This window comes from Marmota marmota, unplaced genomic scaffold (assembly GCF_001458135.2).
Source record: "Marmota marmota marmota unplaced genomic scaffold, marMar, whole genome shotgun sequence".
Lineage (NCBI taxonomy): Eukaryota > Metazoa > Chordata > Mammalia > Rodentia > Sciuridae > Marmota > Marmota marmota.
Window position 1 is genome coordinate 43,292,946 of NW_026000057.1, and position 72,089 is coordinate 43,365,034.

The window sequence follows — 72,089 nt, forward strand, 5'->3', positions numbered from 1 at the left end:
TTTTTCTTCTTCAATTTGTGGAGCACGACAAACATCACAACGGACACATAGAGAGAAATCCCTAAATACACTGCTAATATTTTGGCTTTTGATACTCATTACCTTTTCAAAAATAACTGAAACTTCATAAGAACTTTTTCTATATCCATCCTATTTTAACCATTCTTCTTCATTCCTTTCCATTGATTGAGATTTTCGTCTGTTGTCATCTTTCTTTTGCACTCAAGTTCTACCAATAAGCTTTTGTAAATCCAGAAAAATCTATTTCATTTTATTTTCTTTTTTTAATATTTATTTTTTTTTTTAGTTCTCGGTGGACACAACATCTTTGTTTGTATGTGGTGCTGAGGATGGAACCTGGGCCGCACGCATGCCAGGCCAGCGCGCTACCGCTTGAGCCACATCCCCAAGCCCCTATTTCATTTTCTTTTTGGAAAAGTATTTTCTTTGAGTATTATGGTTTAGATACGAGGTGTTCCCCCAAAGCTCATGTGTGAGACAATGTAAGAAAGCTTAGAGGCGAAATGATTGAGTTATGAGAATCTTAACATAATCAGTGCATTGATCTCCTGCGAGGGATGAACTGGGTGCTCACTGGAGGTAGGTAGGGTGTGGATGGAGGAGGTGGGTCATTGGGAGCATGCCTTTGGACTACATATTTTGCCCTTGTTGAGCAGAATGCTCTTTCCCTCTCCTTTTAGGTGTGATGTCCTGAGCTGCTTCCCTCCACTGTATGTTCTACCTTTTCCACCATGACTTTCTACCTCGCTGTGAACCCTGAGGAATGGAGCCAACTGTCTATGGACAATTGAAATCATGGACTTCTGAAACCATGAGTCCTAAAGTAAACTTCTTCTCCTATAATTATTCTTCTCGGGGCTTTTGGTCACAGCAATGAAAAATCTGACTAAAACACCGAGGATCAAATTTGGTGGAGATATATTTTCTTTCAGTATTATAAAGATATTGCTCTACTATTTTCTGGCTTGTTCTATTCTGGTATAAAAATCTTCAATCATTTGTTTCTCTATCAGAAGTGATGTGATGTTTTATCCTCTAGCTGAATTTAAGATTTTGCTTTGTATCTGTTTTTAAAGCTGATTTTGATGTGCCTTAGTATAGTTTTCTTTGTTTTTGTGCTTGAGATTTATTGGCATTTTCAAGATCTATGGATCTATTGTTTCTATTTAATTTCCTAAATTTTAGGCCAACCATATTTTTTGTTCTATCACCCACTTCCTTGGGGACTCAAGTTACACATAAATTAGGCCATTTGAAGTTATCCAACGCTTTTTTTCCTGTTTTTCATTTTTGATAGTTGCTATTGGTATGTCTTAAAGTTTCCTATTCATTTCTTCTGTACAGTCTCATATTCTGTCAATGCAGTGATATTTAAAAAATGTTTCCCTCTCTCCCCTCAGATGCTATCTTTTCTGTACAGTTTGATTTGGCTCTGCATTTACTATTGCTGTACTTAACATGCTTTTGCTACACTCTTTTTTTTGCTTTGAAAAATTTACAATAACTGTTTTTGGAAAATGTGTATTTTGTTTTCTTAACATAATAATTATACTTAATAATAGGATACAGTGTGGTATTTCAACACATGTATTGAGCAAATCAGAGTAATTAGCCATTGTATCTCCTTTTCATTTCTTTATCTGAAGTTTTCAAACTCTTCTCTTTTAGTTCATCATAAAAGAGTTAATAGGTCATTGCAGTACATTGAGCTCCACAGAGATAGCGCTAGGGCAAGTGAGAGTCAGATGGGCACTGGGTGACTCTGTACCTCACTGAGGAAAAAAACTAAACATGGGCAAAGGAGATCCTAAGAAACCGGGAGGCAAAATGTTATCACTACATTCTTTGTGCAAACTTGCCGGGAGGAGCACAAGAAGAAGCACCCATATGCTTCAGTCAACTTCTCAGAGTTTTCTAAGTGCTCAGAGAGGTGGAAGACCATGTCTACTAAAGAGAAAGGAAAATTTGAAGATATGGCGAAAGTGGACAAGTCCTGGTATGAAAGAGAAATGAAAACCTATATCCCTCTAGAGGGGAAACCAAAAAGAAGCTCAAGGATCCCAATGCAGCAAGAGGCTTTCGTCGACCTTCTTCTTGTTCTATTCTGAATATCACCCCCAAATCAAGGGAGAACATTCTGGTATATCGACTGGTGATGTTGCAAAGAGACTGGGAGAGATGTGCAGCAACACTGCTGCAGATGACAAGCAGCCTTATGAAAAGCAAGCTGCTGAGCTGAAGGAAAAATACGAAAAAGATATTGCTGCCTATGGAGCTGAAGGAAAACCTATTGCTGCAAGTAAAGGGAGTTGTCAAGGCTAAAAAAAGAAAGAAAAAAAAGGAAGAGGAGGAAGATGAAGATGAAGAAGATGGCATGATGAATAAGTTGGATCTAGCACAGTTTTTTTCTTGTCTATAAAACATTTAACCCCCCTGTGTACAACTCACACTTTTTTTTTTAGTTCTAGATGGACAGCATGCCTTTATTTTATTTGTTTATTTTTATGCAGTGCTGAGGATCGAACCCAGTGCATCACATGTGCTAGGCAAGTGCTCTGCCACTAAGCTATAGCCTCGGATATAAAACAAAGAAAAAAAAATTGAAATGTAAGGCTGTGGAATGTCACGATCCCTTGCCCGCAAGGAAGACGCAACTCAGGAATCTTCTTTCAGCAGTTTATTCAGGCCCTTGATAGTTCTTCTTCTCTCTCCCGGATGCCCCTCCCAGCCTTAATAATGCATCTCAAGCCCCAATGCAAAGCTGCCACGTGGAGCTTTCTCATAGGGTGATGAAAAGTCATGCGCCAACTCTCCCAAATTAGGAGTTGTTTGTCACAGACCACAGCAGAGCCAGCGCCATCTTGTAATGGCGACCATAGTCTGCAGAAACGGCAGAGGCGGCTCACCACAGTGGAAGATTTGTTTTTTAACCATACAGTTTCTTCCTTTCTTTCTTTTCTGTTCTTTTCTTTTTTCTTTCTTTTCTTTTCTTTGTATAGTCAACCCACTACCAAATGTGTCTTTAGATAGCCCTGTCCTGGCGATATTTTCAATAGCCACTTACTTTGCCTGGTGCAGTATGGGGTTGTAAATTGCCATGGAAATTTAAAGCAGGTTCTCGTTGGTGCACAGCACAGATTAGTTATATTTGGGGATGGTAGTTTTTCATCTTCCATTGTCTCAGATGCAACTTATAACAAATAATTGTTTTGTTAACTGAATACCACTCTGTAATTGATAAAAACAAAGTTGCAGTTGTTTTGTTGACATTCTGAATGCTTCTAGGTAAATATAATTTTTTATTAGTTAAAAAATATTTAATAGGTTATTGTGAGCTGTAGTCATTTCACTGTGTTTTAGAACACTAGAACTCATTTTTTTTTTTTTGCCTAACTATGTCTTGGTACCCATTATCCAACTTTACTCTATCCCATGCCCTCTACACTTCCTAGACTCTAATAGTCACTATTTCTCTTTCTTCTACTTTGAGACTATTTCAGCTTTCACATATGAGAAAGGATTGCTTGCCTTTAAAAATGTATTTGCCTTTCTTTTTCTTATTTTTCTTAACATAATATTTTCTAGTTCTATCGATTTTGCTGCAAATGATAGAATTGAATTCTTCTTTATGGCTGAATTATATTCCATTGTGAACAAATTTTTTTTCAATCAATCATCTGTCTGTGGGCAACTAGATTGATTCTATATCTTAGCAAACGTGAATAGTGTTGCAATAAACAGGGGAGTGTAGGGATGTCTTTGACACACTAATGTCACTTCTTTTGGATGTATACTCAGAAGTGGGATAGATAAATCATATAGTAATTCTATTTTCAGCTTTTTGAGGAATCTTTATATTGTTATTTTTAATGGAAGCAGTTTGATTTATTTTTATTCTTTCCTCTTGTTCTTCTCCATCTTCTCCTTCTCCTTCTCTTTCTGTCCTTTTTTTCAGATGGGACAAGGAGCAACCTTTTGTCTACAGGTGATTTTGCTAGACAATTTAGGTGCTCTACCTTGTGGACTATAAAGGTTTTCCAATGTGACTGGTGAGAATATAAGTCATTCCTTCACCTGTATGAATGCAGGGGTTGGTTTGGTTATTGGCTCTTTCCTGGACCTTGCTGATTCCCTCATCAAAGTCCTTGGAGCTCTCTGTTGCAGACCTCACCTTTGTACTCTTACCTTGAAAATACTGGAGTGGACTTTCTGGACTCCCAGGTTGGTCTGTTCCTTCCAGGGATACCTTCGGGATCTACCTGAATTCCTCCTGCCTGGCCTGCCATATTGAAACTCTCTGCAATGAATAGCTGGGATAATTCTAGGGTTCTATAATAATTGATCAAATCCTTCTTTCTTTCTCTTTCTCTCTCTCACTGTCCTGTACTTCCTGAGAGTCCTTGTTTCTGGTATTTTTCCCCCCCAGATTTTTAGTTCTTTCTGAAGGGAGGCCAAATCTGGTCCCTGTTAATCTATCTTGGCTAGAAAAAGCAACAAAGCAATTTAAAATCTCACATTTTCTGTTCTTCAAAAGCTGCTTTCTGGCTTCCTTGCCACTAGAATTTCTTCTTATGACTCCCACCTCAGCGCAGCCAGTTTTGTTCTTCTCTCTTTTTTATTAAAGTCCCTTCCCTTCATTCTGGCTCCTTGTCTCGAAATCCTTGACTTTAACTCGTCCTCAGAATTGCAGCCATACTCCCACCAATAAGTAGAGTCTAAGCAAAGTTGTTTTCCTAAGAATTAATTTTGGCAAAATGTTAAAAAAAAATTCCACTTTGTAAATTCCTAACCAACCAACCATCTTCCCTGACTCTCTCCTTCTTTCCTCCTCCCCTTTTCCCTTTCTTCCTTAGGTTTATGTTAGATTTTTTTATTCCTTGATTTTTTAAAGTGAGAAAGGAGGAAGTAGAGATGCATTTAAACAGATGGAGAAGCCCAAGAATGAAGTAACAGTGATAAATTGCTTCTGCATGTTCCTATTTAAATCCAACCTCTGAATACAGCAAATCCCATCCCCATCTTGTGCACAAAGAACTTTGTCCCTACAATTATCTCTTCTCTGTTCTCCATGAGAAGACAGAGTAGGCATTCTCTCAACTTAAAAAAAGACCCTCCCTTTCCCATGTGGTTTCAAGTTACTGACCCTTTTTATTGTTTCTTTTTACATAAAAGAGTCCTCAGAACTCACTCCCCCACTTCTTCCATTGTCTCACAAAAACAAAGCAAAACCAGCACATTCACATTAAAAAAAAGAAAGAAAGAAAGAAAAGGAAAGGAAACCACAAAAGATTGAAGGCAGCACTTTTTTTTCTGCCATATTCCTCTTTGTTATGGGTCCTGTCCCCCCAAATCACGTCAAAATCCTAAATCCCAGTACCTCAGAATTATAACTGAGTTTGGCGACCACTGTAATCTTCAAAAATGTAATTAGATTAAAGGAGGGTCTTTAAAGAAGTAATTAATTTAGGATGGGCTCTAGTCTGACTGGTGTTCTTATAAAAAGAGGAGATTAGGGCACAGACCATGAACAGAGGAAACATTATAGGAGGGGACTAGCTACAAACAAAGAAGAAAAGCCCTAAGAAGAAATTCATCCTGCTGACACTTTGATCTCAGAAGTACCACCCACAGAATTATGAGAAAATAAATTTCTGCTGTTGAAGCCAACCGATCTGTGACACTATGTTATGGCAGCTCTAGCAAACCCATACATTCTCTCTCCTACTGTTACAACTATGTTGCCTTCTCTGAACACACTGAAATATTCCTGCTCATATACTTACCGATTTGTGGAATTGTTAAAAAAATCTCATATTCTATGTCAACTCAACAAAGTTGCAAAAGTTAGCATGGTTAATCTTAAATTTGAGACAAATTCGTTCACACCATATTCAATAAGAATATGTAATTAATGGCACAGATATCACTCATTGAGAATTTATAAACATTTTTTCTTTTTTATGGTTGCTAATTTTAAAACTTCATATAACCTTTTAAAACAATAAATATTATTTAGGAGAGTTGAAGTTACCTTGCTCAGAGATGACAGGCAAGGAGACATAATCTTATTACATGTTAATATGTATGGGGCACTTGACACAGGTTCCCACACTTAGTGCTTGTAAAAACAAGAGAAAATAAAATATGAACATGTATATTTTATAGATAAAGAAATTGATGCTAATTGGATTAACTGCATTACACAGGGTCACAGAGCTGGAAGAGAAAAACTTAATTTTTCTACAATGAAACAATAAACAAGTTATCACTTTTATTTGGGATCTCATGTTAGAAAAATAATTGTAAAGGTGTCATAAGTGGCACTATTAATACTTAGAGGTGGATTGTCTTTAAATGCAAGCGTATATTCTGTCACACACCAATCAATAAACACAAACAATTAATGCAAAAAGTGTTGGGTGTGCTGGAGCACCCCAACTAGCATTCCATGCACACTAATTAAACACTACAAACAAATCATATAATCCTAGGGTAATTAAACACTACAAGCAAATCACACAATCCTAGGGCAACTATGAGCCCCAAAGTACCTCTGATACCATGTAACTTCTTTTAGCCAAAGAGAAGATGTTGTAGATGTCCAGTGTTACTCTCCAGCCCACAGTTGGAAGTCAAGGAATGGTGGAGTTGATCTGGGGATGGACATCAAGGCAGCCAGTCTTACTCTTGTCCTCAGAATGAAACACTTTGATGTGGCAGGACAAGTGATTTAAATATAGTTCCAAGTTGGTGGTGTTCCTTAGTGATTGGTTACACCTATTGAGAGTCAGTGTCTACTGGTTATGTCCAGTGAGATGATGTAATTGCAACAGGGCACGTTCTTTGCACATGTCCATGGAACTGTGCTCCTTATCAATTGCAACCAGTCATTGCTAAGCATGCCTATGGCCAGTACCCCTTATACCTCCTTATCAGTTGCAACCAGACATGACTAAGCATGCCTATGGCTGCTGTTCCTTACGCCTAGCAACTTCAAGAGTCCCTGCATGTCTATGATAGTGGCTCCTTATAACAGGGAATAAAGTTTTAGTTAGAAGGGAGAAATATATTTTTTTGAAATTTATTACATAATATGGTGGTGACTGATGTGTTATATATTTCAAATTTGCTGATAAAAAAGCATGCTTAATAAACTATCCCTTGTGCCAGGCATGGTGGTGCATGCCTGTAATTCCAGTGGCTCAGGAGGCTGAGGCAGGAGGATCTCAAGTTCAAGCCAGCCTCAGCAAAAGCAAGGCACTAAGCAACTCACTGAGACCCTGTCTCTAAATAAAATACAATATAGGCCTGGGGATTTGGCTCAGTGGTCCAGTACCCCTGAGTTTAATCCCAGATACCCTTACCCCCCCACCAAAAAAAAGATCTTTTGCTTATGAATTCTTATGCTGCTTTGTTATTTTCAGAAATACTGGTGAATATCAAATCCATGTATAAGAATTATAGTAAACCAGCTGTTTATTTTTATTCACTACTGCTAAGTTACTGTTCAACGTTTCTGCAAAGATTTGAAGGGAATGATAATTTTTCAAGATTCTTTTGTAAAACATACTGAACAAAGAACAGAAACCTTAGTTAATGACATAATCGAAAGGGAGTTTTAAAATGTAAAATAACATTTTAGGATTGATATGAGAAGCCATTAGAACAAATGCAGAGTCTCATAACTCCCTTACTAAATAATTTCTTTGAACTAAACGCTTTTGGAGAAATGTTCTGCAATGTCCCTCAGAGATAATCCAATTTTTTCATACTTGACTTCAGAGAGCTGCAGTTTGCTGCTAATAGTCATGGTGTCTTACTGCTTTCAAGCATCTGATTTTGCTCTCTTCCCTGAAACCTTCTCTCATGGCTCTTCCCTAGCATTTGTCTATTTTCCCAGAGCTCACAGCAAGTTCACAGTCCTCTGAGGTCATCTTTCATCATTAAGCAGTTCCTGCAAGGATTTCTTTTTTATATATATATTTTTTTATAAATGAGTGAATAAAAAAGGAAAAGAAAAACAATTCTTGAGAAAAAACACATTTCCTTTTCTGCACATATCTAAAGTACATTAAATATTGTTCAATTTTGTCATAAACCACTTTACACGGCAATAGGTAATGTTATTCATATAATCCATGAGCGTGTACTTATTTTTTGTATCTTCTATCTTTCTTTAGGTGAATACCCCTAGTTTTTTTTTTTTGTCTGTCTCCAGGGTTCTGTGTTCATTTTCACCTTTCATTAGCAGGTAATTTCAAAATGCAATTAGAAGGAAATCCATTGAGAATAAAAGTTGATAAGTGACTTCTTTATGTTTAATTCTTACTAGAATTAAATTAAGAGCATGGGATGATGCTTTTAAGCAATATACTTAAGACAGAGGATAAAGAGAGAATTTCTGGATAAGTTACTGGCTATTTTGGCATTAATTAATTACAGCCTGTGAATAGATCATCAAAAAAATTATGCCTCTGCACTTGTGTTTTACATGGTTTTAGGAATAAAAATTAATCCAGTTGAAACACAAGTTTTTGATCTCTGGGTTTTTATGAATAAAAATACATATTATGTGTCAGGCTCTCTCTCAAAGAAGTGCCAGATTATTTTAATGTCTGTTTAAATGTCAGCATTGAGTAGAGTACATGAAACATGGCTCTTTAGACGAACTTCCCTGTACACCAAAGAATTCAGGATAGATTGATTACAAAATGCAGGAAGATTCCTCAAAGTACTCAAAAAACTACGAATTAGAATCACTTATGCCACTTCAAAATGCCTGTGGGATATCCCAGGGTATAAAGGTCTGGCAGCCTCTAATCACCAACATTTCAATTTCATAAGGACAAATTATCCTGGTGAGAAATGAAGTAGAAAATTTAAAAGGCACGGAGATCTTTATGAGCATGTAAAAGAGCATCCCAGGGAAGCTGCTGATGGCCTTATTAATAATAAAAGGGAGACTTAAAACCAGACAGGTTCTGACTCTTAAAGCTGATCAGATCTTATGGGAAGAAGGTGGACAGTCCATTAACCAAAATGTTATCCTCCATAATTTTATGTTGAAAAGTTTACCATATTTATGACATGATATTGTGAAAGAATGGAGGAGTCCAAGAGAAGTCCTAGTCATTTGGCAGTAGCAGGTAGAATAACTGCTCTAGCAGTGACAACAGAGTTAGAGATTGGATCACCAGGTATCACCGCCAATTCCAATATAAATTCAACACGATTCACTATTATGGAGCAAGTACCAGAAATTGGCAAGAGTAGTTAAGAGTACCAGATTTGCTTATAGTCAAACCTTAACTCTGCTAATTTATAGCTATGTGATCTTGGACAAATTAATCATATCATCTGCTTCAGTTTTTTATATCTGTAAAGTGAAGTCACAAGATCATCTACTTTTATATTTTGTTGTGAGCAGTACCAGAGTGCACAGACACAAAGTACTTAAAATAGTTTGGAAGAAAGTAATTAATTATTAATTTTTTATCCTTGACTATTAATTGAAATATACAGATCCAAAATATGATTCTTACTGCAAGCAATTTTTTTTCTTTCTTTTTTTTTTTTTTTGGAGCACATTTCTGAGTTGACTGGAAACAATTAGTCAACACACGTTTCACAAAGATTTCTCATACATTTCAACCTCAGTATGAGAAGAGGGAGGGTGGAACGGACATTGACATCATCCAGGAAGCTTAATTTTCCCTGGAGATATTGACAGGATCTCTTGTTGGTTGTATTACCAAAGCTATGGAGTAGCACACTGAATCAGGAGACAAAAGACTTCAGTTCTAGTTCTAACTCTGCCAGTGACTACCTACTTAGCTTGGAATAAATTATGGTACTTAATTTTACTAAGTGATCATTGTGGCCATAACAATCTATATAGCCTCTCATTCTATGACATTGATCCAATATTTTCAAAAATATGATTTTTCAATGCTGACACTGAACAAGTCTTTGAAATTCTTTAAATAACAATTTTATAATAAATATATCTTAATTCTATTTAATCAAACTGTGACAACTCAGCTATTAAATCTTTACCCTTAAAATCCCTCCATCATCATTTACTTTCAAGTAGAGGTGATAATTTTGCACTAATTCATTCATTTAATGCTTTAGTTTTACAACTCCCCCCACTTTCTCTCTCTTTTGTGCTCATTTAACACTGAATGTACTCTAAGGGTCCAGAACTAAAGTGCCATATATATTATTTTATTAAATATCTTCAGTTTTTACAACAATGCCTGATCCTTACAATGGTATAAGAAGTAAACAAGTCACAGAAGTTAACATGAAAACAAGAAAGAGAAAACCATCATATGCATTTTAAATAAATAAACTTGAATTATGAATATGAAGGGAACTTTGAGTTTCTGTAAGAAAAAAGAAGGTAACATTTTTACAGAAACAAAAGCATACAAATTTTTACAGAAACAAAAGCAGTTACAAATTCTAATCACATTGCTATCCCTATGATTTTAAAGCTATAAAGCAAGAGCTCATTAAATGTTACTTGCAAGAGCTGATTAAAAATTGACACAGGCCATAGGCATTGGATGGTTGGCACTCACACTACTCTTAATTTCACTTCTCTCTGAAGAATGTACAAGGAGGAAACCTCATTGAAGGAAATCTAGGCCGAGCAAACATATGGCAGTGGGATTTCTTTTAGATGAGGTAATTTTGAACTGAGATTTCTCAGAGAAGAGGTTTTTTTTCCTTCCCTGAAGACTTTTATAATAGTATCCTTAAAAATCTGGTCATGACAAACTGGAGAAAATGATCCTCTAAAACCTGAGAATATGCTCAATTCTATTCTCTGAAATTAATTCTGGGAAGATATCCATATCATTTTGAAATAGCAAACAGATTTGTCTGGTGGAATTTTGCCAGCAGAGAAGTAATGTAGACATGTTATGCTTTATTGTGGAAACATGAAACATCCCTCTCTGCTAATGATTCATGAACAGGAAGATGAGGCACCCTTTTACCTCCCATTCTTAAGATGAAATATCACACTGTTTATATCACTGCCCACGTGTTCACAGCAGTTAAAACGTCTTGTCACTGTATATTGTTAGGTACAGTTGTTAGAATCCTATTTTGAACAAAATAAAACAAAAATGCCATTACATTGCCTAGCACTAAGTAATTTAGCTACTACATCAAATTAGCCCAAATCTCCCATTAATAGTGCGTTGGTAATATTGAACAGGTTAAATCTTATTAAACAAACAAGACTTGGTTACAATGACCTAATTCTCTGTTCATTTAATAGCCAGACATTGTTATTACAATGGATAACATTAGTAATTACAATGATCATATAATGGGAGATAGTCTTATTGTTGAAAAAAAAGATAGCCTTACTGTTCAATTTCTATTATAAAGTAAAGCACTTTGCTTCTATGATCTCATTTAATCTTTAATATAGTCCCGTAATGTATACATCATACTATCTTACACATAAGGAAAATGAAGCATAAAGAAGTTAAGCAATGTACCCAAAATCACACAGCTAACAATTAGCAGGGTTATGCTTCAAACTCAGGTCAACTGTAAATAGGTTAAAGATATTAAGGCTTGTTGAAGAAAATGGCACATAAACTGTGTTTTGAAAACTAGTCATGATTTGATGGGCAGAATGCATCTCAGATATACGGGGAAAGCACAGTGACCAAAGAGGTACACCAGGAGTGAAGACTTGGGGAAAACAAATGTGTGTGGGTACCCTGGAGAGATACATTGAAAACAATACAGAGAAAAATCCTATATCACTCAAAAAATAAAAATGTTTACATGCAAGAAAAAATAAATTAATATCAAGCTGTCAAGTCGATCCTTGGAAAAATATCTCTAGAATTTTGAGGATCAGATATTTTTACCTGAAGAAGATGACCAAACTACCATTCATATATGAAAGCAATTGAAAGAAATTCTCAGGAATATTAAAAATAAGATAGAATAACACTCCTTTTGTCCCCTGGAAACAAAGAAAAAGAAAAGACTTCAAAATCATGCCAGTTGAGAAATAAATCAAAATAAAGGACTCAAGATGAGGAAGGAATAAAAGAAAAGGAAATGTACAAAGAAACCAGTGAAACTTTATGTCTAAAAGTGATGAGTACTATTACAAAATCATTCAGATGTCCAATAGTTCAAAAAGTAAAGATACAAAATACAAAGCAATAACAAATTATTGAGTTAAATTCTTGGATTATTCCAACAACAACAACAACAACAAAAAGAAAGTACGAGGAGACAATTGAATGTAGAATAAAGATTTTTTTTTTTTTTTTTTTTAAAGGGAATTTTAATATTTATTTTTTAGTTTTCGGCTGACACAACATCTTTGTCTGTATGTGGTGCTGAGGATCGAACCCGGGCCGCACGCATGCTAGGCGAGCGCGCTACCGCTTGAGCCACATCCCCAGCCCAAGATTTTTTTTTTTATAAAAATAGGAGGATAAGTAGTTATTACTTCTTCATTGATAAAGTTAGAGAACTATATGTCTATTTTTAAATAAAAGATGCACAAGTAATTATTAGTAGAGTTAAAAACAAGATATAGAACATCTGGATTGTTAGAGAAAAAGCAAGATCTACAGAATCATGTTTAATATATGATGATAAAAACAAAAGTTAAAGAATATGCCAAGGAAATTAAGAAAATGACAAATAAGCAAAATTTATATTTTATAACAAATGGAACTGAATTCAATCTATTAAAAAACTCAGTTTACAAATCTATGGTGATCTATTTATGAGACATAAATAGATAAAATTTTAAAGCAAAAGATAGTTAAAGTAAATATTGCAAGTATTTTTCAGGATTTCAAAACACGAAGAATCCAAAAGCGTCAGTATCAGATAACAGATGATATAAAGATTCAAGGGAAAAAATTATCAATACAAAAAATTAAGAGAGAAGGATATATTAATATGGAGATTCTTCATCTGTCTTTTTCAGATCAAATAGACAAAAAAGATATGACTAATTTGAATAACCCTACAAATAAATTAAGGTTAAATTATTTTCCCCTAAGGTCCTTCTTAACTACCAGTCGCCAATTATTTTGCAATATTTTCCCACAACACATGCTCTAAAGCTTCTTTTCTGGACTTCTAGACAACTTTTAACTTTATAATTCAGAATTTTATCTGGGCTTTGGTGCTTGTCCAGGACTTCTACATGGATCACTTAAAGCTATTTTTAAATATTTGTAAGGTTATAAGGTTTACTAGTAATAATTATTATAAGATAGGATAGAGAAAATATAAAAAAAATCAAATGTATTTTCAAGTTACAAGAGTGCATGGTTGTCATTTGTAGTGGAACAAGATATAATGAAAAGCATGTGGTATTGGACATAAAGTAATTCATGTCTATAAAACTTCTGGTTTGTGTTCTGGATGATGAGTGGATTATATAAACAGTATTTTTTATAGCAAAAGAAATATCATCATATTCCTTTAAAAAATCTAATATTTCATCTATTTTCAGTTCCCATTCCAATTGGGGATGGAATTAAAAGATATATAGTCTACCAGTCCTCTCCCAATCTCTTTGGTTGTTGAATATTGTTATACTGTAAAATTATCAACATACACCAGACCATAGGTATATATGAATTAGGTTAAAGTATTCAATTAAGAAAACTAGAATGAGGATAGACTTGCTAGTGCTAGGTGAATGGGATGAAGAGTGGTTAAACAGGAGGCAAAGCACCAGATCTGTTCACAAGAGTCAAAGTATAGCACTGACCCTGGATCCTAAGAGAGGAGACGCTATAATCTAGTATCAGAACCAAATCTTGGTAGTGGGGGTGTGGCTCCGCTGGTAGAGCACTTGCCTCCCACATGGAAGACACTGGATTCGATGCTCAGCTCCACATAAAAGTAAATAAACAAAATAAAACACTGAGTCCATGTACAAATAAAAAATATTTTTTTAAAAAAGAACTAAATCTTTTGATTTGTGATTTGTGTATAACCATGGAATAAATTATATATAATTCTTAATTAGACTGTAGGCCAACCCAGAATTAAAATATTTGTTTTTAAGTGAGGAGATGAACAGAAAGAACCCTCCCTAACTTTATAAAGCAACAAGAGTGAAGATAATCTCTGTTAAGAAATAGTCTTAATGAAACTTTTTGCTAAGGTTGTAATTTTTCTGCCTCAATTTAAAAACAAAGATGAAGAAGGGGGTTCCAAGACTAATTTCTATTTAAGAACTGGTCAGATTACAATGTCTGTGGAGGAACCACATTCTCTTCTTGAATTGAATACCTGGTTGTTTGTGGAGTCTTGCATTAAAGTAAGTGTAATTATTATTTTCAGGCTATGAAACCTCAATTCATCCATCTTGTCTGACATTGAGTGGTCACATTAAGAACATTCTAGAAAGATGTATTCTCTAAGGCTTTCAATAGAAACAGAAAAAGAAGTCACAATAAACTTTCAAAGTCTGAGTTTAATATTTCTCACACTGTAAAAAGAAAACTGATATTAGAGTAATTTTAGGAACTGCTAAAGTGAGTAGTTCATTTGCTATGAACTAGCATAGAAAAAGTATGTCTTATGTAGTTTACAGTCATCCCCTTGCAAAATGTCAAGTTTATAGCATTTAAGTGCTATAATTTTCTTCACTTGCAAAAGGTTTAATTATTCCCATAAAAGAAATGCAGGGAAGTTGAAAGAAAAAAAAAATGTTCTCCAGTCTGAAAAATTCTATTTTCTTGCTAGACCAGATAAATTTATATGATACCATAGATACCAAATAGTATGCATATGGAATACATACTGTGTGATAATAAAGAAATGACAGAAAATGTGTGACTATACTAGACATAAGGTTCAATTTAGTTTCATATCAAATATTTGGCTCTATATGAGAGTATGTGAAATAGGAATTATCAATACTGAGTTAGCGTTTCATCACTGTGACAAGAGTCTGAGAGGAGGAAAATTTTATTTGGGCTCATGGCTTCAGAGGTTTCAGTTAATGGTTGACTGGCTCCATTGCTTTGGGCCTGAAGTGAGTCAGGGCATCATGGCAGGAGGGCAGAGTGAAGGAAAGATGTCAGCTCATGGCAGACAGGAAACAGCATGAGAAAAAGATCAGAAACACCCTTCTAGGCCACACCCTCAGTGATCTACTTCCTCCAACTAGGCCCTGCTTCCTAAAGTTTCCACTATGTCCCACTAATATCAACAGATTATTAATCCATCAGTGGATTAATCCATTGATGAAGTCAGGACCTGCATGATCCAGTCACTTCTCAAAAGCCCCACCTCTGAACATTGCTGCCTCAAGGACTGTGCCTTCAACATGTGAGCCTTCTGGGGACGATCTGTTAGGTAGTAGTTAGCAATAAGCAGTGAAATTCAACCATTAACATGGCAGGGTCATGGGTTTTCTTTAAATTACTTTTAAGGCTAATGAATAATCAAGTAACATATAGAACAACAACAGGTGTCCTAACCCTGAGAATAGATAGTGTAGACTAAGGGAGCCAATTAAGAAATGCATCAAAAAGGAAAGATCAATGGCTCATACAGTCAGGATTTATGGCCATAGGTTTCTCAATGTATTTCAGAAGGGAAATTTCATCCATAGTGTAGTTGCACTAAGATGAAGTCTGTTTGATCATTGACCCCCCTCCCCCCATTAACATGGAATTGACTTGTAGATAAAGCTCCCCTGAATGGGGTGGTTGACCTTATCTAGGGTCAAAAACTCTCCCTCTCAGTGTGAAGTAGAGTTAAACAGAAGACTGCAGAAGGTGGAACCCAGTCAGGGCAAACATAAAACTGAAATGAATTTAGAAGTGGCATTGTTTTATTTGTTCCTTTCTTCTCGGAGATGACTCACTCTCTTGAAAATGTTATTTGTTTGAGCCTGACTTTTACTTTACTTTAACTCATAATCATATTCTCCTGCTTGACTTTAAATTTTCTTCAGAAAACAAGAACTCAACAGGGTGTGGTGGTGCATGCCTGTAATCCCAGCAGCTAGGGAGGCTGAAGCAGGAGGATCACAATTTCAAAGCCAGCCTCAGCAAAAGCAAGGCACTAAACAACTCAGTGAGACCCTGTCTCCAAATAAAATACAAAATAGGCTGGGGATGTAGCTCAGTGGTTGAGTGCCCCTGAATTCAATCCTCAGTTAAAAAAAAAAAAGCCAGAAAGAAAACTAGAAGGATTTAGAGCTTTATTTAGAGCTTTAGAGCTTCAGCTTCTCACTCTCCTGTGACAAATCCAGATCCAAACCATAACAAATGCAATGTTTTATTTTAAAATATTTCTCTCTACAAATATGATTTTTACTTTATAGAATCAGCTGAAAGGAAAACAAAATAAGTGGATTTGTAATTGATAAGATGCAGATTAAATGATGTATTTATCTTGGCATGAATATTTCACTACTTACATACAATGAAAGGCAATTGTCAGTATTTCTACTCATTATATTGACATTCTCTAACCACTATTTTTCATTCTACCATAAAATGAAAGAGAGCTTTGCCCATACAGGTTTCTTGTGACCTTTTCAAAACAATTAGTTATTTCTTGCATTCATTCCTTTGTTAGATTTAAACAACCTCAAACATAACCAACCATCACATGCTTCCCTTATAGTTTTAAAAAGGCATTTACATTGGCAAAACATTCTATTACTGTCTACTCCATTTAATATGGCCCTCAGTGACTAATGATGTGACCATTTTCTAATATGTACATTTACCAGCATCAATGATATCCCAGATGAGAAATTTGTGGTAAAATAACATGAATTGACTTGGGAAGAATTTCCATCCATCTTCATCATGTTTTTGTGTACATGTATGTACACTTTCATTTTAACATTGATGACTTATTTCAATAGTGTGAAATAAAAATGCTTTTTTCACTCTGGTTAAACAATGTACCAATATTGTGTATTCTTTGAAGTAACTTTATATGTTTGTGCATACCTCTGTTTAATGTACTTGGGGAATATAGTAGGAAAAATGCTTTCCTTTTATTGCTAACTTTTCAAGTTTACTATATAGGAAATTTACTATATAGGAAGCTAAATTTTTTATTTTTTTCTTTAAAAATGACTGCTGAGATGAGAGAGAAATATCTTTAAGAATTTTCCTTATCTGAAAAATGTTTAGGGTATTTAATTCTAATTTTTTAAAAAGTCTATCATAAAAATGATACAATTTTATTCTTAATGTAGACATCCATATATTTCGGAAGTAGTAAACATGGCATATGTAACCTAAAGAAAGGACTAAAAAATGTACATTATTTTTTTTTTCTGTTTCTTTAATCATTTTCTTCACAAAAGGAACTAGAGTTCAGAGTCAGGATTTAATTCAGAGAGAAGATACAGAAGATTTTCAGTGGTGAAGTAATTTGAGAACACTCCCATAATGCTACAGAATAAACATAAAACATGAATGTATTATTTAATATTGTGAAATATTTGGTATTTATGTCTTCTTTATTGCTACCTCCTCCCTTACTCTGCAAAGCAAAACCAAAGACAAACAACATGAAATGATTAATCACTACAAAAATACTGTAAGCTGAAATGAAATTGGAAAAAAGGGACAAAGTAATTTAAGTACTATATTTGAACAAATTTGGGAACACAATCAAAATTTTAAAAATTAGTCAAAAAATATAAATTTATCTATCAGTAGTTTATTCACAGGGGATGTCATTTGGGGATAATTCAAGTGAGTCCTTTCCCCTTTTATGCAGATGGGGAAAAAGAGGGGTGTACACAGGAAATTGTTAGTTGACTTTGCATTAACTTCAAATTACTAATATGATTCTTTCAAATTACTAATATGATTCTTTCTTACACCTTAGGAAACTAAATGCTTCATTAAAACTTATTTTATGAAGTACTTTATTTACGTATATTTTTAGGAACGTATTTTCTCAGATTGTTACCTGGCCTTTAAGTTGTGATAGAAACTTGTGCTTTGTAGGAATGCTGAAGGTCTTATTTGTGTCATATCCAAACGGTATGACTTGGTAAAGGTCATGAAGTTTGAAATCAGAAGCTCTTTGTGGACTCTTAATTTTTTGCCAGCAAAATGTGAGGTTTCCTTGTTTTTCTTTCTTCCTGTCTCTGTTTTGAATTCTTTGCCATTTCTTCTGCCCTGCATGGGACAAACTGCAGATAATACCTTTGCCCTTTTCTCTAACCCTCATTTATTCTTCCCAATGGAGTGAAGACTGGCTATTACAATTGGACAAATCCTTTTAAAGCAAGTAGGAAATAAGTAAATTATTAGGGGTTACATATGACCCAATTTTTCAGTTTTTAGGGTGTATTGGCCTTCAGAAGAGCATTCTGTCTTGACTTCATGCAATATGTTAAGCTCACCAAGGCAGGATCTATCAGCCCCTTAGAAATAGGTCTCCAGCTTCTTCAAGTGGATATGTTCAATGGGAAGGAGTAAGATGTTTATGTCCTATTGCCTTCTCCAGTCCAAGTTCACCAGAAACAATACTCAGTCCCTACCAAACATCTTTGATCAATCAGACACTCCAACTCTGACCTCATAAGTTATAGATATCTTTAAAGTTAATTAAAAATTTTGACACAAAATATCGGTATTATTTATGGGCTACAGTGTGCTGTTTGGATACATATATACATTGTGTAATGATCAAACCACAGTAATTTGCAGCATCTCAGATGTTTACCAGATAACCGCATCTTGTTTAATGCCTAGGTCATTGATCCATTTTGAGTTGAGTTTTGTGACACACTGATTTAATTCCCTTTGGATATATACCCAGTGTTGAGATTGTCAGAACATATAGTAGTTCTATTTTTAATTTTTGAGAAAACTCCATATTTTTTTCCATAGATGATATACTCATTTATATTGTCAACAACACTCTATAAAGATTTCCTTTTTTGCTACATCCTTATTAACACGTTATCCTTTGTTTTTTTTTTTTTTGATAATAGCCATTCTAACTGTAGTGAGGTGATATTTTATGGTGGTTTTGGTTTATATGTTTCTAATAATTAATTATGCCGAGCATTTTTCATGCAACTATTAATCACTTATAGATCATCTTTAGAGACGTACTCTTAAGGTCTTTTGCTCATTTGAAAGTGGATTACTATTCTTATTGCAATTGTTTCAGTTCCTTACATATTCTGAATATTAATCCTTTGTCAGATGTATAGTTTTAAAATATTTTCTCCCATTCTGTAGATTCTTTTTATTCTTTCAATTAGTTCCTTTGCTGAGTAGAAGCTCTTTACTTAAATATGTTTGTTTATTTTTGCCCACTCAAATGTTACGGAGCATTTTTGAATGTTTTCTTCCAGTAGGTTCAGTTTCAGATCTTACATTTATGTTTTTATTCCATTTTGAGTTGATTTTTTGTATACGGTGAGAGAGATCTAGCTAAATTCTTCCACATGTGGATGTTCAGTTTTCCCAGAATCATTTATTTGAGAGCTTTCCTTCCTCTATTATGTGTTGTTGGCAACTTTATTGAAGATAAGTTTGTTGTAGATACATGGATTCTGACCTTCTTTTCTCTTCCATTTGTATATGTGTCTGTTTTTATGTCAGTATCATGTTGTTTGGGTTACTATACCTTTATAATACCTCCTAAAATCAGGAAATGTGATGCCTCAAACTATGTTCTTTCTGCTCAGTATCGTTTTAGCTTTTGGGATGTTCTATGGTTGTGTGCAAACTTTAGGATTTTTTTTTCATTTCTGCAAAGAATGCCATTGATATTTTGATAGAAATTTCATTGAGTCTGTATATGGCTTTGGGCTCTGTAGATATTTTAACAATATTAATTTTTCCAATCCATTAACACAGGACATTTTTCCATTTTGGGGGATCCTCAATAATTTGTTTCATTAATGTTTTATAGTTTTTAATGTAGTATCTTTCATCTCCTTGGGTAAATTTACTTTCAGATGTTTTATTTATTTTTGTAGCTATTACAAACGGATTATTTTTTCCAAATATAAGGGATCATCTGATACTAACAAATAATTATACATGAACAAACTTGGCAAGTTAGAATAAATGAATAAATTCTTGGACTCATTCAACATACAGACATAGAAAAATGAAGACACAGAAAATCTGAACAGACTAGTAATGAGTAAGAAGATTGAATCAGTAAAAAAAAAAAAAAGTTCCTATTCTAGAAAATCCCAGAATCTGATAGCTTCATTGATGAATTCTACCAAACATTTAAAGAAGAAATATTGTTAATTCTTTTCAGACTATTCAAGAAAATTAAAGAGGAGAGAATACTTCCAATCTTGTTCTATGAGGCCAGCATCGGTATATGTGGAACATACATCTTATTCTATGAGGCCTCATATCAAAACCAGATAAAGACACAACAACAACAATAAAAGGAAGAAAGAAAGGAAGGGATAAATCTACAGGCCAATATTCCTGATAAACATAAATGCAAAAATTCTCAAAAAATACCAGTAAACATAATTTAACAGCATGTTAAAAAGATCATTCTCTATGGTCAAGGAGGATTCATCCTAGAGATGAAAGAATGGTTAAAGATGCAGAAATTAATATCTGTGATATATCACAATAACAGAAAAGACAAACCCCAGTGATCATTTCAATAGATGCAGATAAACCATTCAGCAAAAGTCAACATCGCTTTATGATAAAAGCTCTCAACAAATTGAACATAGAAGGTACATGTACATCAACATAATATAATAAGCACCATATATGACAAACCCACAGATAACATCATTTTGAAGGAGAAAAATTTGAAAGCGTTTCCTCTATGATCTGGAAATAGAAGGATGCTAACTTTCACCACTTCTATATAATATAGAACTGGATTTCCAGTCAGAGTATTAGGACAAAAAAAGAGATTAAAAAGCATCCAAACTGGAAAGAAGGAAGTCAAATTGTCCCTGTTTGCAGATGACATGATCTTAATATAGAAAACCCTAAAATCCTACCCCAAATCTAGAACTAATAAATGAATTCAGAAAGATGAAGAATGTAAAATCACCATACAAAAATTAGTAGTTTTTCAATATACCAATAGTGAAACACAAGCTATAAACTTTAAAGAGTGAGATTGTGAGTTATTAAGATTAATCATTACATTAATAATTTTTATTATGTTCTAGGAATTATGGTAGATTTTTTAAAAATTTTTATCCCTTGTTAACAGTCTCTGGGATTAGGAATTAGTATACCTATTTTAAAGATAAGAAAACCAAATTATTAGAGTTCAATTAATTTGAAAATAATACTAGTAAGAAATATAGATTGAACTCATTTCTGCCTGTTTCTAAAGCCTGTTCTAGCCAATGTATTAAATGATACATGATAATATTAAAAAAATCCTTTGGATTTATAAGATTTTATATTAAAGAGTATTCATGAATGAGGTAGATATATCTTTAGTCCAGGCCTCTTTTCTGAATTCTGAACATCCAATGTTTTATATTTATAATCCATGTTAATTTATGTAGCTACATCTCATTAATATTGAAAATTCTTTTAATATGCATCAAAAAAGATCATTTCATGCTCACGTAACTTCTGCCAATAGCATTATATTCTTTGCAATGGGAAAAGATGTACAGATTTTGTATTCAAATTTAATTTAAAATAGTTGGATATTCATGCCTAATTAAAAAATAAAATAATAGAAATTTTTAAAATTACCATTACTGTAACATCAAATCCATTATTTTAATATATATCCTTTTAGTAGAACATGCATTTGATAAATAAAGTATAATAATAGTATCTTAAGACATATTTTCTCCTATAATTTATTTTTTGATTAAATAAAATTTGATGTTTTCTTACATCAGAAAATGTTACATTATTCTAATATTTTCACACCATTTTATTGTAACATTTAGTTAATCCTTTAGTGTAGACATTTAGTTTGTTTTAGAATTATAAACAATGCAGAATATACATTTTGCTTCCTTCTCTCATCATTTTTGTTGGTTTAATTTTAGGAAAAAGAATTACTAAGTTAAAAGCTTGAATACTTTTAAATTTTTTAAAAAGTATGACATGTTATCATTTGTTTAAAAATGTTATTTAAAGAAATTATTTAAACAACTTCTTCTTTCCCCACTAGATCCACAATGCGTAAAGTTACCCATTTCTTTAAACCCTTTGCTAGATTGGTAGACAGAAAATATTATCTTATTTATGCATTATTTTATCAAATAATTTTAATGTTATGTATAATTACTTTTTCTTTTTATTAATTATATAAATTTTCTTATTGTATTCATTAATTCATATAGATTTACAATGGCTTATTTATGAAATAGTCTTAGGAGTCTGTGACTAATATTTCAGTTTGTCTTTTATTTTTATTTGTGGTCATTTTTGAGGTGTCAATGTTTCAAATTTAACATTGTTAAATCCATTGCATTTAAAAAAAAAAAACCTTCTAAATTTATCACTTTGTTTCAAAAATTCTTTTCCACTTCAAATTTATATAAATGGGCACCTATAATTTTTATATTTTAATGATTTCTTCAATTCTTATTCTAGTTTTGTTACTATATATGAACACCCAAGACTGGAAAATTTATAATTAAAAATAATTGCTTCATAACTCTGGAGGCTAGAAATTCTAAAACTAAGGGGCTGGCATTTGATGAAGGATTTCTTACTGAAGCATCTCATAGGAAGACGGCAGGGCAAGATGGCAGAAGATGGAAGTGCAAGGGAGAGTGAGAGAGCAAACTTGCAGCCCCAGCCCCTTATTATAGTTGGCATTAGTCCATTAATGAAGGCAGATCCCTCAAGATCTAAGTACTTCCTGTAGACCCTGTGGCATTGATTGTGCAAACCATTGCATTCCTTTTATACCACACGTTTTACTGAAAACAAGAAATGGACTAATTATAAGTCTCTGTCCTTTAGATTCTGAATCAACTGCACATTTTAATTATATGTCATGATGACTACTTTGAAGACTAACTTCATATGGTTTATACCCTCCTAAATTACCAGAAATGTTGCTAGATAAACAAGGCAGTTTTACCCACTTCCCAGATGTTTTAGTCAGCTTTATTGTCACTGTGACCAAGAGACCTGACAAAACAATGTAAAGGAGGAAAACTTTATTTTGGATCACAGTTTTAGAGGTCTCATTCCATAAATGGCTGACTCCATATCTCTGGGCAGAACATTACGACTGAAGAGTGTGGCAAAGGAAAGCAGCTCAGGACATGGCACCAGAAAGCTGAGAGGTAGTTCTGCTTACCAGGGACAAAATATAAACCCCAAAGGCATGTTCCTATTGTCCTACCACCTCCAGCCATACCCTACCTGCCTATAGCTATTTGCATCCAGTTATTTCATATCAGTGGATTAATTTACTAATTAGGTTACAACTGTCACAGTCTAATCATTTCACCTCTGAGCGTTCTTGTATTGTCTCAAACATAAGCTTTTGAGGGACACCATATATCCAAACCATAACACCACAAAAAAAAATTTAACTGAGTTATTGAAGTAAACTTAATAAAAAGATACAAATATTAGTTTTATTGTGCTGTATTATTAACACTAAATATCTCATGAAGTCCTTATTCTTAATTTGTTTGTACATCTTTATGAAATTCACACTGAGAACTTTGGAGCAGAGGTAAAGTGGGAATTGGATGATGCACTAGTTCATAACCACCCTGCTATGAACTCCCCTCAAGGTCATGTTCATTTTAATTCTTTCACATTCATTGTCTTGCCTCCTAATTGCAATGCAAACCTAAAAAATAAAATTGCTTTAAGTTTTTATGGCCACTATTATTTTCCATGATTTTCTATTCCTACCATCCTGGGTTCCTTCTTTGTACCTTTTTTGCCTTGGTAGGATCGATTTTACAATTGTGTAAAGAAGAATTCATAATCTCCTTTCATCTTTTGAAAGTATATCAGCCATGGTCCAGTTAGGAAACAGAAATGACTGTATGTATTTAAGCAGAGAGAATTTAATAAGATGAATTCTTAATAAGGCATAAAGCTAGTAGCTAAGCTATTGAAATGGTAAAAAAGAGAACTACTTTATAAGTGCTCATGAAAGTAGCAACTGTAAGACACAGCTACTACCCTTAGGGAAGAGACAGGAATCATTAAAACTTAGAAACATAAAGGGGCACTACATGGGGCTTAAGAACGAGACTTTGGAAGCAGCGGAAGCACCAGCCACTGCTGTTTGTGCCTCTGAGGGGCAGTGCCTGATGAAGTTGGTCCTATAAGTGCTGAAAAAAATTGAAACCTGGAATCAATATTTTCCATGGGAAGGAGCTTCCCTTGTTCAGGTGAAACAAATGCCTTCCTAGGGTGATACTCATGGAAGCAAGAGGAAGCCAGGGAGCAAATGGTAAGGTACAAGACTCTTTTCCCTTCTCCTGGCTTCCAGTTTCCTAGCTCCTCCTATTAGCAGTCTAAGGTAGATCCTTCTGTCAAAGCAGAAATAATGTTGCAGCTCGAGCTTCAGTATCAGAATGCAGTGGGGAAAAAAGTCAGGGCTGGAAATTGTCTTAGGCTACTTGAGTTGCTATGGCCAAATTCCCTAGAATGGGCAATTCATTAGCAACAGAAACTTAATGCTCACGGTTCTGGAGTCTGGGAAGTTGAAGTTCAGACACCAGCAGATTTGGTGTCTGGTGAGGGTGGGTTTTTCATAGGTGGTCACTTCTATGTGTTGGCACATGATGGAAGGGAGATTAAAAAAAAATCTCTGTCAGGCCTCTTTTATAAAAGCACTAATTTCATTCATGAGGCTCAAGCCCTCTTGACCTAGTCACTTCCCATAGGTCCCGCCTTTTAATCCCAACACACTGGATATTAGATTTCAACATAGGAATTTTGCAGCTACTAAATTATTTACACCACAACAGAGTTACCAGGCAAATATCCCTTCTGCCACTCCATATTTCTTTATTAACTTTTTCATTCTTTTAAAGTCCTTATAACTGACTTTAACACTCCTATCCATGCAGAAATACCACTTCCATCCTGTTTTGCAGGAACCATGATTACAGTGGTTTGCTGGTTAATTTTATTTACGTTCTAATGATATTTTGTTAATGTATTTGATAACCATCTGTCTAATAAAACAAGAAAGTCAACTTTACCCCCATTATGGGATTAAAATTGGGCTAACATAGGGTTGATTGGTTTCCAATTTCCAAAATTCTTTGGATTACCAGGAAAACACCATTGATGTTATCACAGAATAACATTTTGAGTAATGATTTGGGGCAGAAAGTATATGCAACTATCAAGAAACTCCTAGTATTAGTTTACTGAACAAATTTTTTTTTTCTGTATGGATAAAAACACGGATCATGTAAAGTATGTGCAAAATTTTCCCACTATGTTGGGATGTCAATTTATTCTACCTATGAAATTCTAGCTAGAGATAAAGAACCAGGGAGCAAATTAAACAATTTAGCCAGAAAAACATAATGTGTAAGTAGAAGCAGAGACCTTCAAAGAAAAAATGAATCCAAGCCTTGTACAAAGAACATAACCAAAGCCCATGAACTGTAATAAAATTATAAAATGTAACAAAGCCATAGCAATTATCATATCAATTTATCCATAAACTTTTCAAATCTTTTCACATACATTATTCTAGCAAAATATCCAGATGTAATAATTACAGGAAATTTCCAAGTCTGTTGGCAAAAACTTGAAATATTTTGGCCCACTGAAAACGTGACTGCATTAGCAGAAGCTGTGCAAGTGGACCTTTCTGTACTTACAAGGCAAGACCTATTGGCATTGCTTCAGTTTTTAAGTGACTGTAAGGGAAATTTCTGACTGGTTTTTATTGACTATGAATTATATTCCTGTTTAAAATAATTTTTGTAAAATATACTTGAAGTATATATATATACATATATATATATATATGTATATATAATATATATAATATTTAAGTATATATTATATATTTATATATATATATATATANATATATATATATATATATATATATATATATATATATATATATATATATATATAAGCTTATCATTCATTATTCAACTTAAAAATTGGGATCAATACCTTTGCTTAACATAGGGATAAAATCAGACCCTTTCACAATTAAGAAAATGTTTAGAAGGAGAAAGATAAAGGGGAGGGGCAGTGGGAGGAAAAAAGGGGGATCATTAACTGAGATAGATTTTCATGCATGTATGAGTTTGTTGGGATGACTCCAACTACGATGTATAATTATGAAACTCTAATAAAAAGAAGATGTTTCATTTTATGAAAAATAGAAAGTGTAAAGATTATAAGTAAACATTTTGTTGTTTAGAAAATAAGCAACACCATACGATTTAATATTTTAAAATTAGTGTTTCTAAAAAGCATTCAACTGTTGATTTATTGACATATAATCGGTGACTTGAGAGTCTGTAACTGAATCATGTATAGATACTTAGTTGTTTAGTATTTATGTAAGGTAATGGACAGAAAATTAATTTTTGTGAAAATTATTTTATATAGAGGATAATTTCAAAAGTATTTCTTGGCCCTCTATAGCTCTTTAAAATTTGGGGACTGGGGGGTTTAATTCAGTGGCAGAGCACATGTTCAGCAAGAAGAAAGCCCTGGATTTAACCCCCAGCACCAGGGAAAGTAGGAAGACTCCTTCATAGGAAAAACAATATTTAATTTATTTATTTATTAGAGGAGAAATCTGAGAAAGAAAGTGAAAATGTGCATTTATTTTCATTTTATTATCTTAACCATTAATAGTATTAAATACCCACTGGAAGACATAACTCTAAAGAGAATCCTCTTTAGTTGGCGATTCTATATACTAATTTAATGACTTGGGTATCATTCAGGGTATAACTAAGAAAAGTGCTAGGAATTTTAAACAGAAGGAATTTAATGTAGATAATGTTTAGGAAGGTGATGAAAGAAGAAGCCCTTGGGATGCTGTGAAAATTTAGAACTTAACAATTGTCAGAAACTACCAATCCTAGACTGGAGGAAACCAAGAGAAGAGGCAGTTTTATCAAATCCCAGAGTGCAGGGTCAACTGTGGTGAGATGCAGTCATCACAGGCCAATCAGGAGGGAGTTGGAGAATTGAAAATGCCACCCAAGGCCCAGAGAAGGGAAGATGCTGACTGCCTATTCCTTTCTCCCACTTTGCAATGTCCCACCAGTGCCTTCCTGTGTCAGAGCCAACCAGAAGCCAAGAGACGCAGAATCTGGGATTAAATAGGTCTCAGTACTTCTCTCCGGACAGCCCCCTTCTCCTGTGATATAGAGATAAGCAAGGCAAAATCACAGGGATAGGCAATTAATGCAAATGGATCCAGGAAAAAAGTCATGATGATTAAGTAAACCATATCACTTATGTGCCAAAGGCAAATGTTTCATGCATTCCTCACATTTATTTATTAGTACCTGAACACTCAGAATATGAGAATAGAGTATCTAAGAAATCTAACTTTCCCCTATAGATTACTTAAATTTAAAAAGGAGTAAATATTGATTTTACAAAATATGGAGAGGAAAAAATTATAAATTTCTTCTTTAAATTTTTATAATGCTCTCTACACTTTTTACTGACAATGTGATTTATTTCTCTTTGGTTGAAAAGAGAACAATCTTCTGAATGTAAGGACAAGGAAGACCTCAGCCTAAACATAGACATATTTCTGCTGTTCTATTAAAAAAGAAGCTGTAAGGGAAGGTCGCGGTTCCAGTAAGGAAACCCAGCAGGGTGATTCAGTTTCTCTTTGATCTGGCTAGTATTCTAACTGGAAAGTAGGGCAGATAGAATCACATTTTTTTACTTGACAGAGAGGCATGCACAGCAGAAATGTTGGAAAGTAACTTAGAAATTAGTGCTACAGCTTCATTAAAAAGAGGAACATGACTATAGAGAGGGAGCTCCTCTTTTAAGCTCTGGCTTCTTGTTGAGGCTTCCAGGCTTACTGAACTGGGGAAGAGAAACTTTCTCAACCAGCCTCCAATCAAAGCTTTACATGTGAGAATAGTGTTGTAATAACATCCAGGTGGTCAGTGGATGGTTCCAAAGCATCCTCTGTTCTGTTTATGGCCAACATCTGGTCTGGATAAATCTCTCTAGAATGAGTCAAATGAGTCAACAAAGAAAAAAAAAAGCCCCAACAAACTGAGGTCTATAGAAATACAGTTTAACATTAAAAGGAATACAATATAGAAGTCAAGGTGTGAAAAAATATGAACTTGAAAAGGTTTTTATAACATAAAAATTGAACTTTTCAAAATTTTCTACATTGAGCTAGTAAAAAATTCAAGAACTCATGAGTGTAAGGAAAACAGTGAGGGACTATTTATTTACTATTAAAGATAGAAATTAAAAGGAAGCTTTGGGAAATAAGAAAATAATGTCATTTTTAGTAAGAAACCAGGATTTTAATAGCAGAATTGAAATTTGCACAAGACAAAAAAATAGAATAAATATCACAGAAAATTAAATAGTAATAAGACAAAATTAATTCCTTGACCTGATAGGACAATTATAAGAGATATTATGGATAGAGAGGACTTAACTTAGTGATGTAATATAAGAAAGCTTTTTGTATTTCTAAATGATAAAAAAAGAAAGGAAAAATCAACAACCAAAATATAATAAAATATAAAGGACAACTAGATGTGATTTTTAAAAAAAATTCCCCTATTTATCAGGGAAATTAATAATAATAAAGTAAACCTTAGGCATTGTGCTAGTGTTCCATCAATCTGATGAAATGCCTGAGAAAAATCAACATTCAAGAAGAAGGAATTTTTTTGGCTTGTGGTTTCAGAGGATTTAGTCCCTGGTTTGGTCACATTGCTTTGGGCCTGTGTCAGGACAGTATATTCTGGCAAGAGGGTTTGGCAGAAGAGGCTACCCACCTCAAGAGGGTCATGAAAAGGAGCAAAGAGGGAAAGACAGGAAGTAGGCCAGGGTCCCAATATCCCCTTCAAGGCCATGTCCTCAGTGACCTAACTTCCTCTAACTGGGCCTCACCTCTTAAAGTTCTGCCATCCAATAGTGCTAGGGACTGGAGACAAATTCTTTAACACATGGGCCTTTGGTGAACATTTCAGATCCAAACTAAAACAGGCATATTATACATTTTATTTTTATTATTTATTTTAAGGATATTAAAAAATTAGCCAAGCACTCAAGACATTTAGGTACAAGATTTTAGACTTAGTATGTCTTTGTATCACCAGTGTCTTTCATGGACCTACCATCTTATCTCCATTATATAGATGGAAACACTGAGATTCAAAACATTTAAATGACTTTCTCATGCCACATACACTGCACAAATGTTAGTTTGGTAAAACTGGCGGGAAGGATCTATAATGTCAAACAAGTTGAGGAAGGATTCTTGCCACGAGAATAATGTGTGTATTATTAGACCCACAAAATAGGAGCTGAGATACTGTCCAGAAGTGTGTGAAGGAAAGTGACCATGAAAGGAACACAAAGGTAGATGTCTGGGTTCAATAAGAGTGCCAGACTGCTCCAACCAAAGAAGGTTACTTTGAGATTCAGTGGAAGGGAAGGCAAAGTCCTGGAAATTATTCATCAGCAATTAATGGCAAAATAAACATGAAGAAATAAAAGCCATAGTTGGTAAAACTGTACATTACTTAGTACACGATGATTTAAAAAAGAAAGCAATAATTCCATGCTCTTGTCCTCCTAATGACCAATCCTTTTACCGTGAGCAATACTTTTTGGCATTTTTATTTCACTTATTTAATCATGTGACTTTTCACCCCCAATCAGGTGCTCCTAGACTTATAATAAGGTTCCAGCACAATAAACCCATTATAAGTTGAAAATATACTAATTAAAACATGCATTAATTACATCTAGCCTATCAAGCATCATAGTTCTGCAACACGGTGTGCTCAGAGTCCCAGTTGTTTACCTTTATGATCTTGTAACTGGGAGCTGCCTCTCACTACCTCTGCTCAAGTATGTGGAGAGAGTATCATATCACATGCTGCTAGCTGAGGAAAATATCAAAATTCAAAGCCTGGAGTATGGCTTCTGCTGAATATGCATAACCTTTGTGTCACTGTAAAGTTGATAAATTCCAAGTCAAACAATTTTAAGTCAAAAACTATCTACATATTCACATGATTATAATAAAAACTACTACTCTTTTTGATATCTATTTTAGTTAACTTATAGTAGGTAGATATTTTGAGATCATTAAACTAATATATGTTGTGTTTCCTCTTTTTTCTTTCATAGAAATTTTACCACCATAAGTCAAAAGAGAGAAGTCCAGTGGGATGTGGAGAATATGATGGAGAGTGATCTTTGCCTGGAAAGAAGTAGGATAAATGAAAGCCATTTTCAGCTAGTGGATTGTGGGCAGAAAAAAGAAAGAGAAGCTTCAGAAACATCCATTTCACAATGTTCCCTAGCTTCTCATGAGTTGGGTGAAAGTTACAGTATTTTGTGGTTAAGGGAAAGCCCTAAACAGGTGAAATCTACAGGAATACATTCTGGCACAAGCAGGGCAGGGTGACTCTGGAGGCAAAGTGTGGTTAGGAGAGAAAGGGTGGAATGGATGACTTCAGTGGCTCCCTAGACCCCTGTGTGAAAGTTCCTCATTGTCTGGTGGGAACAGAGAAGTAGCTAAAGCGAAAACCAGATAGACTGCCGTGGGGGTCACAGTGGGGTGGCTTGGTGTGTGCAGTCATGTGAACTGAGCAAAAGTCAGAGGAAGACTTTGATGAGATCTGGAAAGATGGGCTTAGATGGAGCCAATGTGGGCTTACATCAGAAAGAAGAGTTCACCCAGGTCTGCCAGATCCCAGAGAATAAAATACAATTCTTCAACACAGCCATTAGCTAAGGAAACCAGGAGGACCACCAGGCAAATAAGAATCAACCCTAAGGATCCCAGAGGACCTGAGGATGGGTAGAGGAACCAATATGAATTCCTCTACTGAGGTTCTTTTATGTTATTAGGGTTGGAGGGGAGAAAAGTGTTATGAGGTAGAGGAAATCATTGTTTTCTTCTTATTTTTGTACCAGGGATTGAACCTAGGGGTGCTTGACCACTGAGCCACATCTCAAGACCTTTTTATACTTTATTTAGAGATAGGGTCCTCTAAGTTGCTTAGGGCCTCGCTAAGTTGCTGAGGCTGGATTTGAACTTGCGATCCTCAGCCTCTCAAGCTGCTGGGATACAGGCCTGTGCCATTAAGCCTGGCCAGAGGAAATCTTAAAGAAACTGTGTTATGTGGGATAAATTGAGATATTGGAAAGAAACAGAACTGGAAACAATGGATTTAATAGGAATTTTGTTAGAAAGGTTAGATCAATTTTAGAAACAAATAATTACATTATCTCTGTATTGCTGAATGGCAGAATCTTTACCTGCAGGTTTATTAATGATGCATATGAATATAGATTTCTAGGATAGATTAATTTTTCCACATTTTCTTAGGCATTGATTCATTACGTCTTACCTATACTGTATTAGATGAAAAGTGAGATGCCATTGTGATTCTTATTGCTCTGGATATAACCTGTTCTCTCCCTGTTTCTGGATGATTTTATTGTTGATGTTCTTAAGTTCCAAATAGATTTATTCAATTTTGGGTCTATTTCATTTGTCCTTCTTTTTCTTGGTAGTTCTTTTTAATCTGAATGCTTGTTTTGTTTCAGCTAGGAGAAATTTGCTTAATTTTAAAATATTTCATTTTCTCAATTTCTTGGTTTTTCTTCTGTTGTTGAAGCACCCAGATTCTCCAAAAATGGAGACTATCTAAGTACTGTCACCAATAGGATTTGTGTCACCCAGAAGAGTACAATGGAATTCAATAGAATGAGTGCAATATGAATAAATTTCAGAAATATGTTGAGTGACAGAAGGCAAGTATGAAAGAGCACCTGCAGAATAATTCTAACTATATGAGGTTTAACAAACAAACACAATGGCCTATGTTGTTATAAGCTAAAATATATATTATCTTCTTGGAGCAATGACGACTAGAAGGAATGGAGAGGTTTCTGGGTGGCCTATTTTTCTGTTTCCATATGTGGGTGCTAATTACTTGGGTGTGTTCAGTGTGTAAAGATTATAAGTGTGTGATTTATATTTTATTTGAATTAAGAGTTTAAGAGCATAATAGCATACTGGTAAAATAATATTTGTGGTGTATTTGACACAAAATATCAATTCCTTAACAAAGCTCTTAAAATGAAAAAAAAGAAAAATACCCCTTAAAATACATAAAGAACAAGATGATTTTTTAAAATCATAAGAGAATATATATTCAAGTGACTAATAAACATTTAATAGGAAAAAACTCACTGGCCAACAAATGAAAAGTAAAACAGACATATATGTTAGGTTGGTAAGAGTGATTTGGGAAATGCCATGCATTTTGTGAAGTTTGGGGGAAGATGAGCACTTTGAAATGTTGCAGAGGGGATGGATGCTGTAGAGACATTCAGGTGGATGTATTGACTCTGACAATGAAAATCACAAAAAAAGGGGATTCTGTGGGAACTACTATTAAACTTTAGGGGTTCATTCTTTTTAAAAAAATATTTCTTAATTGTTGTATTATAGTCATACATAAAAATGGACTTTATTGGGACATATTCATACATGCACGTAATATAATTTGGTTCATTCCACTCCTCTTGTTCATCCTCTTTCTCATTCCTCTTCCCCCATCCCCTTTCTCTACACCACTGTTCTATTTCTATTTTCATGAGTCTTCCTTCCTTCCTTTCCTCCTTTCTCTCCCCCCTGCCTCTCTCTCTTCTTACTATAATTATCTGTAGTTTCACATATGACAGAGACCATTCAACCCTTGATTTCTAGGTCTGGCTTATTTCACTCAGCATGATGTTTCCAGTTCCATCCATTTACTAGAAAAGGACAAAATTTTATTCTTTATGTCTGCATAAAACTCCATTGTGTATATATACCACATTTTCTTTATCCATCTGTCCATTAAGGGATACCTAGGCTGGTTCCATAACTTGACTATTGTGAATGACTATTGTGAATGACTATTTTGAATGAAGTTGGTGCCTGCACTAATTTGTTTGAGTGTTGACCAGGTGTTCATATAAACACTGGTATGTGTGTATCACTACAGATGCTGACTTTAGCTCTTTGGATAAACACCAAGGAGCGGGATATCAGAGTCACATGGGGTTCCATTCCTTGTCTTTTGAGGAATTTCCATTCTGCTTTCTAAAGTGGTTGTACAAGTTTTCAGGCCCACAACAATGTATTAGTATACCCTTCCCCCCATATCCTCTCTATAATTTATTATTATTCGTATTCTTTCTTGGGGGGCATACTGGGGATTGAACCCAGGTGTGCTTTACCATTTAGTTACATCCAAACCCTTTTATATTTTTTTTTTGTGTTGAGACAAGTTCTACCTAAGTTACTAAGAATCTCACTGTGTGGCCTCAAGCTCAATCCTCCTGACTCAGTCTCTGATGTTGCTGGAATTTACAGGCATGTGCCACCACACCTGGCTCATTATTTGTATTCTTGATGGTTGCCATTCTAATTGAAGTGAGGTAAAAACTTGGTATAATTTTTATTTGCATTTTCATAATTCCTATGTATGCTGAACTGTTTCTTATACATTTGTTGGTCATTTGTATTTCTTCTTTTGAGAAATGTCTGTTTAGTTTTTTTTGTTCACTTATCAACTGGGCTTTTGGTTTTTTTTTTTTCCTGTTAAATTTTTCAGTTCTTGTTTTTAGTTTTGTTTTGTTTTTACAGTGTTGGAGATCAAACAGAGAGCCTCACACTTATTAGGCAAGCACCCTACCACTGAGCTACAACTCCAATCCTTGAGGTTTTTTTTAAAAAACTATATTCTGGATATTAATCTCCTATTGGAAAACTGACAAAATTTTTCTCCCATTCTGTACGTTCTCTCTTCATGCTCTTAAATGTTTCATTTCTTGTGCCAAAGCTTTTTAATTTGAAGTTATCCCACTTATTGATTTCCAGTTTCGTGTCTTGTGCTTTAGTAGTCTTATTAATGAAGTTGGTGCCTGCACCAATTTGTTTGAGTGTTGACCTTGTTTTCTTCTAGCAGTTGCAAAGTTTCTGGTTAATTCCTAGTTCTTTAGCCCACTTTGAGTTGATTTTTATGCAGAGTAAGAGAGATCTAGTTTCACTCTTCTACATATGAATATATAGTTTTCCTAACATCATTTGTTAAAAATGCATTTTTTCTCCAATGTATGCTTTTTACACTTTGTCAAGGATCAGATGACTTTAACTGTGTGGGTTTGTCACTGTGCCTTCTTGTCTATTCCATTGGTCTTTATGTCTGTTTTGATACCAATAGCATATTATTGATCTTAGAGCCTGCTACTTTGCTTAATTTGTTTATCAGCTTCAGAAGACTTTTGGTGGAGTTTTTTGGATCTTCTAGATATAGGAGCATGTTATTAGCAGAGATAATTTGACTTCATCTTTTCCTATTTGTATTTCTCTAATTTCCTTCTCTTGCATAATTGCTCTGGCTAGATTTTCAGGAACTATATTGAATAGGAGTGTTGAGAGTGGACATCCTTGTTTTCTTCATGAGTAGTATTTATTTTTTGCAAGTAGGTGCACTGGCATTTAGGGCATAAATATTTACTATAACTATATCTTCTTGTTGTATAATCCCCTTACCAGTGTGAAGTAACCTTCCTTGTCTATTTGATTAATTTTGTCTTGAAGTTTGCTTTGTCAGATATGAGTAGCTATTCTTCTTTGCTTTTGGTCTGCAATTACATGGAATATCTTTTTGTCAGCCTTTCACCTTTAGCCTATGCATGTATTTCCCTGTAAAGTGAGTCTCTTGTAAAAAACATATGGTTGGATCTTCTTTCTTAGTCCACACTACCAGTCTATGTCTTTTAATTGGAGAATTGAGACCATTTACATTCAAAATTGTTATAGAGAGGGCTGGGGATGTGGCTCAAGTGGTAGCGCGCTTGCCTGGCATGTGTGCGGCCCGGGTTGGATCCTCAGAACCACATACAAACAAAGATGTTGTGTCCACCGAAAACTAAAAAGAATAAATATTAAAAAAATTCTCTCTCTCTCTCTCGTTCTCTCTCTTTAAAAAAATTGTTATAGAGAGATTATTTTTATTTCTTATCATTTTGATTTATTTCTAATGTTTTATTTGGACTTAGTTCTCCTGTATGAAGCTACTCTTCTAATGAGATTCATTTGTTTGCTGGTTTTCAAGTTGGTTTTGTATTTCCTCTGCATGAAGTATTTCTGTAGTGCTGGTTTAGTGGTCATGAATTTTTTAGTTTATGTTTATCATGGAAGGATTTTATTTCTTCTTCAATTATGAAAGATAGCCTTACTGTATAATGTATTCTTGGCTGGCCATTGGTATCTTTCAGAGCTTAGTAAACATTATTGCAAGCTCTCGTAGCTTTTAAAGCCTGGGGTGAGAGATCAATCGTGATGCATATTGGTTTACCTCTAAATGTGACCTACTATGTTTTTCTTAAAGCTTTTTCAATTCTATCCTTGTTCTGTATATTAGGCATTTTAATTATAATGTATCTTTTTTTTTAATCTTGTCTATTTGGAGTTTTGAAACCTCCCTTATTTTGCTATCCATCTCATCCCCAAGGTCTGGGAATTTTATTACTTCATTAAAAAGTCTATGCATACCCTTAGTTTGTATCTCACTTCCTTTCTCAATGTTTATATTTTAGCCTTTTTGTATTATTCCACATTTCCTGAACATTTTGGTCTTGCTTTCTTATCATGTTTACTTTATTTCTGGCTGTTTTCAAGATTATATACCTTGTCTTTTGGGCCTAAAAGTTAGTGATAGAAAATATCACTAATATCACTTATCTATTAGTGATATTTTCTATTATAGTTTTAATTTTTTTATATATATATTTTAGTTGTAGTTGGATACATTATCTTTATTTATTTATTTTTATAAATAAATAAAATAAAGGTATCATTTTATTCATTTATAAAAATAAATAAATAAAATAAAGGATGGAACCCAGCACCTGGAACTTTCTAGGCGAGCGCTCTAACCGTTCAGTCACAACCTCAGTCCTTATAATTTTAATTTGATTTATTGATTATTTTATTTCTAGGATATTTATTTGGTTGTTTTTCAGAATATCTGTTCTTACTCGTGTCTTGCGCAGGCGATGAAATGGTGTTCCCCTTAATGCAATGGACTGGTTGAGAAATAAAAGCTAAGAAAAATGGAATGATGAAAAAAAACACAGACTATAGAAAATAGTGTCAAAAGTGGGGGTGGGACGGGAAAGCCAATCAGACAATAGAGCTTCTATACTCTGGCAAAATGGAGCCAGTGCTTGCTTTATTTATAGTGGGGTACATCAAAGGCAGGGATAAGGTTCTAAGGGCAGTGTCTTGCTTCCTGGTGTCTTGCAGTCAGCAGGTTGATTGCCATCTTGGCAGGTCCCTCCCATCTCACTTGCTGTGTGGGGTCTCTGGCAGAATTTGAAGGGGAAGTTCACCTGCATCAGGTAATCAGCTCCTGTAGGAGTGCCACGAGAGGTTCCCAATGCCAGATTTATCCCCTCATTAGGCTACTATGTGCAACATAGTCCACACACAGCCCATGGCTGACTTGTGACTATCCATCGCTTTATTTTAATGATTTTCACCAACTGCGTTTTGTCTCACTTCATTTCTTAAATCTTCTTTTAGTTTCTTGAACATTTAATCATCAACTTTCTGAATTATTTGTCTGAAATTTTACCCACTTCACTGTTTAAGAATTCAGTTGTTGGGGAAGGGGCATAGATTTTTGGAGGTATTTTGTTTCCCTGTTTTCTCCTGTTTTCTGTAGTTATGTGTTGAGATTTGCCAATCTGATAAAGTGGATATTTTCCCCACTGTTAGCTGGAGTACTCTTTAGTAGACTTCTTTCACTTTACTATGTGTTCCAAGCAAGGAGAGTATATGGGTGTCAAAGGATCCAGTTATTGTGTTTTGGTATTTTGATCAATTACTTTGATCAATTACCTCTTTAAAGGGAACTGGTGATAACCTATAACTGCAAATACTGAAGTCCAAATCATATACTACTAAGTCTTCAAACTGAGTAAAACATTTTCTACAACTCTAATACATCTGTAGTGGAACAGGGGAATAGTACTTCAATGCGCCAAAGAATGCTACAATATACATTATGAAAATCAAAGAGAAAGAAGAGGCTGGATAAAATAAGAAAGAAAGGAGAAAATAATAGGGAGTTGGAAGGAAGAGAGATAGATAATGAAAAAGTGAGTAGACAAAAACCAGAAGATGGAAATATAGAACAAGGTAAGACAAAAGGATGTAATATAAATCAAATTAATGTGCTATGCTAAAGAAGATAGAAATGGCAAACAATCCCCCATTAGGAAGTAAAAAGCAAAATAATCCAAGTAAACAAAACGAAAAAAGACAATAACATAGAGAACAAAACAGAATGGAGTTACCTGTGGTCTAGAGACCATTGGAGTGGTGGTGGTGCAGCTGTTTCCTTCACATTCCATATTGGAAGAGGAGAATATTATATGTCGGGGAAAAAAGTCATTCTTTAGTAAATCACACAAAAATACAGCAGAAATTGTGAAAATTCTGAAAAACAATATTACCATTTTGGAAAAGCCAGACAAAAGACTGAAAAGGCTTCAGAAGAAGTGTCAAAATCTTGAAAGCAATGAAAGAAATTCTGTGTGGTACAAATAACAAGGAATCCCAAGAGAAGCAGTGGCTCAGCTGGCACAAGAACTCTACAACAGGGGGCTGCTGGTGATGATAGCTGATACTACTGATGATAGACTTGGAGGGAAAAAAATGTGACCTAAATATTGAACAACATCCTGAGAAGATAGATAGGCACTCAGAATCCTACTGTGGGGTATATTAGTGCACTTCCTCATATTCTGTTTACGTTCCTCAAGGGATATGAAGCCCCATGGATTGCCTTACATTGTGGGATTATGCTGAGAGAATGTATTCAACATGAAGCACTTGCCAAAACCATCCTATTTTGTCTAACCAATTCAGAGATTTCTTCAAGTATGTGGATTTATCAACATTTGATATTGCTTCAGATGCCTTTGATATTTTTAAGGTACTTGGGGATTTCCTGAATTATCTAGGTCATTTAAATTCAGTTGGCCTCTAAAGAAACATTTTTTTTTGAGGTAGGGGGAATGGAACCCAGGAATTCTCTACCACTGAGCTACATTCCCAGCTCTCCTCCTCCTCCTCCTCTTTCTCCTCCTCCTCCTTCTCTTCTTTTTCTACTTCTCCTCCTCCCTTCTTTCTTCTTTCTTTTTTCTTTCTTTCCTTCTTCTTCTCCTTCCCCTCCTCCTCCTCCTCCTCCTCCTTTTCCTCCTCCTCCTCCTTCTCCTTCTCCTTCTTATTCTTCTATTTTGAGACAGGGTCTTGCTAAATGACTGAGGCTGGGCCCACTCTTGTGATCCTCTAGCCTCAGCCTCCTGAGTAGCTGGGAAGACAGGGGTGGGCCACCATGCCCACCTGAGTCAATTTAACTTTAAAAAACAAAAAGTTATATTCTTTAGACCTGATTGTAGCCAACCATATATAATGTGGATCACAAGAGGCATCAATAATAAAATGTAGTCTATAAGACCAGTCTGCGCATTATGGAAAAACCAAAGTACTTGTTACAAGCTCATGTGGAATGTACTCTAACACATATAATTAAGTGACAAAAGGAAAATGTATCACTCTGTAAAGCATGTTGTCATATATATTAGAAGCAGATTAAAGGATCTAAGCTTCCTCTTGAGGTGAATATGTACAAAATAACTCTGGAAAGGTATGTAGGAGAGAGCAACAGAAGCTACCTTCAGGGAGAGGAAGTGGGTGGTGAAAAGAAATGGAAAATTACATCTTGGAATAAGAAGGACATTTTATTATTCTATTAGTGTAATTTTTGAATTTCTACAGGGTAAATTATATTAGCATTTTGAAAATACAATTGGTCACATGTATATATTTGTATTTTGATAGCATAATTATAATCATCTATAATTTTATCATCTATTATCTATTTTGTCATTATGTGGGAAATATATTTCATCTAACTTAATTCTTAACTTAAAAAACATAATTATTTTACAAAACACATTACATTTACCATTTTAACCATATTTTATTGTAAATTTTAGTAAGGGTACAGTGTATTCATATTGTTGAGCATCCAATCTCCAGAATATTTTCATCTTACAAAATGAAAACTCTATCTCTTCACCTGTTAAACAACTCCCCATTTCCCCCACTCCCCAACCCCTAGAAACTATTTCACTGTTTGTTTCTGGTGTGTTTTACCTTCAAAAATATGTCCAGAAAGAATGTCAGAAAAAAGTGTAGCTAGTTTGTGAAAAAAAAAAAAAACACCCATAACTTAACATATTTAAAGTAGAAACTTTAAGTCTTCTACTTTATAAACCCATTTTTAATGCTTACAATCTTGTCATTAATATATTTTGGTATCAGTGGATGTGGCAAGTTCCTTCTGCTATAGTGGAAAATCTTTATCCTTTGAGAGCAGATAAGAAACAAGCTATTCAGGTTAGCTATAAGGCAAGTATTAGTGAACTTAACTAAAACTGTTTTTGGTTTTGCAATAACAATAATTAGGATTATAAAAATAAACTTTAAGATGACAAAGAAAAGAACAAAGCAGCCCATATATAAATAAAAAATACAAAGAATAAATCTAAAATAAAGCCAAAATTAAAAAAAAACCTAAGGAACTAAACAAACCAGTAAAAGAAAAACTGAACCAAAAAAGCAGAACCCACCTACACACACCCACAAAATAAAAACATGTATACTCATACACACATACATATTTAAAAAATAACCTGCAAAATAAAAAAATAAGTCTGAAGCAGGAATAGAGGCAAAAGATGGAAAAGCAATGTGTGAGAAAAAAGAGGGTGAGAGTAAAAGACAGGGTTGAAGAGAAACAGAATGTATAGGTCTGATTAGCACAAAATTTTTCATGAATTTAAAATATTTTTAAAAATCCAGGGGTAAAGGCACTGATTTGGAACCCCAGCAATTCAGAGGATCTTTCTGGCTAGCTAGGAGGATCCTGTCCCAACACTAAAAGCAGAAGGGGCTAAGGATGTGGTTCAGTAGTTGAGTACCTGTGGGTTCAATCTGCAGCTTCACAACAATCAAAATGAAACAAACACAATCAATTATCATGATTATCATAAAGCAAATATGGAGGAAAAAATAGGGAGTTGGGAAAGAGGGTAGATAGAAGAGTTAATAGCAAGGAGAGAGACTCTAAGGGCAATGAATAAATGAGAAGAACATAGCATAAATATCTCCAATTAACACATAATAACATTACTGATAAAAATGCAAAAAGATGGTTTAGGGGATGCAATTTTCAATAGAATGGGGAAAGCTGTCAAATCAATACATACAGTTATACCAGTGAAATAGAAAAGTCTTAACATTAAAAGGTCAAAAATTAATCTTTGCTGACATTTCTAAGAAGGAGGGAATTCTTAGTGAGATTTCCTGTTTTGGATTAATATGATATTGGGCTTTGTAGTAGATATTAAAGCATCCACAGTTTAACCTCAGAGCAACACTGGGTTTGGCAGCAAACTGCACTGGGCCACTCCACAGTATGTCTATTATTAGAATTTTCTAGATCAGACTTTTGTTTCAAAGGCTTCCCTACACTCAAGTCCATCTACTTCATTCTGGCCTCCCCCTGTCTTCCTCGAAAGTGAGTTAATTGGCTGAAGAGTTTTTATGGTGTTCTAAAAGTTCTGAGGATGGTTTGATGGAACCTCCCAAGTGTCTTCAACTTTGTTGCCTGCTATTTTCTGTTGAAAAGCATCTTTTTGTTCTAACTGAAAGAGCTCATCTCAGGGGCTAACTTCAAATAAATCCCTCCTCCTTTCTTGAGGGCAATTCTGCTAGGTCTGAGACACCTGCCCAGCTAAATCTCCTCAACTGAGGAGGGTGCCCTACCCTTCTATGGGAGACTCTTTCTGAAAGACACAGTAAATCCAAGAAGGTGTAGCAGGCGTGCTCACTTGCCCATTTCCCAAGACAAGTAGTCTGCTGGTATGACCCTGTTAGCCCACATGCTAATTCTTCACAGCTGTGGCTGGCTGCTCTGCACTGCATTTTGGTATCAAAATGGGTCTGAGAGTCTCTAATACTTAATCTCTGGCAGGTGGTGGCAGGTGTCTTGTTTGGGGTGGGACTATTAAACTCCACTGCTTCAATCGATGTCCAAGATAGGCAGTTCTGAAAATCCTGCATTATGCATCACTGTATGGCAGATGCATGCCCCCAGCTTGATAGCAATTCTTGCTCTCTCCACCCCTCTCCTGATGGGCAATATGACTTTTGGAGTTCTTCAGGAATTTTTAACCACTCAACTCTGGACCTGACAAATTGTGCCAGATTGTGGGTGCTGCCCTGGGGAATTGTGTGGCACTAAAGCACCAGATTTTAGGGTAGGGCCTTTAGACTTTTAGCCTATTACAGCCCCAGTGGGGCTGACTTTTGGGCTGGGACCCACCAATCCATTTGGACAGAAGGGGAAAGGGAAAGGGAAAAAGAAGGAGGATGAGAAGGGGGGGGCAGAAGAGGAGGAGGAGGAGAAGGAGTGGGAGGAGGAAGAGAGAAAGGGGAAGGGCCAGAAGAAGGGGAAGAAGAAGAAGAGATGGAGACTGAAGTCTGTAGTATCTTTTGGATGTTGTAAATAGGATATAAAAACAAAAAGATATAAGACAGAAAGAAAATGGAGATCCCTGCTCCTCATGCACAAAAGGCACCCTTTTAAAGATGGGTTCTGGTTCCAGTGCTCACCCTCTCCAGCTGATAGTGCAAGTCTGGTCCCTAGTTACACTGGCTTCTGTACTGTATTTAAATCTCCTTTCTGCTCCCAAGAATGATGGTGAAGTTGGAAGATCTTAAGACCTTTAGGGTTCCTCCTTTCTTTTCCTCCAGAGGATTTCCCCTCTCCCACAGAACACTCATGCTCCTGCCATTGTGCAGAATACAACTTCCCCCGCAAAACTCTTATTTAAACAACAGCAACAACAACAAAAGCCACTATGCCTATGCTTCTGCTGATCACTGCTTCTCTGATTTGGGATTCTGCTCTTCTCCCAGTGGATCCACAATTGTTGATCCATTTCAAGTGGGGAGCAGCCAGTGTGCTAGGAAGTTATTCTTAAAAATTAATTGTATATAGTCATAAATAGTTTACTATATTGATTATTTATTAAAGATGATTTTTAGCACTCAAAAAAATTTAATAGTTAATCCCAACAAGAGATGGGTAAATCAATTTGTGTTAAGATTGTACAATGGACTCTTGTGTAGCCTTTAGAAATCCTGTGGTTGAATATTTCATGACATTGAAAGATGTTCAGAATATATTATTAAGGAAAAAAATTCTCAAAGTATATAAGCTGTTTTTTAAATATGCATGTTTTCGTGTACTCTTTTTCCTCTAAAATGGAAATGGGATGGGAAAAAAACTCATCAAAATGTTAGGTTTATGTCTCACAGGTGGAATTTTAACTTTCTTAATGTATTTTATCTCCTGAATTTTCAGTATTTATATAATTAACAGTGTTATATTAAAAGATAGCAGATCTTCTAAAAATACTTTGTATTTTACTTTACAAAATAAATTATTCTGATTTATAGAACTTTATTTTTGCCTTTCTATACTAGTGTTTTGATCATCTGCATTCATACAGTTTCTGATGCTTAAAGATTATTTTAAGTACATTATTATTATTATTCCATTAAAATTTAAGTAGCTTTTAGAATGATTTCATAATAAGTAAAGACAGAAAATCTTATATAGAGAAAGAAAACCAAATTAAATAATTCTAACACAGCAGTGAGTAGACAGATTAATTTTGGGTTTCTCAGCCATTTAAGCAGGAAACATAAACACTCCATTCACTTCCTGAGCCAGGTATAGAGGCCAGATACAAAACTGACTTAATCATATGTAGGCTAAAGAAAAGCAAGAATGAGACTTACCAGACTTTGGAGTCTTTCCTTCTTTCTAGATGATTTAGGATTTAATCAGTAGCATATGTCAGTTCTTGGAATGACATTCCTAACTAAAAGATGAAGATTTAGTTGTACAATCTTGGTAACAGTAGAAAGTGTGATATTAAAATTTAAGCATTATGATTGGAAGACTAATTTTCTTTAGATTTTTGCATTATATACATTTCACCTAATTTTCCATTCATATGCAATAAAACCACTGACATAAAACAGTTGTGCTATTGCATAGATACTTTTAAAGGTGTACTACAGGTGCATAAAAATCAGTATGGGAGAGGCAAGAGAAAAAGTTCAAGAAGTAATGTTGATGAGGGCATTTCTTAGAAATTTCTATGTGTTCCAATAGCAGCTGAAATGCTAAATCAAGACAACCTTAAGCCATTTCCCCTGAATTGTCTTTTTTCCCCTTTAACAATATTAAGTACAATACTTATGTAAATACAGTTTAATTCACCCCAACTTTTAGATAGTTATTTAATTTCAGTCTGCATTTGCACAACAGGTGCAAATCTATGAAGTGTTTCACTTCCTATATTACTTAATTTTAATTTTTTTCCTAAATCTTGATAGCTAAAAGAAATTTAATCTGTCAGTTCATGGTTCACCAACTCCTTGGCCTGGGTTCCTATTAAGTTGCTTGTTGCTTACAGAGTGCCAAGTAGTGGGAGGGGAGGGCATCTGCTTCTCAGTGCCTCCTTTGATACAGATGGCACTGCTGTGATATCCTTAATCCCATCTCGTTTTTAGCCAAAAGTCTCTGTAGGATGCTGCTGAGTCATTCTTTGTCCCAACCTCTAGACCTCACCAAATTTTGGTCTACTTTTCTGCCCTTTTTGTACTCTCTAGGCCTGGCTAAGGTTATCCTTACTTTGGTACCACTCTGGCATGTACAGATACATACTTCTCCTAGGTTATAGAAAACTCTGCCTCCTATATGTTCATAAATTTTGCTCATAGGGATCAAACTGAGACTAATCAATGAGGTCACCTCACAGAGTTTTGTGCATATTTAAAAATGGTGCCATTTCCAAAATGAACAACACTGAGAGCAGAAATGTGCTTCTGTGGATGAGTTTCCTGCAGGTGGGTGTAGTACCACCCCAGACTTAGTGGGAAGAATGTGAGCCTGCTTTATGAGAAGAATACGAGCTGGAATTCAATCTTCTTATCACCAGGCCTCATGATTCAAATACATTTCCTTTCTTGTAATGCACAACATCTGCCTCTTCGTGTTTTACAGTTGTTTAGAATACAGCTGTTCAGACAGCTGTTTAGGCAGCTGTTAATATACTTAACTGGTATTATCATCAAATTTATATTTTTCAAAAAATATATTTTTCAATTATTTCAAAAATGCAATTGACACTTTTTTGTTAATTGCCTTGCTAACGTCTTTCTAATATCTTTGATATTACCCTGATTTTCAAGTCAAATATCTATAAAGTGAGACGAATCTTCTGTGGCTTTTGTCTTTATTATTTTTTGATTGATACATAATTGTGCACATTTACGGAGTATATAGTCAGGTTTCCATTATGATATACACTATGTACCATTATAGTATACACTATGTAATGATCAAATCAGGGTAATTAGTATATTAATATCCTTAAAGTTTTGTCATTTCTTTATGGTGAGTACATTCTAAATCCCTATTCTAGCTATTCTGAAGTATGCAGTGAATTATTGTGAAGTATATTCACGCTACTGTGTAATAGAACACCAGAGTTTATTTCTCCTACCTAACTGTAACTCTCCATTAATCAAACTCTTCCTCTTCTCCTCCTACACTCCTTAGCTTCTGGTACCCACCATGTTATTCTCTACTACAATAAGATTAACTTTTTTAGATTCCATGTGTGAGTGAGATTACATGTGTGAGTGAGATCTTTGCCTGACCTAACTCACTTTAACAATATACTCCAGGTCTATTAAAGTTGTTGCAAATGACAGGATTTAATACTTTTATGGCCAAATAGTACTCATATAGATCATAAACTTTTAAAATTCATTCATTGATGGATATCTAAGTTTATTTGGTATCTTAGACATTGTGGATAATGCTATAATAAATTTAGGAGTGCAGTTGTCTCTTCAACATGCTGATTTCCATTTCTTTGGATGTATACCCATGAGTGGGACTGCTAGAGTTTACAGTAGTTCTATTTTTAATTTTTAAGGAACTTCTATACTTTTTCATAATAGTTATGCTAATTTATGTTTTCACCAATAATGTACAACAGTTCCCCTTTCTCTGTCCTCATTTTTTTTTGTCTTTTTGATAATAACCATTCCTACTGAAGTGAGGTGATGTCTCAGTGTTGTTTTAACTTGCACTTCCTTGGTGGTTAGTAAAATTGACCATTTTAATATACCTATTAGCCATTTGTACATCTTGCTTTGAAAAATGTCTAGTTAGATTAACTTTATGAAGTGAATTAAAAAATTGTTATTGAGTTGTTTTAGTTTCTTACACAATCTGTTTATTAGCCCCTTTTTCAGATGTATAGTTTGCCAATGTTTTCGCTCATTGTTTAGGTTGTCTCTTCACTGAAGATTGTTTCTTTGTTGTGCAGAAGCATTTTAGTATGATGTAATCCTATTATTCTAGTTTTGCTTTTTTTTACTTGTGTTTTTAGGGTTATATCCAAAATATATTTGACTAGATAATGTCCTGATGTGTTTCCCCTATTTTTTGTTCTAGTTCTTTCATAGTTTCACTTACATTTAAGTATGTAATGTATTTTCAGTTGATTTTTTTCTACCTGCTCTGAGATAGGGATCTAGTTTCATTCTTCTACATCTGGATACCCAACTTTCCCTGCACCATTTGTTGAAAATAATCTTCTTTTTCCAATTCATGTTCTTAACGCCTCTGACAAAAATCAGTTGACTACAGAAGTGTAGGTTTAGTTCTAGGGTCTCTTCTATCCCACTGGTTTCTGTGTTTGTTTTTATGAGACATCATGCTGCTTTGATTACTACAGAATTACAGTGTATTTCAAGTCATGTACTGAAATGCGTTCTGTCTTTTGCTCAGCTTTACTTTGTTTTTTTTTTTTTAATTTTTTATTGTTCGTTGTTCAAAACATTACAAATTTCTTGACATATCATATTTCACACTTTGATTCACGTGGGTTATGAACTCCCACCTTCACCCCATACACAGATTGCAGAATCACATCAGTTACATGTCCATTGATTTACATATTGCCATACTAGTGTCTGTTGTGCTCCGCTGCCTTTCCCATCCTCCACCATCCCCCCCTCCCCTCCTCTCCCCTCCCCTCCCCTCCTCTCTCTATACCCCCTACACTGTATAACCCTGAGGGTCTCCTTCCATTTCCATGCAATTTCCCTTCTCTCTCCCTTTCCCTCCCACCTCTCATCCCTGTTAAATGTTAATCTTCTTCTCCTGCTCTTCGTCCCTACTCTGATCTTAGTTACTCTCCTTATATCAAAGAAGACATTTGGCATTTGTTTTTTAGGGATTGGCTAGCTTCACTTAGCATAATCTGCTCTAATGCCATCCATTTCCCTGTAAATTCTATGATTTTGTCATTTTTTAATGCAGAGTAATACTCCATTGTGTATAAATGCCACATTTTTTTTATCCATTCGTCTATTGAAGGGCATCTAGGTTGGTTCCACAGTCTTGCTATTGTGAATTGTGCTGCTATGAACATCGATGTAGCAGTGTCCCTGTAGCATGCTCTTTTTAGGTCTTTAGGGAATAGACCAAGAAGGGGAATAGCTGGGTCAAATGGTGGCTCCATTCCCAGCTTTCCAAGAAATCTCCATACTGCTTTCCAAATTGGCTGCACCAATTTGCAGTCCCACCAGCAATGTACAAGTGTACCCTTTTCCCCACATCCTCGCCAGCACTTGTTGTTGTTTGACTTCATAATGGCTGCCAATCTTACTGGAGTGAGATGGTATCTTAGGGTGGTTTTGATTTGCATTTCTCTGACAGCTAGAGATGGTGAGCATTTTTTCATGTACTTGTTGATTGACTGTATGTCCTCCTCTGAGAAGTGTCTGTTCAGGTCCTTGGCCCATTTGTTGATTGGGTTGTTTGTTCTCTTATTGTCTAATTTTTTGAGTTCTTTGTATACTCTGGATATTAGGGCTCTATCTGAAGTGTGAGGAGTAAAGATTTGTTCCCAGGGTGTAGGCTCCCTATTTACCTCTCTTATTGTTTCTTTTGCTGAGAAAAAACTTTTTAGTTTGAGTAAGTCCCATTTGTTGATTCTAGTTATTAACTTTTGTGCTATGGGTGTCCTATTGAGGAATTTGGAGCCCGACCCCACAGTATGTAGATCGTAGCCAACTTTTTCTTCTATCAGACGGCGTGTCTCTGATTTGATATCAAGCTCCTTGATCCATTTTGAATTAACTTTTGTGCATGGCGAGAGAAAGGGATTCAGTTTCATTTTGTTGCATATGGATTTCCAGTTTTCCCAGCACCATTTGTTGAAGATGCTATCCTTCCTCCATTGCATGCTTTTAGCCCCTTTATCAAATATAAGATAGTTGTAGTTTTGTGGATTGGTTTCTGTGTCCTCTATTCTGTACCATTGGTCCACCCGCCTGTTTTGGTACCAGTACCATGCTGTTTTTGTTACTATTGCTCTGTAGTATAGTTTGAAGTCTGGTATCGCTATACCGCCTGATTCACACTTCCTGCTTAGCATTGTTTTTGCTATTCTGGGTCTTTTATTTTTCCATATGAATTTCATGATTGCTTTCTCTATTTCTACAAGAAATGCCGTTGGGATTTTGATTGGCATTGCATTAAACCTATAGAGAACTTTTGGTAATATCGCCATTTTGATGATGTTAGTTCTGCCTATCCATGAACAGGGTATATTTTTCCATCTTCTAAGATCTTCTTCTATTTCTCTCTTTAGGGTTCTGTAGTTTTCATTGTATAAGTCTTTCACCTCTTTTGTTAGGTTGATTCCCAAGTATTTTATTTTTTTTGAAGATATTGTGAATGGAGTGGTTGTCCTCATTTCCATTTCAGAGGATTTGTCGCTGATATACAGGAATGCCTTTGATTTATGCGTGTTGATTTTATATCCTGCCACTTTGCTGAATTCATTTATTAGCTCTAATAGTTTCTTTGTAGAGCCTTTTGGGTCTGCTAGGTATAGAATCATATCATCTGCAAATAGTGATAATTTAAGTTCTTCTTTTCCTATTTTGATGCCTTTAATTTCTTTCGTCTGTCTAATTGCTCTGGCCAGTGTTTCGAGAACTATGTTGAACAGAAGTGGAGAGAGAGGGCATCCCTGTCTTGTTCCAGATTTTAGAGGGAATGCCTTCAGTTTTTCTCCATTCAGAATGATGCTAGCCTGAGGCTTAGCATAGATTGCTTTTACAATATTGAGGTATGTTCCTGTTATCCCTAGTTTTTCTAGAGTTTTGAACATAAAGGGATGCTGTACTTTGTCGAATGCTTTTTCCGCATCTATCGAGATGATCATATGGTTCTTATTTTTAAGTCTATTGATGTGGTGAATAACATTTATTGATTTCCGTATATTGAACCAGCCTTGCATCCCAGGGATGAATCCTACTTGATCATGGTGTACAATTTTTTTGATATGTTTTTGTATCCGATTCGCCAGAATTTTATTGAGGATTTTTGCATCTAGGTTCATTAGAGATATTGGTCTGTAGTTTTCTTTCTTTGAAGTGTCTTTGTCTGGTTTAGGTATCAGGGTGATGTTGGCCTCGTAGAATGAATTTGGAAGTTCTCCCTCTTTTTCTATTTCCTGAAGTAGCTTGAAAAGTATTGGTATTAGTTCCTCTTTAAAGGTTTTGTAAAACTCTGCTGTATACCCATCCGGTCCTGGGCTTTTCTTAGTTGGTAGTCTTTTGATGGTTTCTTCTATTTCCTCAATTGATATTGGTCTGTTTAGGTTGTCTATATCCTCCTGACTCAATCTGGGCAGATCATATGACTTAAGAAATTTATCTATGCCTTCACTATCTTCTAATTTATTGGAGTATAAGGATTCAAAATAGTTTTTGATTATCTTCTGTATTTCTGAAGTGTCTGTTGTGATATTGCCTTTTTCATCCCGTATGCTAGTAATTTGAGTTCTCTCTCTTCTTCTCTTCGCTAGCATCGCTAAGGGTCTGTCGATTTTGTTTATTTTTTCAAAGAACCAACTTTTAGTTTTGTCAATTTTTTCAATTGTTTCTTTTGTTTCGATTTCATTAATTTCAGCTCTGATTTTAATTATTTCTTGCCTTCTACTTCTTTTGCTGTTGTTTTGCTCTTCTTTTTCAAGGATTTTGAGATGAAGTATGAGATCATTTATTTGTTGGTTTTTTCTTTTTTTAAGGAATGAACTCCAAGCAATGAATTTTCCTCTTAGAACTGCTTTCAATGTGTCCCATAGATTCCGATATGTTGTGTCTGTGTTTTCATTTATCTCTAAGAATTTTTTAATTTCCTCCTTGATGTCTTCTATAACCCATTGATCATTCAGTAACCTATTGTTCATTCTCCAAGTGATGTATGCTTTTTCCTTCCTTCTTTTATCGTTGATTTTCAGTTTCATTCCATTATGATCAGATAAGATGCATGGTATTATCTCTACTCCTTTATATTGTCTAAGAGTTGCCCTGTGACATAATATATGATCTATTTTTGAGAAGGATCCATGTGCTGCTGAGAAAAAAGTGTAACTGCTTGATGTTGGGTGGTATACTCTATATATGTCAATTAGGTCTAGGTTATTAATAGTGTTATTGAGTTCTATAGTTTCCTTATTCAACTTTTGTTTGGAAGATCTGTCCAGTGGCGAGAGAGGTGTGTTGAAGTCTCCCATGATTATGGTATGGTGGTCTATTAGACTCTTGAACTTGAGAAGAGTTTGTTTGACGAACATAGCTGCACCATTGTTTGGGGCATAAATATTTATGATTGTTATGTCTTGTTGGTGTATGGTTCCCTTAAGCAGTATGTAGTGTCCCTCTTTATCCCTTTTGATTAACTTTGGCTTGAAATCTATTTTATTTGATATGAGTATGGACACTCCTGCTTGTTTCCGAAGTCCATATGAGTGATATGATTTTTCCCAACCTTTCACCTTCAGCCTATGTATGTCTTTTCCTATCAAATGCGTCTCCTGTAGGCAGCATATTGTTGGGTCTTGTTTTGTGATCCATTCTACTAGCCTGTGTCTCTTAATTGGTGAGTTTAAGCCATTAACATTTAGGGTTATTATTGAGATATGGGTTGTTCTTCCAGCCATATTTGTTTATTTCTGTTACTAAACATGGTTTGTTTTCCTCTTTGATTATTTCCCCCCCCTTTACTGTCCTACCTCCCACTGTTGGTTTTCATTGTTATTTTCCATTTCCTCTTCCTGTAATGCTTTGGCGAGGATGTTTTGAAGAGATGGTTTTCTAGCTGCGAATTCTTTAAACTTTTGTTTATCGTGGAAGGTTTTAATTTCATCTTCCATCCTGAAGCTTAATTTCGCTGGATACACAATTCTTGGTTGGAACCCATTTTCTTTCAGTGTTTGAAATATGTTATTCCAGGATCTTCTAGCTTTCAGAGTCTGTGTTGAAAGATCAGCTGTTATCCTGATTGGCTTACCCCTAAATGTAATCTGCTTCCTTTCTCTTGTAGCTTTTAAAATTCTCTCCTTATTCTGTATGTTGGGCATCTTCATTATAATGTGTCTAGGTGTGGATCTCTTATGATTTTGCACATTCGGCGTCCTGTAGGCTTCTAGGATTTGGGATTCTGTCTCATTCTTCAAGTCTGGGAAGTTTTCTCGTATTATTTCATTGAATAGACTGCTCATTCCTTTGGTTTGGAGCTCTGTACCTTCCTGTATCCCAATGACTCTTAAGTTTGGTCTCTTAATGTTATCCCATATTTCTTGGATGTTCTGCTCATGGTTTCTTAACAGTCTTGCTGAGCTGTCTATGTTCTTTTCCAGTTGAAATACTTTGTCTTCATTGTCTGATGTTCTATCTTCTAAGTGTTCTACTCTGCTGGTAGTATTCTCCATTGAGTTTTTAAGTTGGTTTATTGCTTCCTGCATTTCTAGGATTTCTGTTTGTTTGTTTTTTATAACCTCTATCTCCCTGTATAGTTGATCCTTTGCTTCCTGGATTTGTTTGCGTAATTCATTGTCGAAGTGATCTTTCATTGTCTGATTTTGCTGTTTAATGTCTTCCTTGATACTCCAGATCATCTGAAGCATGTATATCCTGAATTCTTTATCTGACATTCCATCTGCTGCAGCTGTTACCTCTTCTAAAGTTGCGTTGACCTGCATTGCTTGTGGTCCTTTCTTTCCTTGTCTTTTCATACTGCTTGCGTATCTTTCCTGCAGGCGCGGGCGGCGGCTCTGCTCTCTCCTTATTCCAATTGGGGTGTCGTGGCTACCACGCCGGCAGGTCACTGGGCCTGTTCTGGGCGCTGGCGGCGGCTCTGTTCTGCCCCTACTCCAATTGGGGTGACGAGTGTACCACGCCGGCAGGCCACCGGGCCTGATCCGCCGGTCGGTTGCAGGTTTGCCTACCCTGCAGGCGCGGGCGGCGGCTCTACTCTGCCCCTACTCCAAATGGGGTGACGTGTCTGTCGTACCGGCAGGCCACTGGGCCTGTCCCGCTGGTCGGTCGCAGATCTGCCCACCTTTCGGGCACGGGTGGAGGCTCTGCTCTGCCCCTACTCCAATTGGGGTGTCGTGACTACCCCGCCTGCAGGACGCTGGGCCTGTTCCTGGCACGGGCGGCGACTCTGCTCTGCCCCTACTCCAATTAGGGTGGTGTGTGTACCACGCCGGCAGGCTCCTGGGCCTGATCCGCCGGTCTGTTGCAGGTCTGCCTACCTTGGAGGCGCGGGCGGCGGATCTGCCCTGCCCCTCCTACCACGCCTGCGGACCCCTGGGCCTGATCTGCAGGTTGGTCACAGGTCTGCTCACCCTGCGGGCACGGGTGGCGGTTCCGCTCCGCCCCCACTCCAATTGGGGTCACGTGACCACCACACCGGCAGGGCCTGATCCGGGCGTGGGAGAAGGATCTGCTCTGCCCCTACTCCAGTTGGGGTGACGTGTGTACCACACTGGCAGGCCACTGGGCCTGACCCGCCAGGCTGTCACAGGTCTGTTTACCTTGCAAGCGCGAACGGCGGCTCTGCCCTGCCCCTCCTACCACGCCCATGTACCACTGGGTCGCGGGTCTGCCCACCTTGCGGGTGCGGGTGGCGGCTCCGCTCCGCCCCCTCTCCAATTGGGGTCACGCGGTCACCACGCTGGCGAGCCGCTGGGCCTGCTCCGGGCGCTGGCGGCGGCCCGGCTCCTCCCCTCTGGCTCGACGACAAATTGAGGAGACTCGGGTGACTGTGCCTCACCCCCCCTACCAGGAGACCAACTGTTTCTGTCGCCGCTGGTATTGATGAAGTTCTCTCCTCCGCCGCTTTCTGATGACATCAGATCTCTGCCATGTTGGTATCCTATGCGAATGGCAGCATTTCGTTCCCCTTGCCGGGCAACCAAAGCAACGGGTGAGTCCTGACCGGCCCTCAGCAGGACCCGGACCGAGAAGCAGTTTCCGCGGGCTCCTAGCCCTGGGCCAGGGCAGTTCCAGGAGCCGGAACTCGGCCGCTCCGTGCTCGGTGTATGCTCTGATAAGAGCAGGCTCCAAGAAGCAGCCTCCGCAGGCTCCCCAGCCCTGGGCTAGGGCAGTTCCGGGAGCCGGATCTCGGCCGCCCCGCGCTCGGTGCTCGCTCCGATAAGAGCAGGCTCTAAGAAGCACCCAGGCACTGAGCCCGAGCAATCTGTCCACAAGCCGCAGGCGGATGGCAGCCTGAAATTACCTGTTCTATGGCTGAATGAGCTGCGGTCAGTCGAAAACAGGGTTGGTGACGTCAGCTTTCCAACATGGTGGCCGCTGGCCTCCTCTGTGGTCTGACCGGTGTGGAGAACCAAGATGGACAGCTTCCTTACCCCGTCTCGAACCCAGAATTCAGCCCTGAGTACGGTGCTTGCACGGCTGGCAGAAACTGCAGCGCTGTATCCCTGCGTCGCTATCTCCTCGTTTCCCAGCGCGCGCTGCAGACTCTAGCCGCGGGGCGATTTGCTGAATAAGCAGTGTTACCCTCCGTGCGACAAACCTCTCGCGTTTGAGTCCCCGTAGCCGATCCTCGTGCGATGGAAATCCTTCCTCCAGGTTCCGGAGCACCCCACTATTGCTGGAAATTCCTAACAAGATAGCCTTTAGCCGTCCTGACTTGTCATACTCCCACACAGTGACGCAGCACACGGGGGCAATGCACTCCCCTTGCCGCCATCTTTCGGAAAACTACTTTGTTTTTTTAAGGTTTTATTTTTATGGTTCCATGCAAATTTTAGGATTGTTTCCAGTTCTGTGAAGAACGTCACTAGTATTTTGATAAGGATTGCATTGAATCTATAGAGCATTGTAGGTCTTATGGACATCTTAACAATGCCAATTCTTCCAATCTATGAACATAGGATGCATTTCAATTTTTTTATCTTCTTCAATTTCTTTCATCAATGTTTTATAATTTTATTATAACAATCTTATACTTTTTATTAAATTTATTGGTATTTTATGTCTTTTTTTGATACATGGGATAGCTTTCTTGTCTTTACTATGAATGATTTACTTTTGGTTTATAACAATGCTACTGATTTTCATATGTGGATTTTGTATACTGCAACACTGATGAATTCACTTATTAGTATAAATAGTTTCTTGGGGAGTCTTAGGAGTTTTTTTTACATGTAAGATTATGTCATCTACAAACAGTGAAAAATTGACTTCCTCTTTTCCAATTTGGAAACTCTTTACTTCTTTCTCTTGCCTGATTACCTTGATTAGAACTTCCAGTATCATTTGAATAAACATTTTGTAAGTGAGTAAAGCTCCAAAATTCTGGAAGTTATTCAAGAGGTAACTCATTTGAGACTGATAAACTAAAAATGAGTCATTGATATTTATTATTTAGTTTCATTTCCCATAATTATTTTAAAATTTTCTACTCCTTAGAAGAAAGTCTCAGAGAATGAAAAGACTGCACGAGTGTTTGCAAATAATATATCTGATAAAGGATTTGTATCCAGATTATACAAATAATTCTCATAAAAAGTGCAAGGTCCTGACTTCAACTCTCAGCACTGAAAGATAAAATTCTCAAAAGCAAACAGCAAAATAAAACTACACTGAAATGTAACCAACATCTATTACAATATAGCTAAAATTAAAATGCATGACTATACCAAGTGTTGGTGACAATGTGGAAGAAATAGGGCTCTCTTAACACCACTTTAGAAAATCAGTTTGCATTTTTTTAAAGTTAAACGTATGCCTACCATATAATCTAAATTTTCCAGTCTTAAATATTTGCCTAAAAGAAATTAAATCCTATAGTCCTACAAAGGTATATAATAGAATATTTACAATAGCTTAATTAATAATATCTCCAAATTGCAAACAATTTATAAGTCTATAATAGGTGAATGAATAAAAAGCTGTGTTAATGCAGTATAATGGAACTCTACTTAGAATTTAAAATATCATCCCTTGAAACACACAGCAACATGAATGAACTCAATTATGCTAAATGAAAGAAGGTAGACAAGAAAAACTGTTCATATATGAATCCATACAAAAATCCTAGAAAAATTCATGACATAAAGAAAACACTTGTCAAATGTCTTCTTTGATATAAGGAGAGTAACTAAGAACAGAGTAGGGACGAAGAGCATGAGAAGAAGATTAACATTAAACAGGGATGAGAGGTGGGAGGGAAAGGGAGAGAGAAGGGAAATTGCATGGAAATGGAAGGAGACCCTCAGGGTTATACAAAATTACATACAAGAGGAAGTGAGGGGAAAGGGAAAAATAATACAAGGGGGAGAAATGAATGACAGTAGAGGGGGTAGAGAGAGAAGAGGGGAGGGGAGGGGAGGGGGGATAGTAGAGGATAGGAAAGGCAGCAGAATACAACAGACACTAGTATGGCAATATGTAAATCAATGGATGTGTAACTGATGTGATTCTGCAATCTGTATACGGGGTAAAAATGGGAGTTCATAACCCACTTGAATCAAAGTGTGAAATATGATATATCAAGAACTATGTAATGTTTTGAACGACCAACAATAAGAATTAAAAAAAAAGAAAACACTTGTTGTGGATGAGTGTCAGATAAGTGAATATATAGTATTATTAAAGGGCATAATGACATTTTGGGGGTTAATATATTCATTATCCTGATTAAGGGATTTAAGGGATGAACATATGTATGTGATACAGATAAAAATATATTTAATTATGGTGGTGGTGGTTTCATGGATGTCTGGGTGAGCAAATATACCAGACCAGACAAGTGAAACATGTGCAGTTTATTCTGTGTCAATTATGCATTAAAACAATTACTACATTTTTTAAAAGAAAGGGGGCTGGGGATGTGGCTCAAGCGGTAGTGCGCTCGCCTGGCATATGTGGGACACTGGGTTCGATCCTCAGCACCACATAAAAATAAAATAAAGATGTTGTATCTACTGAAAACTAAAAAATAAATATTAAAAAATTCTCTCTCTCTCTCTCAAAAAAAAAATAAGGGAAATTTAAAAATTGCATTTCATCTTAATCTCTAGTTTGAAATGCCTCCATTTCAAACCTTAGATTTCATTTCACATGAATTCAGGTTGCTTAATGCCTCATTACCTGAACCAATAAAGCTACTTAATGTTATTTCAGGGTGGATTTCAAAGCTGAAAGAATAATTTAGTTAAGCCCTTTTACTATAAGTCTTGGCTTTCTTCTTGGAAATATAAGTAAATGGTCACTAAAAAGTTAAGAGACATACAGTGTCCATTTTTAAAATTTAATATATGTTTGATTACATACCTTACTTATGTTTCCAAATGCTTTATAAGTGCAAAAAGCACATTAAAAGAAACTGGTAATATTACTGTTATGAAACAGTCTCTTCAAAATAGACCTCCACAAAATTATAAAAAAGAGTTAAAATATGAATGTTAGTAAAAACTAAAGATAATTTTTTTCCACATTAATTGTTAACATTAAAAATTTTAATTCACAAGCAGCTATACATATATGAAATAAAGTCATTCTTGAGACATGAAAATAAATATTCCTTAATTCTTCACTGGTACCTCTGTATGGTGGTGGCTGCTTAAGTTTTAAACATTTTTAAAGTGAATAATTACACACTGTTTTGTCAGGGAGCTATGCAACTACACACAAGTCAACTACACACAAGTCAACTACACACAAGTCTGTGGCATTAGTAATTACAAATTTTATTTTGCTAAGTAAAGTTTTAGCAAAAGTCCAGAATTCTATTAATTATAAAACACATGACTTTAAAATTATCTTAAAAGATAAAAAGAAGAAAAATTCTTCTTCCAGTAATAAATGCTGCAAACCACCTGCAAAACATTTCTATGAAATTTGGGGGAATGTCCTAGCAAGGTTACATTCTTACAAATATTTGAAATCTAAATATACAAGGATAGATTTTTTGAATTCCAAAAATAGTAAAATTGAATTTATTTTTCATGAAGAAGTGAGGTCCTGCAAAGGATAGCAGGTGGTTATAAATAAAAGTTGTGACTCATGAAAAAAAAATAAAAAAGATTATTATGGAGTTGTGGCTCAGTGGTAGAGCACTTGCCTAGCATGTGTAAAGCCCTGGGTTCAATTCTCAGCACCTCATATAAATAAATGAATAAAATAAATGCACATCAACATCTAAAAAATATTTTTAAAAAAAGAGTCCTATGTTCTGGTTGTGTTTTATCATATGAAGGCGGATCAGTCTACCATGGTACCTCTTCTGTTTATACTGGCTTTTTTTCTATTTTACTTTGTATGAAGGTATCAAATGTTAGCAAACATACAAGTCACTTGCACCTACTCACATTCCTGCTCATCTCTTTGATGACCTCTGTAACTACTACAGAGTACAAGAGGCCTTAAGAGAGACAAACTTTTGTTAGTAGAGCTATCCCAGCTATCTTCCAGATATAATTAATCATGTTTTTGATTTAATGATGAAATACAGTCTATTAAATATTTCAAAATGAATATGTAGAACAAAATGGTAGAAAATTCTAAATCAAATATTCTTAACTCAGGGAGTAAGTGGCTTGGTATGTAATCTTAAGCTAGTCATTTCATTAGCTTCTGGGAATGTTATTCTTTGAATGCAATTTCCAAATACTGACTTCCAGTTATGAAACAAGATGCCACAGAATCATCTTTCTCTGTTTCTTCAAAGTATAACTAAACATACTGAAGATCATCCAACAGTGATAGAAGGATTATCAAAGCTTGAAAGAAGAACAGGACTTCCTTGATACCTCATGAATTGAGGCATAACAATGAGGTAATCTCTCTCTCTCTCTCTCTCTCTCTCTCTCACTTTCTCTCCTATAAAGCACTGGAGAGAACTGCAACCTGGAACCAATAAGCATAGACAAAAAACAAAAAACAAAAAACAAAAAACAAAAAAACAAACAAACCCATGAACCAACAAAACCAAAGAAACCAAAACAAGAAAACCTGCTATCTATATCCAAAGAAAGGGTAGTTCAACAGAGATTTATTCAGGTCCCATCCTCTACTCTACAAGGCTATTGGGAAGTCCAATCCTCTGAGAGTACTGTAATAAAGTCACAGGTCAATCCATTCCCTGTTAGACTACATACTGTAGCATCAATGGGTGTTCCAGTAAGGTGACGGTAGGGTGATGCCAAGAAAGCCAGTGTCTCCTTCCCTTCTACCCATGAACTTGCAGAAACTCAAACCCAATTTCTTTTCCCTTCTAAGAAAGTTGCCCAGCAACAAAGGGGTCCAGGAATGTGACTCTGCCCCTGCAAATGGCAAAGAAAAGTCAAAGAAGAAAATACCCAGAGTAGCATTCAAAGTAAAACCCAAAAAATAATAAAAGAGGCCAGAAACCACATTCTAGAATCAAATAGAATCAAAAGTCTCTTAACACAATAACCAAAATGTAGATGGTATAATTAAAAATCACTTGTTGTAGCAATAATTAGGAAAACCATTCAAATGAGAAAAGAACAGTCAAGTGATAATAGCACTAAGATAAATCAGATGTTATAATATTATAAAGAGCAGTTGTCATAAAAATGCTTGTGGACAAACAAAAAAAGAAAAAAAATCAGTCATAAAACAGAGTTAAGTGGAAATTGTAGAATTAAAAATATAATAATTAAAATAAAATTATTGTATGGAATCAATGGTAGAGTAGGCAAGACAGAATATAGAATCACAAAACTTGAACACAGATAAAAATTTACTCAATTGTAAAAATAGGGATAAAATACTGAAAAAAAATTAAAGAGAACAAGCGTCTCAGGAACCTGTAAGATAATAACAAAAGCAATAATTGTATCACCAGAATTCCAGAAGGACAGGGGAGAGAGTGTGGTTATGAAAAAGTCCTTGAAGAAATAATGACTGAAACTTATAAATTTGGTGAAAGACACAATCCATAGATAAGCTACATAAACCTGCCTTCAAGGGCCATTAAAATTCTTTCAATTAGAATAAATCTGAAGAAATCATCTCCAAGATACAGCATAATTAAACTTCTTAAATAAATACAAAGAAAAAGTTCTTGAAAATAGCTAGAGAAAAATAATATGTATGCATATGATTGCAGAATTCTCATATGAAAACACGGAGGATGGAGAAAGTGGAGGAATTTTCAAATACTGAAAGAAGAGAATTGCCAAGTTTGATTCCCATGTTGGAAAAAAACAGTTCTTTGAGAAAGAAAGAGAAATAAAGACATTCTCGAAGGAAGGAAAAATAGAACTTGTTATTAGCAAGTCTTCCCTTCAGTAATGGCTAAAGGAATCTCTCTTGAACAGAAAGACAATATTAACAGAATGCTGGAAACTTTAGAAAGGAAATAATGATGGAGCAGGTAAAAATGGAAGTAAACAAAACACCCTATCCTTTACTTATGAAATTCTTTAATCATCTTTTTAGGATTGAAGCAAAAAGTATAATGCCATCTGATATGATGCATACTGTATGTGGAGAAAATGCCTAAAGCAAGCATATTTTAGATACCTAAATTAAGGTTTCTTTATGTTATTAAAAGTGGTAAAATACTACCACCAGCAGGTTGTGACAAGTTATGTATACATATGCTAATATCTATAGCAATAATTAAGAAAATCGGACAAAGTGATATAAACAAGTCATGAATGAAACTCAGAATTTTTCAAGTAACCCACAATAACACAAGAAAAAAAAAACTAGAAGAATTTTAAAAAAATGATGGAGTGAATAAATAAAAACTCACTTCAAACTTAACAACATTGGTAGGTTGAAAGTTAAACAATGAAAAATGCTGTATGATGAAAACATTATTATTATTTTAAAAAGCAGTAGTAAAGTAGTCTATCAGATAAAGGATATTTCAAAGCCAAAAATTTTACTATGAATAAAGAGGGACATTGGTTAGAGGACCTATTCACATAATATATCAAAGTTCTACATTTGTATGTACCAAACCACAGAACATTTAGATATATACAGCAGAAACTGAATTGAAAGAAGAAATTGAGAAGTTCACAATTGTAGTTGGGGAACCAAGGAAAATATTAGATAGCAAATTTGCAAAAATATAGAAAAACTGAAAATCACGATTGTCACTATTTTCCAATAGGATACCATTGACATTTATAGAATATTTTGCCCCAAAAAAGCAGAACTAAACTTCTTTTGAATTCTGTCCATGGCACATTTACCATGGTAGACCATATCCTGAGTCATAAAACAAAATGGTAGATTTAAAAGAACAAAAATCTTACACAATAAGTTCTCTGACATAAAAAAAAATCAAGCTAGAAATCAATACAAAAGACAATAGAAGAGTCTCCACGCACTTGGAAAGTGAACAGCACATGTTTACATAATTCATTAGTCAAAAAGGACATATATAGTGACATATATTAAGCTGATTAAAATTAATTTACAACCTATACGAATTTGTGGGATGTAGCTAAAGCAGAGATTAAAAAGAAATTGATACTATATTTAAAAACTTTAAAGACTTCAAATCAATAAGATCTTGTTTAAAGGAACTGAAAAACGAGAAAAAAATAACCGCAAACAAGCAGAAGCAAGGAGATTAAAAATAGTGATATCAATGAATAACATTGAATTTAGAAAGTCTATACAGAAATAAAACTAAATGTTCATTCTTTAAAAATCTATATAATTGATAAACTTCTACTAAGATTAACACAGATAATTTTGGGTTTTAAAGATTCATATTCATTTGTTTTGTCCTGAATGCACACATGAGGAATTCTGCATCAGAGGTAGATTTCATGTTAAATACCTTGCGGCAAGCACTAAGTGCAATGTTCCCTGACCCCGCCCACTACTTTGCTCTAGTGCTTAAAGTCAAGAAAATGTGATAAAACACACAACCTGTCTCGCATTAGTTGTTGGATTTCCAACAGAGACAAGGCAAATGATTTTTCACTGCTCAATAAAGGGAAAGGAGACAATTATTCCACTTGCTTCTTGTTTCAGTTCTTTACTATATAAATAAAATCTTTGCAGAAACCATATAACCTCATTTCTCTAGGACCCACAGATGTCCCCATTTCTGGACTCATTGCTTCTTGAAATATGAATACCTAGGGAGATACTATTTCAGAATTCCTGGTAGTTTGGAGCTTAATTCCGTAAACTAGTCCAGTACAATAACCTTTGACCCTAGCCAGGAAATAAGTAGTTTTGTTTTCCCTTCTGGTTACTGTAATTAAAAAGGTAAATGGATACAGATATTATCCTTGTAATTTTCCAAAAAAAATCATGAGGCTAAAGTTTTATTTTTTGAGCATTGAGAAATTCATGGAAGTTTTATTTCCTCAAATAAAATGAGAAAATACAAATAGTCAATGTCAGTAATAAAAAAGGACACCACAGAACAAATTTTGCAGCCATTAAAAAGATATTAGGGAAATATTACAAATGACATTATGTTCATAAGTTTGACAGCTTAGAAGGAACAAACCTATTCCTTAAGAACCACAAACTTTCACAACTTGGCCAAAATGAAGTAAATAACCTGAATAGTCCCATTATTATTAAAGAATCGAATTTATAATTTATAAGCTGCTGAAAAGCAATATTTGTGTCCAGGTGGTTTTAATGGAGAATTTTATCAAACTTTGAAAGAAGAATTAATAAAAACATTATGCAACATCTCCCAGAATATAGAAGTGGAGGGAACACTTCCAACTTCCAATTGTATAAGGACACTATTACACTGTCAGCAAATAGCAGCATGTAAACATGAATAACTCTCATGGGCATGAATGTGAAACTCCTCAATAAAATTTTTGCAATCAGAAGTGACATCATGGGAAATGGTAGTGTAAAACACTATAAAAATCCCCTTGCCTATAAAAGCAGTAAGAACACTGGCAAAAATGGTCTAGATCAACTTTTAAGAATCCTGGACATTTAACAAATCTTTCAACCATCTTGGTGAATTTATTCAAGAAAAATGGTTTTATTGACATGAGATTTGTGGAATTTTATTTTTCTTCATTTAATTCTATTCTCTCCATCACTGATCTGGTAATAGTCTTAAACATAGTCAACTGCCTGGCAGACTACAGAAGGCTAAAAAGAGCATCTGAAGCCTTGTTTTCTAAAAAATGGTCATTACTTGACCTATCTGGAATTTCCCTGAAAATTTTTACTTATGAGAATTATCTTTATTTGATGTAAATCAAAATTCATCCATTGTTAACATCCTTTTCCTCCAGGGGCATTTGTTATAAACAAGCAACAATTATTTAATCTCATAGTTTACTGATATAATAAGAATTGGAGTAAACAATTAACCAAAAAATTTAAAAGAAAAACCTGGTGGATGAAATTTCCTTAGGGGTCTTTGAGAAGTTTTGACATATTCTTGGGTATATAAAAGGCCACTGTGTTATACAGCTCTCTGTTGCTGTGACAAAATACTTGAGATAAATCAACTTAAAGAGGAAATAGTTTATTTGGGCTCCTGGTTTCAGAGGTTTCAGTTCAGAGGATTCAATTCCTAGTCACTTTGCCCTATCACTGTGAGACTTTGGAAAGCAGAGCATCATGACAGGGAGTACATGGTAGATTAAAACTGCTAATTTTATGTTGGCCAGGAAAAAGAAAGAAGAAGGATAAGAAGAGGGTAGGAACAAGATATGCCCTTCAATGATATGACCCCACTGACTTATTTTCTCCCATGAGGCCCTACCTCCTAAAGTTTCTACAACCTCCCAATAGTAACACAAGCTAGGGACCAAGATTTCAACACACGAGCCTTTGGTAAACATTCCAGATCCAAATTACAACAGTCACACTGGTGTGCTGAGTTCTGAACATGCTCAGGAAAGACCTGAGTTCTCAAGTCTCACCTTTGGCTGATCATGAGGCTCTGTAGGAAGTGAAGCATAAGTCAGTGGAATAAACTGCATACATGAAGTGCTGAGGGCATACTGCATCACATAAACAGAGCTCTTATCAAAAACTGGGAGACTTATTAGTTCCATATGTTAAAAGTAATCTCTAGCCAAGAAGGAACTGGTTACTAAGCTAACCATGAAGAGGTTTCAGAGTTCACTCACAACAAAGAAAACAGTTCAGGAGAGTAGCTAGACAAAAGCAACAAGAAAAACAAGAGAGAGAGCAGAAATGGATTTTCAGATTGTCACATTACATTACTTAAAACATCCAATTTACAACAAAGAATGATAGCATGCATAGAAACAAGAAAGTGTGACCCATGTACAGGAACAAAAGAAGTAGTCACTAGAAACTAGCCCTGTGAAGACTAAATGTTCAACTTAGTATTCAAAGACTTTGAATCCGATACCAAAGAACCAATGAAAAGAAGTAAAACTATCTTCCCAAACAAAGAATATCAACAAGGGGGTAAATATTAAAAAAGAGAAAATATGGAGTTGAAGAATATAATAATTAAAATGAAAATTTCACCACAGTGGCTTAATAGCAGATTCAAACAAGCAGAATGAAAAAAAAAAATCAACAAAGATCAGACAATGGAGGTTATCTACTCCAAAAATAGAAAAAGAAGAATGAAGAATGAACGGAGACCCAGAGATCTGTGGCACACAATCAAGCATACCAAAATAAGCATAACGGGAATTAAAGAAGAATATAGGAAGAAAGGGGCCAAAAGAATATTTTAATATTGTGACTGAAAATTTCTTAAAATTTGATAAACATTAATATGCATGGGGTAACTCAAAATGATCCACACTGACACATTATCATTATACTGTTAAAAGCTAAAGACAAAAGCATAATCTTGAAAGCAACAAAAGATAAAAAACCTCAAGTGAAATAAGCCAAACTCACAAGGCCAACAGTCATGTGTTCTCTCCATATGTTGAAGCTAGAGAGGAAAAAGGAAAAGAAAGGTGTGTGTTGGGCGGGGGGCGGGGGTGGGGAGTAATCTCACGAAAATGGAAGGAAGATCATGAGAGTGGAGGAAAGAGGGAGAGGAACTAAGACAGGTGAAATACTGAGAGTAGATATTCTCAAGAGTGTAGAGCAAAAGGAGGGAGGAACTAAAGCGGAGGAAATACTGGGGAATAATATCGTTCAAATTATCGTTACTTTGGGTGCATGTACAAACATCCCACCATTATGTACAACTCTCAGTTACCAATAAAAATGTGGAAAAAAGTTTAAAAGATATGAAACATCACATACAAATTAATTTAGTAAGATTAACAGCTAGTATAAAATCAGAAAGTATGGAAATCGAGGAAGCAGAATAACACAAAGCACTGAAAATTTCACAAAACTACATGTGATGAATTTCCAGACAGGCCCACAGATACACAGACACACACAGTACCTATTCACATTGCTAAAAATGTGTAAGCTCTGTGTCAGTTTCCTGGTTTTGATATTGTACTTTAGTTATGCAAGATTGGCAAGAATATGTGGGAACTTCCTGTAATTCACTTTTGCAATTTTACGTGAATCTGTACTTAATCCAAATATTTTTTTTTGAAAAAAAGTAAGAGTCTTATGAGTCTTTACTTGATAGTAAAGTATTGCTATTAAACTGATAATTCTCAAAGTTTCTGTAACGACTGTCATCAAAGCTAAGATTAGTAATTCTAATTACTAATACAATCAACCTGGTATCAAGACACTACTGTTACATTCCTAAATCTGTCCTAGAATTGTAATCTGATGTTCAGCAAGCTATTGAATTTATGTATGCTTGAGAATCCTCAACTACTGCCTAACAAAGTGATTTAATACCTAACATTAAGTAGCATATATTTTTGTTCTCCAAAAAGTAAGTGGTATTTTTTTTTAAATTAGTAAAATGATTTTCCAATTCAAATTAAAATTTTTAGTTACATTAGAAAATATGTGAACAAATAATGTTAACATGAAACAAAATATTTCATGAACTAATGTCTCACAATGAAACTGGACAATTTCATTTTATAAATTATATGAATTTCAAATCTGTGGATCTTAAAAATCTTAGCTATCAATCTTTTATTAATATTTTTCACATGCATTGACTGCATAATTGCTTTCATCCCTAAATATCTCTCTTTCCTCTCTTCGTTTCTACTTCTTTTTAAGCATATGATTTTTAGTTTTTACACTTTTTCAACTTAACAATGTTTATGTATTATGTTAAGCTTAAGTGGTTTTTTTTTTATCATTTATTAGTCTCTCACTTTGTTCTTAAAGCAAATCTCAAGAAAACCTGCATTTATTGCCTGATAAAGAGCATTAAAAATTGAGTGTTTACCTAGTGTCATGGACAGTATTTGATTTGCAGAGTCTTGGGAAAATTTGCTTTATATTGATACTGGAAAAAATTTTGTTGCTTTTGGAGATTTGGGGGAGTTCCTTGATGAAACTACATGGCCATGCCTTAAGAATTTTAAGGACACTTCTTGTTAACATGTTTTTATTTTCCCCTTTAAGAATGATAAGACTGATATGATAAAATAATCTTAAAATTCTAGACTTAAAATGTACCTATGATGTGACTCAAATCATTTTGAATGTAGGACAAAACAGATTACCTTCAATAGTATTCAGTCAGTGAAAAGTAACAGTGTTTAGAGAAATCCTCTAGTTCCTTGTCCTGTGGGATATCAGCGTTTTCCCCTTCCGTATGTAAACCTCAGCTTTAGACTACTCATTTCTCAGAAATCTTGATGAAATGACTGTTGTGAAAAAGTCAAATTTCAGTTTCAGAATTATAAAAGGAAAGAACTAGACAGAGGTGATTACCTCTAGGATTTTAATGGAGGAAAACTCAATATAGGCATTATATTTTCCTGAGTCTTTAGAGCAAATATTTTATTTCATATGTTTAAGATTTTTTTCTCTGCTTCAGATTTAATTCATTTCCCTGACCACATGAGATAATTAGGACAATGATATAGTCATTTCTGGTGAATATGCAATCCAGATGTAGCTCAAGATGGGGGGCTTTAATAGGTGGTCCTTGCAGGAAGCCAATTATGGAGAAGTTTGTGGTTGGAATCTAGTTTCAGGGAGCACAAGGGTTTGTTTCAGCTTAAAACAAAGATGGGCTTTTATGCACAGAATGATCCTGAGAATTAAGGAGACTGTATTTTTAGTAGGATATGTGTGAAATGTGGTTTCTTATAAAAAAAAATAAAGTGGGGGAGGGATAGAGAAAGAGAGAGAGAAAAAAAAAATCTGTGATGCATTTTTTTCCACCAGAATGACATTTTGTTATAACATAAGAATGTGATCAGAATGTTTTGAGCCTTTGTTAGGGTGGCTATAGGTGAATTGTTGCAAAGGCCTTTATGATTTTAAGGCAAATACATCCTCCTCTTGTGTGGATAGCTACTCCTCTTTTGAGAAAGAGTTTTTGGCTTGCTGCTGGGCCTCAGCAGAGCCTTAACACTTAATTAGAGGCCATCAAATTACTATGAGCCATAAACTACTCATCACGGACTGACTTTTAACTGATCCACTGAGCCATATAGTTGGGCATGCACAGCAGTAATCTGTCATCAAATGGAAGTAGTCGATAGGAGAAGAGACCCTGAAGGTGCATGTAGTCACATGAAGAAGCGACTCCAAAACCCATTGTTCCCACCCCTATTTCACTACTTTCTTTTTCCAAACCCATACCGATTGCTTAGTGGAGAGTTAACAATCAGCTAACAAAGGAGAAAAGAACTGGGCATGGTTTACAAATGATTGTGTGGGCATCAAAGGAAAGTGGGCAGTAAAAGCACCATAAATCTTTTCTAGGACATTACCGAGGCACAGTTGTAAAGGGAAATCCTGTGAAGGGCAGCATTTTGAATAATGAATCTAGTTGTTCACCTTATTTAGAAGGAGGAATGTCCAGACATGCAATGACAGACCCATTCATGAGCTGTGACCAGTGGTTTGGCTGGATGGTCAGGAACTTGGAAGTAACATGATTGGAAAAAAAGGTTAGAAGGAAATTTGAGAAAGAAGGTATATGGAGAGACATTTCTGAATGGGCAAAAACTATACAGATTTGTGTCTCGTGTGCATGCTCACTTAGGGAAACCTCAGCAGAGGATGACTTGATAATTATGTAATAGGATGATCTGTCTGGATATCCATCATTCTTTTTCCTTCCTTAATGACCCCTGTCATTGCCCAATGAATTCATGAACAAAACAGAATCCTGTGGTAGTAGAAATAAAGAGTACGTACGGCTTTAGAAAAATTTTAGCTATGACCACCACTGCCTGCCCAATCTGACAGCCACAGAGATAGTGAGTCCCCAACGTGGTGTCATTCCCCAGCAGTGACCAGATGGCTGGCTGGTGTCAGGTTAATTATATTTGACCATGTCCATCATGAAAGAGACAGTACTTTTTGTTCTTATCAGAAAACACGATCACTCAAGATATAGATTTTCTTCTTCTATGCAATATTGCCATCCATTTACTTCCAGAGTGCCTTCTCTATCATCATGGTATTTCACAGAGCATTGCTTCTAATCATGGAATTTACTTCACATATAAGAATATTCACAAGAAGTGCAGCAATGGGCCCATCTTATAGAATTCACCAGTCTTACCACACAATCTTCTCTACAATCCTGAATAAGGTCATCTAGCAGCAAACTGATATATGGTGCTATATATGATGTGGCAGTACCTTGCAGTGCTGGGACATGGTTTTGTAGAAGGCTATATGCATTCCAAATCAGAATCAAGCCAGGCTTGGTGGCAGACGCCTGTATTCCCAGCAACTGAAAACGCTGAGGCAGGAGGATTACAATTCAAAGTCAGCCTCAGCAATTTAGGCGTGAGCAACTTAGTGAGAACCTGTCTCAAAATAAAAAGGCTGGGGATGTTGCTCAGTGGTTAAGCACGCCCTGAGTTCAATACCCAATGCCAAAAAAAAGAAAAAGAAAAGAAAGAAAGAAAAGAAAAATCAATGTGTGCTGTTAGTTCCTCCTTAGCCTGATTTATAAGTCCAGGAATCAAGGAGAACAAGAAGTGGGAATGATATCACTCACTATTATTCCTAGTGACTCACTAGAAAATTATTTTGGTTTCCATAGCCTTCGTATGCTCTGCTGGCCAAGGGTGTTTTTTTTTTTTTTTTCAAAGGAAATATATACTTCCATGAGGAAACACAAAATGATTCCATTGAATTGAAAGTTAAGCCTGCCTCATAGTCAGTTTGGACTCCTCATGCCTCTGAAGCAACAAAAAAGGAAATTGTTGTTGCTGGCTGGGGTGATTGGAAAAATTGCACTGCTACTCTACAATAGAAATTAGGAAGGGATGTAGGAGATATCTCTGGGTGTCTCTTAAGTATTACCCTGGCCTGTTATTAAGGTCAGTGGAAAACTAAAAAATCCAAATCCAGGAAGTACTACTCTTATTCCAGACTTTTCAGGAATGAATATTTGGATAACCCCACCAGATAAAGAACCAGCAGCTGAATGGTTTGTGTAAGGCAAAGGGAATAAGAATGAATAGTAAAAGAAAGTAGTTTAAAATGCCAGATTCAAATTTGTGATCAGTTATAAAAACAAGGACTATAATTATCATAAATATAAATTCTTATTTTGAATGTTATGTGCGTGTATTGTTTTCTTACCTAGTTTATTCCCTTGTCATGTAACAGATGTATGGACTTTATATAATAGTATTTAAGAATTGTTAATTTTACAACAAACTATTTAAATTATGGAATAACAGAGAGTAAACATTGCCACCGGACTTTATCTCCTCTTCTGTGCAATAGGTTGTTAGATTTCTGGACTTAAGCAGGATAGTTGTATTATGTTAGGCAGAATTTTGACTTTAGTTTTTTTTTTAATTTGTAAATTAAGTATGGATTTTGGAGATACACCTGGGTATCAAGTTGACAAGTGGTAGGATTGTGATGGTTAATTTTGTGTCAATTTGACTGGGATACTAGATGACCAGATATTTGTACAAAGATTGTTCTAGGTGTGTCTGTAAGCGTGCTTTTAGATGAGATGAACATTGGAGTTGCTAGACTAAGTAAAGCAGATCATGAGACATAACTAAAGGAGTTTATTGCCGCTGATATTAGTCTTTTTAAAATAATTTTTAAATTTATATATGGCAGCAGAATGCATTACAGTTCTTATTCCACATATAGAGCACAATTTTCCAGATCTTTGGTTGTATACAATGTATTCTTACACTAATTCATGTCTTAATACATGTACTTTGGATAATAATCTCCATCACATTCCACCATCATTTATGACCCCATGCCCTCTCCCTTCCCCTCCAATCCCTCTGCCCTATCTAGAGTTCATCTATTCCTCCCATGCTCCCTCTCCCTATCCCACTATGAATCAGCCTCCTTATATCAAAGAAAACATTTGGCATTTGGTCATTTGGAATTGGCTAACTTCACTTAGCATTATCTTCTCTAACTCCATCCATTTACCTGCAAATGCCATGATTTTATTCCCTTTTATTGCTGAGTAATATTCCATTGTGTATATATGCCACATTTTTTTTATCCATTCATCTATTGAAGGGCATCTAGGATGGTTCCACAGTTTAGCTATTGTGAATTGTGCTGCTATAAATATTGATGTGGCTGTGTCTGTGTAATTTGCTGTTTTTAAGTCCTTTGAGTATAGACTGAGAAGAGGTGATATTAGTCTTGATCACCTAGCTAAAGTATTAGTTATTCTTTCCCTCTTTCCACACTGTACTCTTTGCTAGGAAGTCACTATGTGCAGCCTGTATTTAAATAGTGATGAGTTATGTCCCATCTTAGTGTCCAGGCAAGCATCTGCATAAATTGTTTTTAATTCTTCTGCAAGGGTGAGTTATTTATTTCTTCTACCTCATTTGTCTATTTATCTAAACATTTATTTGTATCGGTATGGACTTGTGAATTTGAACCTTGGGTTATAATCCAAAAGAACCTTTTAAAAGCTCTTTCAGTTGAGTGCAATGTCCCATGATTGTGTTTATTTTGAGCACTTACTTCCAAGGTCATCTTGCATATTCCCTGCCTCAGTCTTTGAAACAGCCATTTCCCCAAAGATCCCTTTAATTAGTGATCTTTGTTCCTTTTATTAGAATCCAAGAATGGTATCACAAATAAAGATTTAGGGGCATTATAGTATTGACTTTTAATCAGAGTGACCATTTCAGGGTTTGGAGAGAAGATGCGCTGTGATGTGTGATGTAAAATGTTTCTTCTGACCACTGTTTTAAAACCAAACTACAGGACAACAAGAATGGAAGCCCAAGGAGGCTGCCCCAGATACCCAGCCCAGAGCTGATGGCTTGTGTTAGGGAAGGAGCAGTCTGAGATGTGAGAGTGGTTAGATCATGGCTCCTTTCAGTTCAAAGAAAGTTTATCTCCACTATTTTCTCTAATTTGTTTTAAATTTGATTTTTCCTCCTCTGGACTTTTACTATTGAGATATAATCTTATCTATGTTTCTCCTATTTCTCAAATATTGTATTTTCATTTTCATCCCTTTCTACCATTTTATGAAGGAGCTTCTTAATCCAATCTTCTCACTATTTCATTCTTCGACCATATCCATTTGTTCACTTATCCTATTTTGTTTTTTGCATTTTCATTTCCCCAATTATATTTTATTTCCTTATTATTACTGCTTATTAATTTTATATCACCACCTTATTCCCTATCCCTAAACCTTGCTTCTTATCTTTCTTTATCAATTGCTACCATTTAATGCTGAGAAACCAGCCTCTACCTCAGAACAAAGCCTGTCCAAGGAAGGGGGCAGGCGTGACCCTTGTCCTTGGAAAGACCCATAGAGCACTCCTAGGCACATACCCACCCTGCTGAGTTGTTTATCTACTAATAACAGGGAAGATCTGAGGAGCCAGGTGTCCCTGACTCAGGCTAGGTGAGGACCCATAGCAACCTCCTAGCAACCACCAATCAGCATGAGATAGGGAAATACCTGGGATGCCAGATGACCCTCCCAGGAGTTTATGGTGGTTGATAACATGTTGGGAAACCATGTAGTTTAGCACGTACACCCCTGGTGGCTTAAACCAATCAGTTCAAACGAATCCCCCTCTTGTACTAACCAATCACCCTTACCCAACTTGTTCCCGCCAGTGACTGTGCTAATCATGTTTTAGAGTTGTTTTATGATTTTCCCGCGGTGTGTGATGATTTGCTAAGAGATGCTATGATGTATGTGAAGTCCCTGCCTTCCCCAAAGAGTGTATAAAACTGCTGCAAACCCTGGGCTCAGGGCCTCTCAGCATCACTAGTTGCTGTGTTCGCGCGGAGGACAGAGCTAGCTCGCAATAAACACCTCTTTGCTGCTAACATTGATCTTGGTCTCTGGGAGTCTTTTGGGGGTCCCAAATTCGAGCATAACAATGCATTTTATATTTTTCTTATCTTTATCATTAATCATTAATCATCTGTCTCTCATGAGAATATATATTCCATGAAAGTTAGTATCTTTGTGCTTTTTAAAAAATGGCTCTATCCCTATAATCTATCACAGTACTTGAATACAGTGGTGATATTAATGAATAAATTGATAGAATAAATAAACCTACATAATCTTGCAATTATGAGAGTGAGGACTTGATCATTAGATCATGGAACTTATTGGCTACTTTTAGCTTCTGAGGATATAATTTCTTTCTTGAGCTCCCTTGCTGACTATTGTTCAAACTTGTGCTTGACCTTAGGCAAGGTCACCCTTGGAATCTAGCTTTTACATAAAGTGCTGTTCAAATTCACCAATGTTTAAAAAAGGGTGCACAAAGAGAGTGAGCTGTCAAGCAGCAAGGGTAGTGAAAGCCTTGATTTTCTTAAGTGGTCTGTGCTTGACAAGGTCTAAGGCTATGTAAATTATATTTATTGTTTGAGCACTTTCCAAAGTAGAGAGGAACAAAGAGTCTTTTGCTACTCAGCTAGGTACTATTTAGGGAAACTGGATGGGAAAATCTCTTCTGAGGTATCTTCAGTCTATCATTGATTGGGCTTTTTGTTGGTGGTGGTTGTTGTTTTAGTTTTTTGCACCTATAATTTTGAGAACAATGATAATTTCTTTTTTTTTAAGAGAGAGAGAGAGAGAGAGAGAGAGAGCATTTTATTTATTTTTTAGTATTTGGCGGACACAACATCTTTGTATGTGGTGCTGAGGATCGAACCCTGGCCGCACGCATGCCAGGCGAGCGCACTACCACTTGAGCCACATCCCCAGCCCGATAATTTCTTTTTTATCTAAGAAGTGATTATAACAAGATTCCATTATCTAAGGGGGA

At 35.5% G+C, this 72,089-nt stretch overlaps 2 pseudogenes; both read left to right on the plus strand.

The window, feature by feature from the left end:
• Positions 1 to 1,812: 1,812 nt before the first annotated feature.
• On the plus strand, positions 1,813 to 2,440 carry LOC107141181 (annotated as a pseudogene).
• Positions 2,441 to 9,124: 6,684 nt separating this feature from the next.
• LOC107141182 lies at positions 9,125 to 38,278 on the plus strand (annotated as a pseudogene).
• Positions 38,279 to 72,089: the final 33,811 nt, after the last annotated feature.